The sequence below is a fragment of the Cnephaeus nilssonii genome (assembly GCF_951640355.1).
Source record: "Cnephaeus nilssonii genome assembly, chromosome: 10".
NCBI lineage: Eukaryota > Metazoa > Chordata > Mammalia > Chiroptera > Vespertilionidae > Cnephaeus > Cnephaeus nilssonii.
This window is the reverse complement of record NC_137081.1, coordinates 1,144,184-1,206,170: the sequence shown is the minus strand read 5'-3', so window position 1 is coordinate 1,206,170 and position 61,987 is coordinate 1,144,184. Positions and strand designations below refer to the sequence as shown.

The window sequence follows — 61,987 nt, the reverse complement described above, 5'->3', positions numbered from 1 at the left end:
AGAGGAAGGGAGAGGTATAGAGTGATAAAAACACCAATTCGAGCCATCAATGATGAGACTCATGGATCGGCTGCTTCCTGCACGCCCCCTCCCCCTTCCCCTCTCCCCCGCACTGGGGATGGAGCCCGCAACCCGGGCCTGTGCCCTGACCGGGAATTGAACCCTGACCTCCTGGTTCACAGGTCGATGCTCGGCCCCCGAGCCCCGCCGGCCGGGCTGCCTTTCAGTGTGTGGTCCGGCCCATTCTCTCTCCCCAGACTCCCTTGTACCTGGTGAGAGCTCCCTGGCTCACCGAGGCCCTTCATTTCGTCCTCCTGCCCCTGGGCTGCGGGCGGCTGAGTGTTGGTCTGTAACACCCTCTCTGCTGCCCCCGTCCATCACCAGCACCTCCAGAACTCAGGCAGGAGGGGGGCCAGGGCCCGGAGGCGGCCCTTCCCACGTCACCCCTGCTCGCCCGTGTGAGTGAGAAAATGAACCGTCCCGGAAGGGAACAGTCCGTCCACAGAAGTGGCGCCTGCGGCTCGGTCATCGGGCGGTCGGTCACTCGTTACAACCGGGCACCGGAACTCCGTGCCCGTCCCCAGCCAGAGCAGGTGGGCATCGCAGGGTTAGAACGCGCTGGCCGCGCCCCGGTGCTCACGGAGCGAACCAAAGGAGACGGCTCCTCGGGCTGCAGACGGCCCCGACGGCCAGGAGATTCCCGAGTTCCAGACCCAGGAGGGGCCGTGTCCAGCCGCAGGAACATGCGGGAGGGACCATCCCGAGGGACCCTCTGTGTGCCCCGCAGACTCGCCTTCCTGATAAGCAAGCACTAACCCGCCTCCATTCAGCCTGGGGTTCCTGAGCCTCTGCTGCCGGGGGACCCTCTGGGCCGGGGTACGCGGGGACGCGAGGCTCGGGACCCTCCCGGGAAAGCCCTCACGTACCAGGACTCACAGTGAGAAGCCAGCATGTCCCTCCCTCCCTGCAGCCGGCCTCCCAGCCCGTGACCGGGGAGACGCGCCAGGACGCGGAGGGGTAAGTCATTTCCTTCGCCACGTCTGACCCTATAGTCCGTCTTCCAGTTTTATGTTTTTTCTTATTTATCAAACCACCACCGACAAGCAGGCGGCAGAGCCAGGCCAGGGACCCGGGCGGCTTGGTCCTCACCGGGCCGGCGCTGCCCCTGCCAAGGAGCGCCTGCCGCCTCCCGAGCGTGTGCCCTATGACCCCGCTGAGCTCGCCACGCGGCTTACCCACAGAAAGCCTCCCCCAGGGTCAGGGTTCGCTGCAAAGACCCTCCACCGCCTCTTAAGAAGCCAGCAGTCTCTCTTCTTACGTGTTCTCTTTACATAAAAGCATGAACGAGAACTTACCACGAGTAATAGTTTCATAACGCAGGTATAATTGTGGCACGGATTTTTTTTATTGTTGTACACGTCAGAATTAAGAACTCAATCAGAATTATTATCATAATCTCAAGAGAAAGGTAAAGGGAAAGAATGTCTCTCAAACAAATGCCTATATAAGAAATCAACAATATCAGTATTTCTTACCAATAACAAATGCTTTACACATTATGTACCTCACCCACGTGTTCTTAAACTGAATCAGATTACAAGAACTGTGTGCTCAAACTGGATTTTCATTCTCAATAAATAACGCAATAGCAATTAAAATAGTTGAAAATTAAAATCGTTTTCATAGGGTTTTGTTTTGTTTACATTTTAACCAAATATATTGACATGCTACTTTCAGGGAAGAATCCAAACATGTTCCTCCACGAGTAGGCTCTTCAATTAGACGTCTACCGTGTTTTTTAGAGATAATTTATAAATTCTCATTTTTAGACAATGCTCCTGCCTCAGACCACAGTTCACAAAGGCGATCTGACACGTCGCGTTAGGTTCCATCGAGGCAGCCTTCGATCTCCGATACAGACCGGACCTCGGCACAGAGGCCGCAGAGGCACAGGCTGCGCCAAAGGAAATGCGAACTTGGCTCGACAGAGGGAATCTCTGCCCAACACGTCATTTCGGGAATGACGGTCGGTGCGTGGGAACACGGGGGAAGGCGTCACAGAGCGCAGGCCCCAGGATAAACATGGTTTTTTTTCTTTAAAAACATTAAATTTGTTGGTAATAAAAGTACTAACTGCAGGTGACTAAGCTCTCTTGAGCTACTAATGAAACCTATCCTACCAAAGCTATTCACTTTTAAATGCGCTGAAGCTAACTCCGGGGTCCTGTCACGTCCCATCCCGTGTAACTCACCCACACGTGCCTCCCGTGCATGGCTGCGTGGGGCATGATCACACAAGTCATGGCAGGATAAATCCCAGCTGTCTTTAAAACAGAAAAAGTCAGTTATTTAAGGGAGATGCTTATCACTGCCTAACGAAGACAGCAGTGAAAACACCGCTGAGCCCTCGATTTTTAGTGCAGAACGTGATGCAATTGCACAAAACAGCCGTGAGCGCCATCGCCAGCCGGACTCTGGGAGCCGCGAGCGAGTCCCACGCGCCTCCGGACGCACCGCCCTGCGGGCAGAGAGCACTCCGTGCAGCTTTTATAAAAAATCCCTAGAAAAGTAATTTACGGTAATAAACCTGAGGAAGTTTCAAAATCTTCCCAGGAACCTGAATGGCTTATAAAAGTACCTTTTAAAAATGACTCTGAGAGCGAGCTGGGACTGGTTTCACACCTCACACCTTGCTCCGAAGGCGGTCACGGCGGGGACGCGGCCTCGCCCTATTGCTGCCGGGAGACTCTCCGCGCCAGCCTCCCCGTGCGGCGAGGCTGGTGCAGGGTCCTATCGGTGTGATGACTCCTCCCTGACCTTGACCTTTCTCAGTAACAGTTTGGGACATATAAGAAAAAGTACACGCACAGCAGGAAAATAAATTAATCCCAACTAAGCACTCCATCTAATCTAAGAACATACTATGGATAAGCAACTCTATCGAAGAACTACAAACGTGGTTTGTAAATTAAAATGCTTTTTTTTTTGCATTATAAATGGCCAGGCTAATACAATGGAACAAATGATTTCCAGCTCCACGTGGATTTAAGCATCATGAGGCTCCGCTGAAATCGAGCTGCTACTCAAGAGGTGTTTCTGATTTAAGGACGAATTTCTAGCACAGGTTGACGTCAAGGATGGGAAATACCGCTTACGCTTAAATAATTAAAATGTAATACAATGGACTGGGGATTACATATAAATAAAAAATTAACAACACGTACCCGAATTTCATAGGAAGTCAAACTACTATACCTATCTACTATTCCAGGAAAGAATTCTGATGTAGGTCATAGACGTAGGTGATATTAAAACCCAAGTTCACAGAGTTGTAAAGTCTTTAGTAGCTGAAAACTCGCCTGTAGTGTAACGTGTGTGAACATGAAGTCTCTGTGCAAACGACGTGGAAGCTCAGGTCCAGGCAGGAATTGCTCTAGAGCAACAACCACAGACAACGAACCCCAACACCCCCCCCAGGGACATCCTGCGGGAGGAGGTACCGTGTTACAGGAAGGGAGAGTCGCTGGCGACCGGTCTCGTGCACACGGGCGAACCATCACGTGAAACTGCGTTATTTAGACACCTGGGCGCACACGCCAACGTACTGACGGCGAGAAGCGGACGGCCGTCGCTCTCAGTCCGGGGACTGTCCTCGCGGAGGGCACCAGGCGGTGACGACCCGGCCACCCCCGGCCGGGGGCTGCGCAGCTCGCACGCCGTTAGGTCTCCGAGTTCCCCTCGCCGTTTTCCTGCGGCTGCAGCTGCTCCCTTTCGGGTTCCTCCTGGGGCGGCCGCACGCGCTTGAAGAAGCCCATCTGCCGGGCGAGGAAACACGACCGTTACTGCCGTGGGGGGCGCACATTCCGGGACCCGCGTGCCCGTCTCATCCCCGGAAACCGCTTCCTTCCCATCATCGGTGGTGCTCATGGCGCATCGTCATCATCATCAAAGACCCGTCCTCCTTCCCTTCCTCCTTCTCCTCCTCCTCCTCCTCTTCATCCTCCTCCTTCCCTTCCTCCTCCTCCTTCCCTCCTCCTCCTCCTCCTTCTCCTTCCCTTCCTCCTTCCCTCTTCCTCCTCCTCCTCCTCCTCCTTCCCTCTTCCTGCTCCTCCTCCTCCTCCTCCTCCTTCCCTTCCTTCTTCCCTCTTCCTCCTCCTCCTCCTCCTCCTTCCCTTCCTTCTTCCCTCTTCCTCCTCCTCCTCTTCCTCCTCCTCCTTCCCTCCTCCTCCTCCTTCCCTTCCTCCTTCCCTCTTCCTGCTCCTCCTCCTTCCCTTCCCTCTTCCTCCTCCTCCTTCCCTTCCCTCCTGCCCCACTCTTCCTGCCCCCCGCCCCCCTTTCCCCACGTCCGCTCCTTACCCGGTGCATCACAAACACCAGCACCGCCAGCAGCAGCAGCCCTGCCAGAACCGCCAAGATGATCACCCACACGGGCACCGGCATGGGCGCCGGCTGGATGCCCCAGGTGACGTCCGTGGTGACCTGTCGGGGGAGGAAGGTTTGGGTCTTAAACACAGCTCACCGACCGACTCAGCCACTACCTGAATGCCTGCTCTGTTTTAACGGCGTTTACATTCTTTCCTTTTCCTGTGTATGAGAAGTTATGATGAAACATCTGGCATCGACAGCAGACACAGACACACACACACACACACACACACACACACACACTCAACTCCCAACGACAGGACCACTTCGGGCACCGCCCACACGGGTTTCAGACAATCCGATCCAGTTGGTGATGTGTTGGCCCAATTTCCTGTCCTCCAATTAAAGACCCTCAAAATGCCTTCACTTCTCGTAGTTCATTTCCAACTTTCTGACTTTAAGGGAAAAAACTGCCAAAAACGTCCCCCATGAGATTCAGTAAACGCTAAGACTCTCACACAGGACAGGAGGCTGAAGAGAAAGGTCTACCTTTACCACGGACGGGTGAGGGAGCAAACTACTGAACTAACGTATAATCCCACCGAACGACTCTTCGCTACTTTAAAACGGCTGAGCCGCCCTTATCCAGGTAAACAGAACCCATCCACGGCCCCGCTCGCCACGCCCGCGACGTACGAGGGTGGAGTTGGAGATGTCGTCGATGGGGAGGTTCCTGTAGGGAAACTCAATGACGCTGAAGGCGGCCGAGGACTTCAGGGAGTAGGAGCGGTTCTGGTTCTCCGTCTGCGGGGGGACAGGAGAGTCGGGCTTTCTATTTCTTTGGGAAACGAGACGGCCGCCTGCTCGGCCGCGCCTGTGCACTCACGTTCATGAAGGTCTGGGTCCACAGCAGCGACCTCACGTACAGGATGGCGCTCTTCCCGCGGTCCAGGCGCCCCACCTGGCAGACGATCTTCAAGCACTCCGCCACCCCGCAGCCCTGCCGACGAGACGTCACGGTCTCAACTACAAGGCCACCCTGTCCCCTCTGCAACCTTTTAAAAGACGTTCTTACTGGTAGCCCTGCGCGCGAACCCGTGCGCCAGTATCTCTCCGCGCCCGCGGCCCAGGGGCTCTCCGCGGCCCAGGGGCTCTCCGCGGCCCAGAGGCTCTCCACGGCCCAGAGGCCCATCACGTTTCGCCAGGCCGCTCACGCTGCCTGCTCTCAGCGGCCACCCCCGCCCCCAACCCCCGGACTGGGGGACTCCAGTGGGGCTGAGAGGACTGGGTGCCACCATTGCAATGGAGTGACGGTTAATTTGCATATTACCCTTTTATTAGATAGGCCTGATTTCAGAGGAAGGAAGAGAGACAGAGAGAGAGAGAGAGAGAGAGAGACAGAGAGAGAGAGAGAGAGAAATATCAATGATGAGAGAGAATCCTTGATCGACTGCTTCCTGCACGCTCCCCACTGGGGATCGAGCCAGCAACCTGAGCATGTGCCCTTGACCTCCTGATTCAGAGGTCGACGCTCCACCGCGGAGCCACGCCGGCCGGGCATGCAGAACTGTTAAATTTCAAATATCATTCTTATGTTTTTGCTGAGGTCTCTGGGATCTTCCTGTCGTTTTGCACTAAAGCCTCAAGATTAGGGTGAGACCAAGGAAGGGGTGAGTTAACGGAGAACAGACCAACACGGTGGAGCCGCGTCTCTCTCACGAGGGACCTGTGACGAGGATGAGGAGGGAGGACCGCGTGGCAGGGGGACACGTGCAGCGGCCGCTGCTTCGGAGACGCGCCTCGGCGTCCCTTCCAGCGTCGCGCCTGCCACGTCTGAGGGCTCGCCGCGGAGCGCACTCACCAGCGTGTGGACGCCCCCTTCGCTCTGGGCCAGGTCCCGCCTGGTGACGAGGTGGCCGCGCTCGCCCTGCCCGGCGACACTGTCGTTCTTCTCCGCCGGCTGCGAACTTGAGACCTGGGTCACAGAGTCAACGGTGACACAGCGTCACGGAAAGCAGCCCCACCCCCCTCGTCGCACAAACCGTCGGGGGTCATGAACACGGGACTGAACACGCGTGACGGGCAGCCCGCGACTTCACACGGGAAGCACGGGAAGTGAGGACCCGTGCTGAGCGTGTCAGAGGAGGTCGCCGGGGCCTGGCCATGACCTCCTCCCCTTGCGCAGCCTGGAGGGGAGCCCGACGAGCCCGCCCCGCCCCCGAGGAGCCTGCACATTCAGGGGCGCCACGTGTGTGCTGGGCGGGGGAGGGCTGTCCCGAAGTCTACAGAACCCACAAAACGCCGTTTCCAGGGCCTCATCCAGAGACCCAGCCGTGAAACGTGGTGTCTTCGCCCCAAAGACAAATGGCAACAACAGAGCCCCCTGACACCGTGTCCCACGGGGACAAATCACAGTGCGACGGGACCAGAGTCAGACTGCGTCACTTCCTGCCTCCTGAGCCCGGCCGCGTGGCTCAGGGTTGGGCACCGACCCCCGAACCAGGAGGTCAGGGTTCAATTCCCGGTCCGGGCACAGGCCTGCGTTGTGCGCTCCATCCCCAGTGTGGGGCGTGCAGGGGGCAGCCCATCCGTGATTCTCTCTCTATCTCTCTCACTTCCTCTCTCCCCACAGTTCACATTTAAAAAGAGTATCTCCAGCCCTAGATGGTTTGGCTCAGTGGATAGAGCATCGGCCTGCGGACTGAAGGGTCCCGGGTTCGATTCCGGTCAAGGGCACCTGCCTGGGTTACAGGCTTGATCCCTAGTAGGGGATGTGCAGGAGGCAGCTGATCAATGATTCTCTCTTATCATTGATGCTTCTATCGCTCTCTCCCTCTTCCTCTCCCTTCTCTAAAATCAATAAAATTTTTTTAAAAATTAAAAAAAAGAATACCTCCAGGTCACTGAACCCCCCAGAGACATGGCGCACCAGGACTGCAGAGAATCAGCCCTCACTCATTATGCAAACAAACCATTTCACCTCGGTGCCCTGGTGATAAACTAAAACATGTCTGCAGAACGGGCTGTGGATGAAAACAGTGGTTTCATTCCATGCATTTCCTGGGTCGGTTTAGGGCAGTGGTCGGCAAACTCATTAGTCAACAGAGCCAAATACCAACAGTACGACGACTGAAATTTCTTTTGAGAGCCGAAAACCGACTTCTGCGCATGGGCCACGAAGTTTCCATCGCACTGTACGTGCGCGCCCGCACGTGGTAGTTTGTGGAAGAGCCACACTCAAGGGGCCAAAGAGCCGCCTGTGGCTCGCGAGCCGCGGTTGGCCGACCACGGGTCTAGGGAAAAAGCGATGGAACGTGCCGGGCGAGGAGCCGCCTCGGGCCTACCTTGATCCTCAGGGGGTTGATCTCCGTGTCGGCCGTGCAGTTCATGGGCCCGTCCACGTCGTACTGGAGGATGTAGAGCAGCGTGCTGTTGCGGTACTTGTGGGGCCACTGCAGGGTCAGCATGGCCTTGCTGAACGAGCTGGGGCCGTTGTTCCTCAGCTGCGGGGGCAGAAGACGGAGCCTCGGTCCGCCACGCGCCACCCGCTGCCCTCCCCTCCCGCCCTCCCCCTCCAGTCCTCCCCCTCCACCCCTCCCCCTCCCGCCTGCAGGAGCCGCAGCAACAAGAGTGGAGCAGAGCGTCTCCATAGTTACTCTCAGATCACCACACGCCTGTCACTATGGGAAAGAGACCGAAGGCGGCATCTGCTCAGGGGGAGGTCAGGATAAAAACAGGAACCGAGAGGAAGAGACCGGCCCTGACCGGTTTGGCTCAGTGGATAGAGCGTCGGCCTGCGGACTGAAGGGTCCCGGGTCCGATTCCGGTCAAGGGCATGTACCTTGGTTGCGGGCACATCCCCAGTGGGGGGTGTGCAAGAGGCAGCTGGTCGATGTTTCTCTCTCATCGACGTTTCTAACTCTCTGTCCCTCTCCCTTCCTCTCTGAAAAAAATCAATAAAATATATTTAAAAAAAAAAAAAAAGAAAGAGGAAGAGCTGGGCAAGTTGTTGGTGAGAGAGGCATGGCAACTGCTCGCCCTGCAGACACGGGATGCGGGTCTCTGCTGCGGGCATCTCCCTGTGGAGTCGGGTCTGCAGGGTCCCCGTGAGAACACTCGGGACCTGCAGCTCCCACTCCAGTAGCACCCACGGGTTTCAGACAACCACGGGCGCCGGCCGCGCTCTGCAGCCGCTTGAAGCGACGTGGCCCACGGAGACGAACGTGGGAACCGTTCACACACACACACACACACACACACACACACACCCCCCAGTGCAGAGTCACGCCAGCGCAGTTCCCGTAGGACGCAGGCAGACGCGTCTTTCCAGCCGTCGCCGGTCCCGTGTGCGCCCCCGAGGGACCCACCGAAGCCCCCCACCCCGCGCACCTCGTAGATGTGCTGGATCACCGGCCCCACGTCCTCCTCGGTCTCGGGGTTCTCCTTGTGCTCCCAGTTGGGGATCGGGAGGAAGACGTGGTCAGGACTCGAGACCCTAAACGACCAAGGAAAGCCCCCCACGAACATCAAAGGGACGGTCGGTCCGTCTTCCCGGGCGCCCTGCACCCGAAGGAAGGAAAGCAGACCTAACTGTTTTTTTTTTTGCTCCCACCCTCCCCCAGACCTAACTTTTAAAAAGCGCTGCGCCTGCTACCCGGAGCAGCGAGGGGCCAAGGCTTTACTTTCAAAAGGTAGCCTGGCCCGTGTGGGTCAGTGGTTAGCGCCCCGCCCTGCGCCCCGGAGGTCATGGGTTGGATCCCAGTCAAGGGCATGCACCTGGCTTGCAGGCTGGATCCCTGGCCCCGGGCGAGGTGCGTGTGGGAGGCGACCATCCATGTGTCTCCCTCACATCAATGCTTTGTCTCTCTGTCCCTCCCCGCTCCCCTCCCTTCCACGCGCTCTCAAACTCAGGGGGGAAATGTCCCCAGGTGAAGGCTCACAAACCACTTGGTAAAGCAGCTTAAACCGTGAGAATGCGAGACGCCCCTCGGTAACCACACTGACCCTCTGATCTCCACAGCAGCCAGCACGGCCAGGTCCACTCGGTACGACACCACCGGACTGACTTTATCGAAGAGATTGGAGCTGGGGGAGAAAACACCCTCAGGACCGAACGGACCCCGTCCCCACCGAGGCCGCGGGAGGCCACGGCAGGGACACGCCAAACGGGCAAGTTAAAAGCAACAAAGAAATTAAAAATGCATTATTTTCATTAGCATTTAATTCCAAGTTTTACTTACGTTTGTTTTGTTTTATAAACTCAAAACTGACAGAGTCCTTCTTATGATATACACAGTGATTTTAAAAGGGTATAACCAGGTAATGAAGTGCCAGTCTACTCTATTGCATGTTAAATTACGTACCATTTTTAACAAACATTCCCTCCACAGTTATACACTGAAAAGGTGGTCTTTAGTCACCCAATAAACTCAACTAAAAGAGAGGGAAGGCCGTGCTGTACCTCTGGATCTGTAGGTCGAACTTCACCGACGTGTCCATCTCCGACTGCTGGTGCACACTGAACCGGAGGCCGGCGCGGAGCTGACGGGGAGGGAGGGCGATGTCAGTAAAACCGGGTCCCATTAGGACGGCCCAACGTCCAGTGAACAAGAACGTCCTCAGCGCGTCTTTCTGCGCTTGCCGAGAACCTGGACGTCGCCGAAACCGGTGTGGCTCAGTGGATAGAGCGTCGGCCTGCGGACTGAAGGGTCCCAGGTTCGATTCCAGTCAAGGGCATGTACCTTGGTTGCGGGCACATCCCCAGTGGGGGGTGTGCAGGAGGCAGCTGATCGATGTTTCTCCCTCATCGATGTTTCTAGCTCTCTATCCCTCTCCCTTCCTCTCTGTAAAAATTCAATAAAATGTTTAAAAAAAAAAAAAAGAGCCTGGACGTGTCTTATCAGCGTCGTTACACCTGGTCTTCCTGGCACACCTCTTTCAGGACACCTGGGCCGACCCATATGGGGCCGAGGGAACAACAGCTCTTAGTGATCATCCCGCCTCCGTGTAATACTCATCGTCTCCCCCAAAACGAGAAAGTCAATGGTTGTTCTTCGACGGAAGCAAACAGCTACGCACAGTGATCTGCCTGCAGGACGCGAGCCCTGCGCTTGTGGGAAGGGGCAGGAGGAGTGGACGGTTCGTGAGCACAGGAGTGGACTCGGGAGACACGGGCAGGGCCGGCCCGGACTCCCCCCGGCCCGCAGCGCTCCACACCCAGCACCCGCCTTCTGCGGGTGGGAACGGTACGAGGGGAGGAAGCCGGCTTCGGGTTCGAGTAAAGGACACACAAAAGGGCCTTTCTTCAAACCGCCTCCCACGGTGCACAGCCGGAGCCGGCCACGGGGACAACCTGGAATGGTCTGGACCAGTGGTCGGCAAACTGCGGCTCGCGAGCCACATGTGGCTCTTTGGCCCCTTGAGTGTGGCTCTTCCACAAAATACCACGGCCTGGGCGAGTCTATTTTGAAGAAGTGGCATTAGAAAAAGTTTAAGTTTAAAAAATGTGGCTCCTAAAAGAAATCTCAATCGTTGTACTGTTGATATTTGGCTCTGCTGACTAATGAGTTTGCCGACCACTGGTCTGGACTGAAGGAGCTGTGAGCGGGGAAGCTAGAGACTGAGAAACAGGAAGAAAGCAAAAGCACGCTCCACTGGTTAACGAAACACGGTGTCAAACACACGTGAGCCCTGGCCGGGCCTCCGTGGTTCGATACCTGCCAATCACGGCCCTCGAAATCAACACCCACTGAAAGGCACCATTTTGAAGTGTTTATTTAAAAAATTTACTGTAGATAAACCCCCAGGGGGGGGGGAAAGCGCTCCTTTCTTTAGAAGATGAACACTTGCGTGTAACTGAAACGTCTCACCTGGGTCCCGGCCTTCATGGGGTTCCCCAGGTCACACACCACCTGGCGGGTCTGGTTTTCTGTCTTAAACGCACAGGAAAGTCTCGCCAGGGCCTGGGGCAGACAAGGAGACAGGATCAGAAGGAAAATAAATTAATAACAAAAAAAGGAAAAGGGAGAAAGCAGAAACCAGGAGACTAACAGTCCCCAGACAGCGTCCCGCAGTCGGACATTCACGTTCCTGCTGGACAGGCACGCGCACCATCGGCGCACACGGGCGGGTCCGGCAGAGGCCAGGCGTGCCAGCGGCCACACCCGAGCGGAAGCCCTTCTGGCCGGTCCCGGACGCAGACACGGAACCCCGGCCCCTGACAGCCGAGTCCGAAGGCCAGGCCGGGGCACCCTCTGCCGACTGGCTCCGGGCCCTCGGCGGGCCGTGCTCACCGCGCCCTGCCAGAGCCCGACGCAGGGCAGGAGCGGCCAGGGGACGGGGACAGGCACGCTGGCTGGCCGTGCAGCCTCGGGGGGCGGGCTGGGCGGGCCGTGCAGCCTCGGGGGGCGGGCTGGGCGGGCCGTGCAGCCTCGGGGGGCGGGCTGGGCGGGCACGCACTGCACGGGGAGCTCCCGGGGGCACGGAGACTTGGGGAGCCTGGGTCCCGGAGGCCGCGCTTACCTCGCTGTTGCGGACGACGCCAATGAAGTCTGCCTGCGGGGGCAGGGCCACGGTGAGCTCCGCCTCGTAGGCGCCTTCGCCCTGGTTCTGCGCCGTCACCATCAGGGTCAGCGGGTTGTCGTCCCCGATGTAGATCTTCTTCTGGTCTCTGCGGGCAGCACAGGCCCGGCCGTCAGACAGGCTGCGTGGGGCGGCGTGGCACGGCCGTCCACGGGACAGGAGACACCCTTCCAGCGTCCCGGGGTTTACACGACGGCCCCGCTCAACAGGAAGCGGACCCGGCAGGCGGCGCAGAGCCCACACGTCGGAGCGAACAGTGCCGACACGTCCCCGCCGCGCACGGCCATCGCGGACGTCATTTTACGTCTCCTGAGCGCACTGACTAAGCCTCTGATTTCAGGAAAAAACCGAACTGCTCATTTGTCCCGATTCTCACAAGAACGCTTTGTGGTTTAGGTCTCGTGCAAACGTGACGGGATTCCTCCCGTCAGGAGGAGGCCAATGATGAAAGGCGCCGAAAGAGGACGCGGTGGCCCTCTCACACGACCCAGCGGGGTGGGACCAGGCCCGTGGCCCACACAGCTAGCGAGAACCCGGCGCCCGCCCGCTGCACTGACGCTCGGTACCGACAGCTCAGCATCATCGTCAATCACGCAGCCCCTCCCAGGTGACTAGTTCCCAGCAGACACTGCCACTGGGGTGGGGGCCGGGCTCCCCTCTGCCGCCCTGTGCCTGTCGCGGGCAGACCGGCTCACCTGTCCACGGAGACCTCCAGCTTGGGTTTGCACACGTTGTCCTCGCCGCAGTCCAGGAGAATGTGAGCCTAGGAGAGAGGGGCGTGTCCGTCTCCTGCTCGGAGGGAGAGCGGTGCGGTCACACCCGCAGGGCACGTCAAACTACACGTGAAGCGCGTGAACACGCATGTGCACACATATATACATGGTACATGGATTCGTCAACTTCTTCGCAGGCTGACAGACAGGACTCGTGGCTGCTTCCTTTACACGGGTCCGCGAACGGCCAGGAATGGCACGGAAGGGAAGGACGCGGACATAAGACGACCGTGTGGACGCTGTCCGCGCCATCGCCAGGCGAGCTGTGACGATTGTGGAATGACGTGTCACACAGAAGAGGAAGTGACCGTCAAAAATGAGGGCTCAGCCAGGCCGGCGTGGCTCGGGATTGAGCCTCAAACTACGGACCAGGAGGTCACGGCTCGATCCCCCGTCAGGGCACATGGCCGGGCTGCAGGCTCCATGCCCAGTGTGGGGCGTGCAGGAGGCAGCCGACCCATGATTCTCTCTCATCATGGATGTTTCTATCTCTTTCTCCCTCTCCCTTTCTGAAATCAATAAAAACATATTTTTTAAAAAAAAGAGTATTTGAGATGTTAGAGTGTTAGACAAAGAAGAAATAACAACCAAAATGCAGGGTAAAGAATCCTATAAAAGAAGAAATATTAACCTAAAAATATGAACATGCAATAAAAAGAGGAAGAAATAGGAAATGCAATCATAATATCTGAATACATGGGTTTTACATAACGTTTTCTAAAAATATTGTAATATAGCCTGTATGACGTTTTATTGGTTTATTTGGTTTTATGAAAAGTACTATACACATATATGTGTGTGTGTGTGTGTATTTTTTAAATTAAATCAAAGATAAAACAGATATTAAACTTGTTTAGCAAAATATTAAAATACCACGTAAATTGGCGTTTTGTTTTCCTTGAATTATTTAACTGTTTCATGTGAGCCCACCTTTCTCTCCGTATCTGAGTTCCAAGTGGCTTTCAGTGTCTCTAACTCGAGTCCTTCCCCTTTTACTTCTTTGACTAAAATCCCAAGGTTATCAAAGCAATCCCTTGTGCTAATTTAAAACAGGAACAGCAAGACCATCAGGAAATTAACGTGCACGACTCGGGATGAGCTGAGAAGGCGCAGTACCTGCCGACTGAGGTTGGCGGGCGTGAACTGGTTGAGGACGGGCCGCAGGCCCGTGGCGTCGGCCGCCGTTCGGTAGTCCAGCCGGTACTCCATGAAAACGGTGATCGGAGTGAGCTTGTCTCTAAACTCAGATTCATCCTAGAAACAGGGAAGCCGCGTGTTAATGAGGACGCCACACTCCCCGGAGAGACCGTAAGAGCAGAACACACAGCCGCTGTGCGGCTCATCGCGGTCCGATTCCACCCAAACCCTCTGTAAACGGGTGCTTATCAAAGAAGAAAACATCCAAAAAGACGACTATTCACTGAGGACACAATCAATTTATCATTATAACGTAATTACTGGATTCACACAAAAACATACGAAGCGTGTTAATAAAACAAGCACTCAACACGCCCACCCTGGCCCGTGTGGCTCAGTGGTTGAGCGTCGACCTACGGGCCAAGAAGTCACTGGTCCGATTCCCGGTCAGGGCACAGGCCCGGGCTGCGGGCTCAATTCCCCGTGTGGGGCCTGCAGGAGGCAGCCGATCAGTGATGTTTCTCTCTCATTGATGTTCCTCTCTATCCCTCGCCTTCCTCTCTCTAAAATAAATAAGAACGTATTTTCTAAAAACACACGCCCAATACTGTAACCGGAACGTTACTGCCATCGGTCAGCTACCCCCGTGGTCCTCTCTGCAGCGCCTCATCCCTCTGCCTTCCCCGTGACCCCCGTCCTGAGCTAAGGCCCCATCCCTGTGCTCGCCTGCCGCCGTGTGTTACCGTGTACGTGTCTCTGAACAGCATGGTCCTGAGCTTGCTCTTCCTGTCTATTTAAAACTTAGGCCATACATATTCTGATTTGCCTCCTTCCGTCCAACACTCTGGTTGGGATCCTCGGATCCGTAGCCAGACGCCTTCTCCATCCCGCCACTGGCCCCGTTCGTTCTCATGGCCACCGTGTATGCGTCCCCGTGTTTGTGTCTTCCCCACTTTCTTTCTTTCGTGTCTTACCATTTTCTGATACAGGATTTTACATCCTTGGTTAGATTTATTCCAGGTTGTTGTGGGTTTTTGGGTGCAATTGTAAATGAGACTGCCCTCTTAGTTTCCCTTTCTGATCGTCTATTATTAATGTATAAAAATGCAGCTGATTTCTGGGTACTATTTTGTATCCTGTGGCTTTAACTGAATTCATCTGTCAGTTCTGGTAGTTTCTGGTGGAACCTTTAGGGTTTCTTTTATTTTTATTTTTATTTTGGAAAGAGAGGGAGAGAGATACAACATCCATGGTGAGAAGCATTGATGGGCTGCCTCCTGCACGCCCCCCACGGGGGATCGTGCCCACAACCCGGGCCTGTGCCCTGACCGGCAATCGAACTTCCCCCCCCCCCCCGCCCCCGCCCGGTGCCCGCGTGGACGCTCAGACACCGAGCCACACGGGCTGGGCTTGTGCGTGTTTTTCAGTTTCGTTCCTTTCTGCTCCGATCTTCACTATTTCCTTTCTCCTGCGCACTCGGGCTTTGCTGGCTGTTCTTGTTCCAGCATCTATAAGTGTCCCGTTAGGTTGTTCACGTAAGAGTTTCCTGTTTCCTGAGGGAGGCTGTAAAGCCGCCCATGCCCTCAGGGGGCGGGCCCCGCGCCCAGCCTGTGCCGGGGAAGGCGCTGGGGAGCGCGCGGTCTCCCAGGAGGAGGAGGCCGCTGCGCGGTCGGGCGCTTTAAAGAGCCAAATTCCTCACGGCACCTTCCTGTGGGCTTAGCGCACGACAACGCCCGGCGTGAGAAAAGCGCCCGGACGAGGAGAAACCCGCAGGAGGAGAAAGGACGGCGGAGGAGAAGGGCCTCACCCGCAGGTACGCCACCAGCTCCTCGCACTGCATCCGGCCCCCCCTGGGCACGGTCATGTTCTTGGGGTGGCCCGGGGACCTGTTGTGGAGAAACAGCGCTCGGCGAACTGCTCCCTTTTGCTTCAGTTTGTCCAAAAGAAGCTCCACCTGGAAGTCTGCACAAACCAGAGGTTCATAACCAACGGGCCCCGCGGACACGGACACCCCCGCCCTGGACACCACCCCCCGGGCCCCGCGGACACCACACCCCCCCCACACCACCCCCGGGCCCTCTGGACACCACCCCCCGGGCACCTCCCCACAGGCCCCCTGGGCCCCGCGGACACCACCCCCCGGACACCACCACCCGGACACCACCCCCCGGGCCCTGCGGCTCATGCACAGACGCCCCTCCCGCCTCACTCGGGGTGCTACGCTCCGTGGTGAGACCACACTGATTCATTCGGGATAAACGCACCACAATTAATGACATAATCCACCCAACTGTTCCCCAGATCAGGTCACAGTGACTCGGGCAGAGGGACACCTCCCTTCCGCATCAGAGTAACAGCTCGAGGGGAGGGAGCCCCGGCTGGACTCCGTGTAAACTACACGCAACAACGCTCCGTGGGTGCAGGGAGCAGGGCTCTGCTGATGGCGACTAAGAGGCACGCTCCCCACGAGAGTCAACACTGCGATGAGCGAGCCGTGTGCGCCCCCACCACTCCCACTGCCCCCAAACCACTCTCCCACCCTGTCCCTAAACGGGTCCCGCTAAGGCAGTGGTTCTCAACCTTTCTAATGCCGCGACCCACAGGTTGAGAACCGCTAGCAGGGTCGCTTAAGACCATCGGAAAACACAGATATTTACATTACGACTCATAACAGTAGCAAAATCACAGTTATGAAGTAGCAACGAGAATAATTTTATGGCTGGGGGTCACCACAATGTGAGGAAGTGTATTAAAGGGCCGCGGCATTAGGAAGGTTGAGGACCACTGATCTAAGGTGATGCTTGACCCAGACAGACAAGCGTTCAGTGCAAACTAGCCGCTCTCCGGGCGGGAGCACGGACGACCGCCCTCCGTGGACGGGCGTGGGTGTCACGCAGCACGTGGCCACACGCAGCAGTTCGGGTCAAGCACCACCTGAAGGCGACTGTGCAGCCCCGGCGTGAAGCCAGCCTGAGGGCCGGTGCTTCTGAGGTTCGCCCTAAGGAGTGCCCTCCGCGGAGGGAGAGCGCGGGCCTCTACAGCCACGGCGTCTCCAGGTTCCTCCGAAGGCTGGACTTCAGGTCAAATGTGGGTGGAAACCAGGGCGATTCCGCGTCCAGTTCTGCTCCATCCACCCCCCGCCCTCCGCGCTGTCCCTCACACACCAGGCACGCCCTTCCCGCGGCCCTGGCACGCCGTCTCCTCCGTGGGGAGCCTCCTCTCACCGCCCCCCCCCCAGGGCCTGCCTCCCTTGCTCCCCATGAACACCACGCACCACTGCACGCATTAGCACCACCCCACACACCACCACACGCACCACCACCACCGCACACACCACCACACGCACCATCACACAAACCAGAACCACCACACACACCAGCACCACTGCACACACCACCACACGCACCATCACACAAACCAGAACCACCACACAAACCACCACACACATCAGCACCACTGCACACACCACCACACGCACCATCACACAAACCAGAACCACCACACACACCAGCACCACTGCACACACCACCACACGCACCATCACACAAACCAGAACCACCACACAAACCACCACACGCACCAGCACACAAACCAGAACCACCACATGCACCAGCATGACTGCACACACCACCACGTGCACCAACACCACCGCACACACCATTCAGTGGCCCAGACCGCGCCGCCCCCTCGCTCTTCTAACCCACCTCCAGTTCAGAGCCAGCGGGCCCCTCCGAGGCCTAAGACGAAGCCCACAGGAGCCCCCCCCCCCCCCCCCCCCCCCCCCCCCGGCTCACGGGCCCTCGGCCGGTTCCCTGGCGCTCGCACAGGCCGCGCTGGGGACTGTCCGTGGCGTCAGCAAACTCGGGGCCTGTCCCCGGCGGCTGAGCTCCGCTCCCAGTGACTGAGCCGCCCAGCCCCTGGCGCTGACACGCGCTGACACGCACCAGGAGCGACTGTGGGCGCGACCCCGGCCCCCGTTGAGCGCCGTCAGCGCGGGACCCCACGGACACTCACTCAGCTTCGCGGGAAGCGCTCCTTTGCCATCCGCCCGCAAGCAGAACCTGACGTTGAAGCTGCGGAAATAAAAGGACACGCGTCCCGTCACTCGGGGCGGGCGCGCTGCCGTGTCCGCAGACCTCACGTCTCACACGCCGTTCTCGCGGCAGCGCTTTCCGTCTTTCCGTCTTAATGTCGCACTGAGCACAGGGAACGAGACAGCATCCTCGCACTCGGCCTCCGGGCCGCAGCCACTGCCTTCCACCGTCCCCTCGCGAGGAGAGAGAGAGACTCTGCTCACTTCCTCCCGAGTCTCCCGATCCCGGTGACGAGTGGGAACGAGGGGAGACCTCCCGACTTAACGCCACGCCCCTTTCATCAGCAGCCCCCCACGCTCCCTGTGACGAGCCCCTCCCCGACGTGCTCCCCCCATTTCCTGCGAGCCCCGAGATCCGCTGGCTCTTCGGGGATGAAGCCGTCCCCGCGTCAGCCACGCTCCCTTCCCCTCCACGCGCTCTGGCCTCCGTGCCAGGAGCCGAGTGTTCCCCAAAGTGGGGCACTCGGGGTGACGTAGCAGCATGTGGGTCGTCAGGGTCTTTCATCACTGAGTTACACTTATTCTGACGTGTAGGAGGAAGAGACTGGTTTCTCATTTTATCTTAAAATGTTTTAAAGCAAAATATGTCAGCTTAAAGAAAAAAATCTTAAGAAAATTACAAATACAAGTGGAATGAAAACATAGCAAAATCGTGCACTATAAGAACAGCATAAAAATACCTGGGCAAGCCTCTCTATGAAGCTTTAAGAGAAAAGAAAAAAAAAAGAAAAACAGAAAAAAAAAAGAATAGCATTAAGATATGGAGACTTGAGAAAACCCAAAGAATTCAAACGTTAAATTTTTTAAAATATTTTTTTTCTTTAAAAACTAGTAAAGGAACACGTGGAAGACTGGTGTATTAGAGAAAAATAATATCTTTTCATACAGCCCCTCACAGATATTAAATCTGAAGATCATACCTGTTAAAAATTAAAATGTTCATGGGTCTTTCTTAGAATAAATATAAATGAATTCTGAGATCTTATTAGCTTTTCCTTCTTTTTTAATATATTCACTGAGCATGTGTCATTTAAAAAAACTACACTAGTTTTTGGCCAGGCTGGCGTGGCTCAGTGGTTGAGCGCCGACCTATGAACCAGGAGGTCACAGTTCGATTCCCGGTCAGGGCACAGGCCCGGGTTGCAGGCTCGATCCCCAGTGTGGGGTGTGCAGGAGGCAGCCCATCCATGATTCTTTCTCATCATTGATGTTTGTATCTCTCCCTCTTCCTTCCTCTCTCTAAAATCAAATACACACACAAACACACACACACACACACACACACACACACACACATAAACTTTACACTAGTTTTTAACATACTTCTAGAGCTTTCTACATATCTTTCTGGAACAACATTTCTATAATCCAATCGACGACATGGTAAGAGAGCAGACAAATGAAATCTGCTTTAGCACTATTTCACCCCCTACCTTCCTTTTCAATTGTTTTTATAATAACTGAACCACAGGTCAGAATAACAACTATAATAATCACAACAACATAAGCTAATGCTCTTACCAGGAAACTTTAAGATCTGTCCCAGGCAGTGGGCAGGTCTTGTTGTCTTGGTTTAAAATGCTCGGGTAGACTTCCAGGCCAGCATGGACAGTGATGACCGGCCTGGCTCTAGGGGAGGGAGAGAGAGAGAGGAAGGGAGGAAAATGAAGAAGCTGTTCACAGTGTTGGACTGACTGGGCATTTCGGGTTCACACTCACTCACAGGGCAGAGAAGAGACAAGAACAAAACCTCAGGATGAATGACCACTGTCCCCCCCGCCCAGGGCTGCCCTGATTCTGGCAGGTGAGTCCCGTGACCGGCAAATTCCTCGGGCCCAGGCCACGTGGGACGATCGGCCAAACTCCCCGAACTCTGCCCATGAAAGCAGAACAGGGAAGCCAGCCGTGCGCTATGGAACACACACACACACACACACACACACACACACACACACACACACGGCGGGGAAACGAGGGCCGTGCGCCATCCGTGCTGTTACGGAGGCAGGCTCTAAGATACATGCCACATGTAACGTCAGTGCGACACGGGAAAAATCCACAACGTACAAAGGATGCATACACACACACACAAACACATACACACACACACAATATTATTTTAATGCCTCATATGTTTCTGATTAGATACACTAATCTATATATATAAAAGGCTAATATGCTAAATGCCCAACTGCTGGACTGCTGGACAGATAGCTATGACACGCAATGACCACCAGGGGGCAGACGCTCAATGCACAGGCATGGAAACATGGAACAGACTGATGAATCTGAGAGGGAAGGGGGGGGGAGGGTGGGAAGAGATTAACCAAAGATCTTACATGCATATTAGAGGCCTGGTGCACGGATTCAGGCACCGGTGGGGTCCCTCAGCCTGGTCTGCGGGGATTGGGCCGAAACCAGCGTCCGACATCCCCTGAGGGGTCCCGGATTGTGATAGGGCGCAGGCCAGGCCGAGGGTCCCCACCGGTGCACAAATCCGTGCACCAGGCCTCTAGTGAACTAATAACGAGTCTGAGAAGAGACTTTTTTTTTATCAAATGCCCTTTTTATATTATTTGAATGTTTACGACCTGCATGTATTACTTCATTAACAGCCATTTTAAAAACTGAAACAGCCTGGCCAGCACAGATCAGTGATTGAGCATCGACCTATGAACCAGGAGGTCAGGGTCTGATTCCCCGTCGGGGCACATGCCTGGGTTGTGGGCTCCATCCCCAGTGTGGGGCGTGCAGGAGACAGCTGATCCATGATTCTCTCTCATCATTGATGTTTCTGTCTCTCTCACTCTCCCTTCCTCTCTGAGGTCAATAAAAAAATATTTTTAAGTACCAGTAATAAATAAAATAAAAACTGAGACGGAGATACAGATTTAAACTCTGTCCCGAAACGCAGCCGCTCCAGCCTGCGCTGTCCCAGTCGCTGGACAAGGACACGCCGTCTGCGTGAGGACACGGTGCCCGAGAGCCACAGTCACGTTCCCCCAGCACCAGCCCATCAGCTTCAGGGCCAGTTCCCTGCCCGTGCACACACACCGTGGAAGGTGAGCACCTTCCTCTCCCTGGGAGGCGAGAGGATGCCCGAGGGCAGGAGGGACGGACAGGCACAGAGAATAACTGGGGACGTGCACGAGGCTGGGCAACACGGGCGTGGACTCACACTGAGTGGCCAGATCATGATGATCTCTGAGCACATAATCATCTGGCCACTCAGTGTCTATCCTATAGAATAAAAGGCTAATATGCAAATTGTCCCCTCGACCAGGAGTTCGACCAGCAGGCAGGCCGGCCAACTGCCCATGTCCCCTCCCCCTGGCCAGGCTGGCCGAACCCCACCCATGCATGAATTCATGCACCTGGCCTCTAACATATACACTGAGTGGCCAGGTTATTATGCGTTCAGAGATCATCATGATCTGGCCGCTCAGTGTATACGCTGCCCTGAGCAACAGGGGTCCCAGACGTGAGTCATTCCACGCGGCCTTTGTGGTCAGAACGTTACGCACAAACACCACGTTAGTTTCTCGCCTCTCAGCAGAAAACGTCAACTCCTATAATCTGGGGCGACGTTTAAAAGGTGGGAGACTCTCCAGACACGATTTCAAGAACAAAGAGGAAAGCCTACAGGCTTTTTGAAATTAAAACTATCTACAGCGCTCTCCACTTGGGGACTTTCCTTCGATGACTACTACTAGCCTACGGTAAATCTTAAATAGAAAGAACAAACTGTACCGTCGCTTCAAGAAATTAAGCTGAATTAAAACCCTGGGACTTAACTGCCAGCGTTCGGTTAATTCCAAACAGAAGCGGCCGTGGGAACACGCTCACCTGTACAACACAGCTCTGTCCACGCCAAAAGCTCCCACAATCAGGTCTTAAAAAGAGTGGAAAAAAGTGTTAATAATAATGACGACAATGAGTTTTTAAAATCCACATACCGTCCCATACAACTGTCAATACATACAGTCAGGATTCAAACAGTCTCCAATCTACCTTCATTAGGAGGTCTAGGATAACCTTTAAAAGGCCAGAATTTGAACATTCGAAATGAGCTGCTACCGATGGCAAACGCTCCTCATACAACGAGTCTCTCCTTCAGGCAGGCAGGCAGCCTTCTCGTGGACACTCAGTAAAACCAGCAAAGCGGGGGCACGGCCCCACACACATGGACCATGAAGGGAAACGCTGTGTGGACGCCTGTGGGTTCCACTGTGCAAACATTTGTTCATTTTCTTTTATTTTTTAACCAAAACCAAAAAGCACATTACCTATATGGAGAATACCTAGGACTGACAGCAGACAGCACTCACATCAGCACACACAGAATGCATCCGTTTTCATACGTAGGAGTTGAAAAGGACTCACAATTAGAAAAAAATGCTGTCACAGATCGCTCTCAGTATAATAAGCTGGACTTGAGGAAGCCCCTTCCAGGCAAAAAAGAACGTGAAAAAAACACATAAAGACGGCAGACTGTAGTACATAAAAACTACGAACTTCTGTTGCCCCAAAAAGCAAACGGGACAAACAAGAAATACACGGGGCAGGAAACGGCAGGTGTACAGCTGTGTACATAGGAAGCGCAGTTTATTCTCGTACTATTATTTATTATTGTTATTGTTTTCCACACGAACAACTGTAAACCTATTTTTGTCTTAATTGAATTAGCCTAAAACCGTGGTCGGCAAACTGCGGCTCGCGAGCCACATGAGGCTCTTTGGCCCCTTGAGTGTGGTTCTTCCACAAAATACCACGGTCTGGGCGAGTCTATTTTGAAGAAGTGGCATTAGAAGAGAAATTTCAATCGTTGTCCTGTTGATATTTGGCTCTGTTGACTAATGAGTTTGCCGACCACTGGCCTAAAACATGCTATTTTAAAGGCACCTGCCACAAGTTAAAAAAATGAATTAATGAAAGAAAAACAGCCCAATAAAACAGAGGGGAAAAAAGATGTAAAAAAATAAAATTCACAAAAGTAAATAGATGCAAATGAACAAAACGCTCACCCTCACTAATAACCAAAAACGGAAAGTTAAGACACAATGCCATTTTCCACCCGTCACATAGAGTTACTCTACAGAGAACAGAAGAGGACACTCAACATGGGAACAAATGTGAGGAAAGGACCCTCCCTCGCTGCTGTCAGTGGTTTAAAAAGTGGCACACCTGCTTTTAGAGGGAGTGCGATTGCAGTTTGACAGTGTGTATCGACAAACTTAAAGAAAACACCGTGCTTATCTTTGACAAAACAATTCTAAAACTCTGTCTAGTAATAAAAAAATAAATTTTTAAAATAAGGTGTATACACACCAAAATTATATACAAGAATATAAATGCCCCAAAATAAGGTAAATACGATACAATATAGTCATTTGATAAAATGAAAAATATAAAATTCATGTTTTTGAAATAAAATTAATAACATGGGGAAACAATTCTGATACTTTAAGTGAATAAAATATGCTATTAATAGTGCATAAAGCATAATTCTATTTTGTTCATAAATGTGTATGAATGCATTGGAAAAGAGATTGCGAAATACGTTCTGCTGTATTTTCTAGAATTTCTATAAACACACTGAGTGGCCAGATTATTATGCGTTCAGAGATCATCATCATCTGGCCACTCTGTGCATATTGCACTTATAACCAGAAAATTCTTGAACTACCAAGACAGAGATAAGAACCAACTTCCTGTCCTATTTCTAAGAGCCCTTCGGCAGACTGGCCCACCGAGCTCACGTGAACTGTCCCAGCCACAAAGGCAATTAGTTTCTGCACCACATTTCGTTGGAAGAACAGACCCACTCCAAGCCTCGGTCTCTCTGAGTAACTCCAAAGTACATATGAGCCAGAAAGAAGATCTCCCTTTCTCTACTGGCTCGAACCAGTGGGCAGGGCTGGGCCAGCTCCCTTCTGAGTCTCTCCTCCTCCAGAAGGTGGTGATGAGCCGAGAAATCGCGCATTCTTCAGAAAATTGCACGAAATAACGTATTTGTTAAAAATCACAATGATTGGTCAGGTCCACAAAAATGTTAGATCACTGAAAACCAAAAAAAGGCCCTGGCCGGTTTGGCTCAGTGGATAGAGCGTCGGCCTGCGGACTGAAGGGTCCCGGGTTCGATTCCCAGTCAGGGCACAGGCCCGGGTTGCAGGCTCAATCCCCAGCGTGGGGCGTGCAGGAGGCAGCCGATCCGTGATTCTCTCTCGTCATTGATGTTTCCATCTCTCTCTCCCTCTCCCTTCCTCTCTGAAATCAATAAAATACATTTATATTTTTTAAAACAAAGGATGGCTAACGTTCAAAACCTCAAAAGGAGCGTTTGGCTCGGGTATCACTCCTCTGACATTTCCTCCCGGACTTCAGTGCGGGAGGCTCAGAGCCCGTGGTTTTGCTGGAAACGCCCAGAAACAGAGCTGCCTTTCCTTCAACGCCCCGGGGTGATGACAGCGGCCCCGCAGACAACCGGGGGCCCAGCCAGCACGTGACGTCCCGGCCTGAACGGACGCGCGGCATCCACGCGGCACAGGGCCCGGGTGCTCGGGGCCGCACCTGCACGCACCTGGGTACCCGTTGCGGTCGATGTCCGTGGCGCCCTTCATGGAGTAGCCGAAGCTCGGCGGCATGCTCTGCGCCGCCCACCGCCCCTCCAGGGCCTGGGACGGCGCCGCGTTCAAGCCCGTGGATCTGCCGTTGAAAATGTACACGACCCCTTTTCTGTCTTCACCCCCGTAGGGGGCGGCGATGGCGATGTCTGAGGGGGGAAGGGAGAGACGTGAGAGCGGGAGAGGAGGGAGGGGAAGGAGGAGGGAGAGAGGCAGGAAGGAGAGCAGCAGTCTGAGGACGGCTCACTCCGTAACGCAGCCCCGGGTTCAAGGACTCGACAGCCCTGGGTGGAGGTGACACTGAACTGGAGGCAGACGCTCTGGGTCTGACCTTGGACAAGTCTGTTAACCTTTTGGGATCTCAAGCTCCTCGTCCTTCAGTGGAGGGAGGTGAGGGCCAAACATCCCTCAGGCTCGTCCTGGCTCCCACATCCCAGCTAACAGCGGGGCGTGGTTTGGGTGTTTTTGTTTTGTTTTCCCAAAGCAAAAGTCAATCTGGCTTGGAAACTTGAAAATCAGAAATTCATCTTGGTCTTGCTCAACTTATACTGAAATAACATAAACCAATAAACGTTTGGAATTCTTTTTTAAAAAAAAACCTAAAGCAAAAACCACCAAGCGGTCACTATGACCTTCCTAACTCAAATCCTTTCCAAACGTGCCCACGCCCCTCCCCCTGCGGGTGCCGCCCTAGCCACACCCTTCCCACCCTGGGCCTGGGCCCTGGGAGACACGGATGAAGTTTTCTTCTTCATTTATCACTTTCTCTAAATAGTAAGGGGCAGATCCCTACTTACTGTTGATGATACCAACACTGACCGTTCAACTATGCAGCCTGTGACTTTTTAGAAAGGGCTTTAATAGTATTCTTTTTTTAAAAAAATCTTGGTCAAGTGTAATCGATATTTCATCCTATAATAAAAACCACTTTAAATTTTTTAAAAATGCCTACGGCAACTAATTAAATTATTAAACGGGACAATTCTAACACAGGGAGCTCATTCCTTTTACTGGCCCGCACGAAGGGAGATACAGCCTCCCTTGGTCACAACGAAGTGACAGCTTCAAAAATAGTCACAGCCAATCACAGCTTGGAAGTGAGTGACAGCCGGCCGTGCGGCCCAGGTGCCTGGGAGCCTATTTTACTGGCACGCTTGTCCCCACGATGGACAGCAGAGGGCACTGCCGAGCAGGAGACGGAAAAGCCCGGCTCACAGGCCAGGGCCCAGGCTGGCGGCCAGGGCAGGTCCCTCTCCCACGGGAGCGAGCCCAGCGCCCCATCCCGGCTGCAGGAAGAGGAGCGCATGAGGATCCGTATTTGAAATGTTTGCTCTGGTTTTCACGGAAAAGGAGCACCTTCACGGTTAACCGAGGGCGTCCGACGCGGCCACTCGCATCCTCCCCGGGAAGGAGGCTGCTCACGGGGGTGCAGACCGTCTCCAAGGGGCCCAGAACCCGAGCCCCCGCCGCGGGCCTCGGCCTCACCGTTGAAGCCGTCCTGGTCCAGGTCTCCCAGCGGCGCGATGGCGCTGCCGAACCGCGCGAAGACCTCGAAGCCGTGGAGCCTGGTGGTCTGGAAGCCCCCCGAGGGCCTCTGCAGGGACACGCAGACCTGCCCCACCTCCTGCAGCTTCCCGTCCGAGCCGCGGTCCATGAACAGCGGGGCGCCGATGAACACGTCCGCGTAGCTAGGAACAAACCCACCCATCCCGCGTCACCCCCGCGTCACTGCCCCTCCCACATCTCCCGGCCACACGGAGGACAAAACGGTCATCTCAAACCTCAATGGCCCTCCCACTCTTTAAAAAAAGAAAACCAGGAGTTACCCACAACATTACTTCTTTCCTTCCTATCAGCGGTCGGCAAACGCATCAGTCAGCAGAGCCAAATATCAACAGCACAACGAATGATTGAAAATCCTTTTGAGAGCCAAATTTTTTAAACTTAAACTTCTTCTCACGCCACTTCTTCAAAATAGACTCGCCCAGGCCGTGGTATTTTGTGGAAGAGCCACACTCAAGGGGCCAAAGAGCCGCATGTGGCTCGTGAGCCGCAGTTTGCCGACCACGGCTTCCTATGATCAAAGCTATTAAAATAAATTATGAGGGTTGGCGGGGGAGCGGGGAGGGCTCAACCAATGAACTCACATGTGTACACGCATAACGCATGGACCCTGACAACGGGGAGGGGGGGTGAAGGCCTGGGACGGGGCAGGGTGGGAGGTCAGAGGGGGAAAATGGGGACATGGGGAATCCTTTCAACAATAAGGATTTAAATAGATAAAAAACACAGAGGCTGCCTAGTGCTCCTGAAAGGCTGCTTCAAACTGGTTCCCCAAACAGAAGACTTCGGAGCAAAGGGACCAAGAGGCAGAAGAAATGTTTAGTTTTCGGAAACGCGCATAAGCACGGGACGCAAGCCGTGTCAGGAAACAGTTTTCAACTTACTCATCCCCGTTGATGTCAGTGGCAGCGACAGCAAATCCGAAGTACGCCGCCATCTGGTGAGGAGACGGAAAGGACACGGTTACCCCCGGCTGTGGACGCCCGGCGGCGCGGCCTATTTATCACGGAGGAGGGTGGTTTCTCCGCACACAGGGCTTCCTCTAAACGTCTCCTCTTCTGTTCACCCACACGGCACCCTCCGGTGCCAAGGCGTGTTTGTCCTCCTAGATTCATGAGCAGAGCGTGTCCCGTGTACACCATTTCAGTGAGTGTATTACATACAGCCCAGCTGGCGTGGCTCAGTGGTTGAGCGTCAACCTATGAACCAGGAGGTCACGGTTCGAGTCCCGGTCAGGGCACATGCCAGGTTGTGGGCTCGATCCCCAGTAGGGGGCGTGCAGGAGGCAGCGGATCCATGATTCTCTCTCATCACTGATGTTCCTCTCTCTCTCCCTCTCCCTTCCTCTCTGAAATCCATTAAAAAAATATTTAAAATAATAACAACACTGCACATGGGAGCCCCGGTCTGCCTAATGGTCCTAATGAGAAGCCGAGGTTCCCCACAAAGAGCCGAGGAGAAGCATGACCGCACACAGAAGGATCATGCCTGCACACAGAAGGATCATGCCTGCACACAGGAGGGCCATGCCTGCACACAGGGCAGGTCTGCGGCCCCAGATGAGCTGAGGGATGATGGGAGGAGGATCATGCCTGCACACAGGAGGAGGATCATGTCTGCACACAGGAGGATCATGCCTGCACACAGGAGAAGCTGCCTGAGGTGAGGAAGCCGCCCCAGCATAGAGGGACCCCCCTGCACCCCGAGGGCAGGCCATCCTGACTGTCCCCCATGGGAAGAGGCTGCGGGGACCGGGGTCCAGTCCCTCTCGCTATCAACCCTCCCTCGAGGCCCAACCATCCCCGCTGAGCAGGACGTGGGCCTGAGCCGGGACCCGAAACCGGACAGCTTCCCTCCGAGTGCTAGCGAGCTCTTCCCGTGCCGTTACCACCTTCTGAGGTCACTTAAAGGGCACAGATCTGCCTTAGAGGGGAGGTTAAGTCGTCAGCACGAAAAAGGATGTTTCTGGTTTTGTGTGTGAGTGACTTGATTCTGCATTTCCTTTTTTGAAAACAACTAGCATAACATGCAATTACAAAAGTATCTGCTTAAAAAATTACTTTGATTAAAACAATAAGAAATACTTAAAGCCCATTTTACATCTGTAGTATTGATTACTGAACCGATATTTATTATATATTGAATATTAAACCATTAGGATTTGCCAAGAAAAACTGTAAGACATTAGGAAATGCTGACAGTAAGATGTTAAATGGAAAAAAACATTTTAAAGGCGTACCTGCTCACCAGTAAAATTGTACAAGGAGGACATGTTCTTCCCATCATAGATATAAACCTGTGCAGGAAAAGAGAAGTAGATGAGATACAGGAAAAGTTAAGATAGTCCAGATTTTTAAAAAATATTTTTAACTTTCCTACCATTCCCAAAGTCCTCGCTGCTCTCGGAACTCCTGAAACAAAGTCTGAAAAGAAAAAACCCAATTACTCATTTTTAAGACCAATATTGGACACTAAAGGAGGAAGGGACATGTCAGAAAGCTGTGGGTTTCGTTATTTCAACAGATGATAAGGAAGAGATTTTCTAAAGAATCGGAATCCGTAACCAGGGACCACAGTGTGTCTCAACCACAGACTCAAACGTGAACAAAACAGAGAGACTCATGAGGACCCTCTGATACACGCCTGTGAGCTGGTGGAAGAGGCAGTGAGATAAAGTGGCCGAAGAATGAAGAAAAGCACTGGCCGGCGTGGCTCAGGGGTTGAGCACCGACCTGTGAACCAGGAGGTCACGGTTCGATTCCCGGTCAGGGCACAGGCCCGGGTTTCGGACTCGATCCCCAGTGTGGGGCGTGCAGGAGGCAGCCGACCCATGATTCTCTCTCATCATTAACGTTTCGATCTCTGTCTCCCCCTCCTTTCCTCTCTGAAGTCAATAATATATTTAAGAAAAAGATAAGAATGAAGACAAGCGGTATTTACAGGAATGAAAACCAGCAGAGCAAGTGAAACAGGACAGAGGTGGTAGTTACTCAGAGACAGATCCGCATTGGGGCGGGTCTGCGGCCCCAGAGGAGCTGAGGGATGACGGGCGGGCGGGCGGGCGGGCGGGCGGGCGGACAGAGGTGGAGTGAGGGGAGGGTGGAGTGAGGGGGAGGGTGGAGTGAGGGGGGTGGAGTGAGGGGGGTGGAGTGAGGGGGGGTGGAGTGAGGGAAGGGTGCAGTGAGGGGGGGGGGGTGGAGTGAGGGGGGGTGGAGTGAGGGGGGGGTGGAGTGAGGAGAGGGTGGAGTGAGGGGGGGGTGGAGTGAGGGGGGGTGGAGTGAGGGGAGGGGGGAGTGAGGGGAGGGTGCAGTGAGGGGGGTGGAGTGAGGGGGGGTGGAGTGAGGGGGGGGTGGAGTGAGGGGAGGGTGCAGTGAGGGGGGGTGGAGTGAGGGGGGCGTGGAGTGAGGGGGGGTGGAGTGAGGGGAGGGTGGAGTGAGGGGGGGTGGAGTGAGGGGGGCGTGGAGTGAGGGGGGGTGGAGTGAGGGGGGGGTGGAGTGAGGGGGGGTGGAGTGAGGGGGGCGTGGAGTGAGGGGAGGGTGCAGTGAGGGGGGGTGGAGTGAGGGGGGCGTGGAGTGAGGGGGGGTGGAGTGAGGGGAGGGTGGAGTGAGGGGGGGGTGGAGTGAGGGGGGGTGGAGTGAGGGGAGGGTGCAGTGAGGGGGGGTGGAGTGAGGGGGGGTGGAGTGAGGGGAGGGTGCAGTGAGGGGGGTTGGAGTGAGGGGGGGGTGGAGTGAGGGGGGGTGGAGTGAGGGGAGGGTGCAGTGAGGCGAGGGTGCCGATTGGCCTGAAGGAAGGCGTAGCCCCGCCCTCCGAGGGGACCGCCGCCCGCAGAGCAAGGAGGACGGAGCCAAGGAAACAGAGGGGAACCTGGTCCCTCGAACTTAATTCGTTCCGGAAGGCCGTCCGAGCAGCGATTCAATCAAAAACGGATCATTTTCCCATTAAATGATGTAGATTAACCGTTCCAGACCCCCAATGGTCCCCATGTCAGCCTTTCCTATATACAGTCCACGTCTAACGTGCTGTCTAATCTACAAACACCGCTTTTCTTAAATTCGCAGAACCACCGCCGGCCAGCCTGAAAGCAAGTATTCCTGCCACTGCCTCCCGACAGCTGTCCCAGGCCAACGGCTTTTCTTCTGTCCCAATCCACAGGTTTGCTAGCTCTTCCACGGCCCGTGGCTGCTGTTGTGTGAGCACAGGTCACACCCTGCCCTGTGGAGGCCTCCTTGTTTCAAAGGGGTGCCAATCGCCGGCCTCGAAAGCCCCCTCTCCTCGGCCTGGTGCCTGCCAGGAGCTGGCTGTCCCGCTGAGGTACCAGCAGGAAAGAGCTGTCAGGTCGAAAACTGCAGTTTTGGTCGACAACCGAGATATTTTTTTCTGTGGAGAACTGAACTGTTCGAGACGGGAGGCGTTCGAGAAGCGAGGTCTGACTGTAACGGGTGGGGGGGTGGGGGGGGGTCTGGGAGGACACTGAGCACCCCACCCCCAGCACAGGCTCCATCGCCTCAGCCTTGGCCTGAGGACATCGGACGCGGCCAGCTCCTGTCCGTGCCCTAGCGCCGCCCTCGCTTCCAGGACATTCCATGAAACGGTGTCAAAGCTCGTCCCTGGCTGGACTTGCTCAACGCTAAGTCCCCGTGTTTAAAAAAGGATGAAAGGCAGTTCGAGCCGATCCTACCGTCTATGCCATCGCCGTTGAAATCGCCGACCGCCACCGAGTAACCTGCACAGGGAACAGAAGGTGGAACAGCATCAGGCGGGCATCCGCGTGCTCGCCGCAGAATCCTCTAGCAAGTCCTCGAACGGCAGTATTTCCTCCTCTGGGGTCACAGAGTCACACGTGCATGAGAAACGCACCTTAAAGAAGGCACCTGAGCTAAATATTCGAAGAGTAGAACTCTATTCGAAAAACAAGCCTGTTTTACCAGCATCACGGAGTTCCTGGGAAATGTGCAATTCATCATGAAGCAGCGACGCGTAACAGATTTCCCCAGCCAGCCAAGCGCCGTGTCTGCCGTGTGCACTTGGTTTAATGAACCAGAGACATTGGAGAAGAGAGCGAACGTTCATAAATCCTAACGCCACAGCCATCGTTTAATGCAGCAAATAACACAAGCTCGGAGCCAGGCCGCCTGGGCGTGAGGCTCAGGACAGCACGTTGTAAGTGAGGGGCTTTGGGCAAGCTAGGGGGCCTCTCCGTGCCCGAGTTTCTTTATTTTATATAAAATGGGAACAATAACAGTGCACGTGACAGACTTCTTGTGAGGATTCAATGTGTTAATACTGAAAAGCACCTGGTACAGTACCCAGTAGCATAACTTAAAAGTTACCTGCTATTAACATCATAGTATAAATCACTGGTCGGCAAACTCATTAGTCAACAGAGCCAAATATCAACAGTACAACGATTGAAATTTCTTTTGAGAGCCGAAAACCAACTTCTGCGCATGGGCCACGAAGTTTCAATCACACTCTACGTGCGCGCCCGCACGTGGTATTTTGTGGAAGAGCCACACTCCAGGGGCCAAAGAGCCGCGTGTGGCTCGCGAGCCGCAGTTTGCCAACCACAGGTATAAATGATCATGCTCTTAAATTTCAGTTACTGAAATTTCAAAATAACCACACACTCTGCAGCAGAAGGCAATCATAAACCACTGCTGCATTTTCTGTTTTGATGTTTCTTTATCATTTTTACCTTAAAAACCCTATGAGGAGACAGCTCACTGATTCATAGGTTGCCAGGAGCTGGAGCCCACTGGATAGCATGGAACAGGTATTCAAAATAACAATTTGAAATTATACGTCCCTTACGTTATAAAAAGAACACAAAAACCTGAATCTCACAGAAGAGTTCCCTACGTAAAGCAGCAACTACAAGTCCACTCGAGTCCAGGACACGAACCCAGGTGTTGGCTTTACCTACCCAGGTAGCTGTCGTCAAAAACAGCTTGCGCAGTCCGCGTCGCCAGCTGGTTGCTGTACTTGATGCTGTAAACTTTGGGGTCGTATTTAGAAACAATTTCTGCCACCTGATCCGATATGAGCTGACCTGGAACACAGAGAGAAAAGTAACTTTCCAACGGGAGCGTTAAGATGCATGGAAAAAACAGCATCGATATTATTATTCTAATGATTAGCTGTAAGTACTTCTCCTTCACAACATTAAATCTGAAATTGGATTTTATTTTAAGACACAATTATTTCTATTCCATCTAGTACACACTTAAAATTGGTCTCTGCTAATAAACAAAATTTTCTGAATAGAGACTTCGTCTTAATTCCCTAAAAAAAAAAAAAAATCAATGTTAAATAAATGGAATAAAATCAAGGGCTATTTTCCAACAAAATTGGCCCTGATCGCCAGCCAGGTCTAGGGACCCTACCCGTGCACAAATTTCGTGCACTGGGCCTCTAGTACTATATATTATGTTATATACTATATATATATATATATATAAAACACTATAAATATTGCCTTATAGTCCTTTAAAAAACACTGTGTAACTGGTAAGTGATTATACAGGGTGTCCCCAAAAATGTGTATGTACTTTGAATGATTATGAAGTCGGTGTTTATTAACATACAGTTCATTTTCAAAACCGAGTTATTAGCTGCTAAAGTGTAGATACATTTTGGGGGGACACCCTATAGACTGTATTTTTTTCTATTTCTTTCTAAGTGAAATAAGCCAATCTGAGAAAGACAAGTATCACGTGATCTCACTTACGTGTGGAATCTAATGAACAAAATGAACTGACCAACAGAGTAAGACCCGAAGCCGGGAGGCGTGGAACAGACGGACATGCCTCGATGTGGGGGTGGGGGGTGAGCAGAGATAAACCAAAGAACGTATATGCACAGCCCATGGGCACGGGCAATAGGGGCGGGCGGTTAGAGGCTGGGCCGAGAGTGGTCAAGGGGAGGAAATGGGAGACATCTGTAATGCTATCAACAATAAGATATATATATATATATATATATATATATATATATAAATAACAATGATTCGAAATCTCACAGGAGCACGTGAAGACAGTGGGTGTCGATCAGCACGGTCGTTAGGGGTGATCTGAACCACGCTCACCTACCTTGCCAATAGAAGCTACCAGGACCGCCAAGAAGCACTCTGTCGGCCTAGATGAAATCAAACGAAACGCTGTATTTAGAAGCAGGAAGCTTTAAACACGGGAGCCGTGACATACACAGGAGAGCGCCATCTATGCACATGTATGAGTGGAACATAGATACACAGACATTAAAGCGAACAGAATCATAAATCTCAGGCGCATCCAACTCCGTCTCAGGCATTCCCAAGGTACCTTTTCTAAAACACAACAGAAATGAGAAGTTATAATATATATCCATTGAATATACGAAAATTAACGCGCGTAACACACCACCTACAGGCTCTGTGGCTCGTGGCTGCTTCACCGACGTGGCACGAGCGTCATCACAGGGTTCCACCTCGGAAAAACGCCGCTCCCTACTACTGCCTCCTGCAGCTGTGACGACAGGCCGCCGTCCTTCCTCAGAGCCTCACAAACGCTCCCGCGGAGGGACGTGCTCGTGTCCCGCAGACCTGAGCGGAGGGAGGTGAGGGCAGGCCTCCAGGGCGTCGAGCGCAGACACGTGGCTCCTGACCGGCCCTCCTCGTGCCTCCAGCCAACGGCAGGTGCCGCGCTCGGGTGTTCCGTGTCCACGCTTCCCCTCTCGGGAGGTGCTTCGTGCTGGAGGAGAAGGACATCACGTCCCCCGCCACGTGTTCGCGGAGCCCCCAGCTCTCAGCCGCCGGCTCAGGGCTGCGCAATAGCTGCTTCTGTCGCCTGCTCTAAAGTGACACCGGTTCTCCGGACGTGAGTGAAGAACGCGAACTGTTAGTGCAGCCGTGACTACTCAGTGAGAGTACTCCCACACGTGTCGGCACAGGAAACACGGACACGTTTTAAAAAATACAGGAGCCATTTGAAAAGACATCACGCAAGTTCAAACCTATTAATGTTTATTACCACACTTTGTCTCTTTGTTTTGTTTCCCTAAATTGTGAACTGAGTAAATTGTGAATTTCAAATTGAGTAAGTTAAAATAGATTACTTAGTAAGGAGAGAGCTAACTATAATTATCAGTACCTAGCCTAGAAAAAAGATTTAATAAAATATAAAACATTAAAAAAAAAGAAAATGCTTTACGATTATAGTTGATGCTTTAATACATTTAAGGCACGCTGCCTCACATTTCCTAAGAAAGCCGTAGTACGCTCTCCAAGGGAGCTCTACTTTTAATCAATCAACATATTGGTGAGACTTCTCTAAGAAGTAATTCAAATTCTCAATTCCATATTCAAAATGCCCAGACCCACCCCCCCCAAAATAACCACACACACCAAACCCCAGGAAGGAACGTGCTCAAGAAACTCTTCCTTTGAAAATGTAAACCCAATTCTTATTTTAGGAAAAAGATAAAGACCATCAACTCTGGAAAGCATGTCAGCCCCGTTAGAAATACGCGGACCCTGAGCACCCGGCCCGGTCCCACCACTCGTGGCTTCGGGTCTGCTCGGTGCCTGCAGGCACGTTACCGGTGGGAAATGCCCACGTCTCTCCACGTGTACGTGACGGAACTCTAACTTCCTCACAAAGCTCCCGATGATGCTTTTCTGAAAAGTCAACTTCCATCAAAGCCAGAACACGGGAACGTTCCAGAAACTGGAGATTTTAACGGTGAGTCACAATAGTTACCTGCCGCCCACCGAGACTCCGTCCCCACGTTGATGCCAATTCCAGAAAAAGCAGCATCGAGGGCGAGAACGCAGAGACCACCACCCGCCGGGGTCACATTCACCGGCCGGGGTCACGTTCACCGGCCGGGGTCACGTTCACCCGCTGGGGTCACATTCACCGGCTGGGGTCACGTTCACCCGCTGGGGTCACATTCACCGGCCGGGGTCACGTTCACCCGCTGGGGTCACGTTCACCAGCCGGGGTCACGTTCACCGGCCAGGTCATGTTCACCGGCCGGGTCACGTTCACCGGCCGGGTCACGTTCACCGGCCGGGTCATGTTCACCGGCCGGGGTCACGTTCACCGGCCGGGGTCATGTTCACTGGCCGGGGTCACGTTCACCGGCCGGGGTCATGTTCACTGGCCGGGGTCACATTCACCGGCTGGGGTCACGTTCACCCGCTGGGGTCACATTCACCGGCCGGGGTCACGTTCACCCGCTGGGGTCACATTCACCGGCCGGGGTCACATTCACCGGCCGGGGTCACGTTCACCCGCTGGGGTCACGTTCACCGGCCAGGTCATGTTCACCGGCCGGGTCACGTTCACCGGCCGGGTCATGTTCACTGGCCGGGGTCACGTTCACCGGCCGGGGTCATGTTCACTGGCCGGGGTCACGTTCACCGGCCGGGTCACGTTCACCGGCCGGGGTCACGTTCACCGGCCGGGGTCACGTTCACCGGCCGGGGTCACGTGCACCGGCCGGGGTCACGTGCACCGGCCGGGGTCACGTGCACCAGCCGTCTGCACGAAACAAGCCGCCGTGACAGAGAAGCTGAAGCACCGACCCGTTAGTTTTAACCACGACGGAGAGGAAGGCGGGCTGGACTCTCGTTCAGTCTTAAACGGGAACTTACTTTCGTGAAATCGATGCTGAATCCTCCTTGACAGAAGCCCTGTCCATCAGCATCAATATTTTCTAAAAAAAAAAAAAAAGATTGGAAATGTACACACACCCCCAAACGAGCAAACACCACCAACGAGAACAAGCCTGACATCACCGTGACGACGTGACAGTGCACGCGTCTCACTCACGCGGGCTCTCACGGAGCCGCCATCACGTTATGAAAAGTACACGCGTGTTCTCTCAGCGAGGATCACAGAGATGAAAGGTCCCAGCCAGTCACCAGCAACGAAGATGCTGCTGGCTTTCAAACTTCTTACTTTTAACCACAAACCACAGCAAGATTGGATTTTATCACACACACACACACACACACACACACACACACCCAACACGCACATATAGAACTAAAACCGTTTCACAAAACATTGTCACCGTTCTTACGTACCGTACACGCCACCATTCTATAGTTTATCCCATTCCGTTCCATTTTTTTTGATGCCTGGCTATGACCCGCTATTCTGACTTCGTAAAACAAGAATGAGCTGTGATCGGAGTTAAAAACTCCCCTTCGAAATCCCAGTTTCTTACTGTTATGGCCCTACAGTCGGGAGGTCCTTGCACTAGTGAAGAAACACATACATTCCTAGCACATACATTTCTTACGTACACTTTATAGCCAATGACAACAACAAAACCTACTTCAAAAACAGTCCAGGACTTCGGGGGGCAGCCAGCACCTAACTGATGTTCGGGGAGAAGCAAAACACGAACGGCTCCTCACAACTCGTTTAGTTCTGGGGCCGATGAGCGCGGACGGCGATCCACAGGACACTGTCAGGTACTTTTACCTGATAACAGATGCCACCCTTCTACTCCTCGGGGGCGACCCTTTTCGGGGGACGACTTCTGGGCAACTGGTCTATTCATTTAAGTGAGATTTAATCGTGAGTAATATTGTACCTAGAATAGACGTAGGAGTGAACCTAAAGATTCTTATTTTGAGGATAAACAGGAAACAGTGAAAAAAAAGGCTACTCTTCACTTGGCAAGGAATTTTCTCTCCTTAATCTACTTGTCAATCACAGCGGACATACGGTATTCCGTTACTTTCAGGTGCACAAACAGTGATTACACATTTACATGCCTTGTGGAGCGATCACCCTGATCCTATCGAGGAATTCTTACAGCCCATGTCGCCACAGAGAAATAGTCACGCTACCGCGTGGCTGTAGTTGCCTCCCAAATAGAGGAACCGAAACCAATCTATTTTAAGTCATTAGGACCACGGGCAAGGACTTTTGTCAAATACTCCCACCAAAAATTCTGAACCCTTTTTAAAAAACTTGGGAACTGCCCCAAGATTACACACTTAACATTTTTTTTAAGAAATAAACCTCAAGAGTGTAGTTACCCCGTGTAAACTTTCCTGCCCCGGAGGTCCGGGGACTGCCGGCCGGGGTTCCCGGCGTCTGTGCAGTCACACGGAGGGATTCTCTCCGACCTCAAGCCAGACGTGCATTCCCTCTATTCGAGTTCCATCGGGGGCGGTTTCGGACTAGTGATAAGGACGTCCTCTCACCATCAGACTTCCTCGGCTTCCCAGAACACCCCGTAGAAACCACCACTGCCCTTTAAAACTTTCCTAACAGGAACACTATTTTTTTGTAATGGGTGTGGGGTTTTTTAAAATTGATTTTTAGAGAGAGAATAAGGGAGAGGGAGAGAGAGATAGAAACATCCATGATGAGAGAGAATCACGGATCGGCTGCCTCCTGCACGCCCCCCATGGGATGGAGCCTGCAACCCGGGCCTGTGCCCTGACCGGAATCGAACCCTGACCTCCTGGTTCATGGGTCGACGCTCAGCCCGAGCCACGCCGGCCGGGCAGGAACACTGTTAAACGGAGTGTTTATGCCGCCATTAAGAACTTTATGCTGACCACCACCTCCCGCAGAGGACGCTCTGGGTGTTACCTGCGGGCCGTGGCACCTCCCGCACTGGAGCGGACAGTGTCGCCCACAGCGGCGCCGACGGTGGCAGGAGGGCAGCTCCCGTGTGCGCAGGCTCACGAGGCCGGGCCCGTGCTGAGCCCTCCCTAGCAGCATCCCGTCCCAGGTCACAGGAGGGGAAGCGGAGGCACCCGGACCGAGGTCAGAGCGGCTCGTGGGGCGGGAGCAGGAGCAGGGTGCGCGCGGGCGTGTCTCTCCTGGACGCGGACCCTCGGGAGCCACCGGGGACGGGAAGCCCACTGGACGTGAACACCGAGAAGGAGCTGTGTCCCAGGAACGTCCTCGTCAGGAGGGGGACACGCGCCCCGTCGGGGCCTGGGAGTGAGACGGCACGTGCGTCCCACGGCTGGGGCTCGGCCCTCGCAGAGCAGAGGCGGGGCCGGCTGCGCGGCGCCCACAGACGCTGCAGGAAGCTCACAGCTCGTGTCATCGGAACCAGGGAAGCGGCTCAGTCAGCTTCCAGCCCAGGGTGTCCACGTGGGTCCTGTCCGCGTGGCTCAGGGGCGGAGTGTCGACCCATGAACCAGGCGGTCAGGGTTCGATTCCCGGTCAGGGCACAGGCCCGGGTTGCGGGCTCGATCCCCAGTGTGGGGCGTGCAGGAGGCAGCCGGTCCATGAGTCTCTCTCCTCATGGATGTTTCTATCTCCCTCTCCCTCTCCCTTCCTCTCTATCAATTAAAAAAGAAATTGTATTGGTCTAAAGTTCTCAGACCGGAGGACCCATCAAAGTCACCCGTGGAACTGGTTTAAAATGCAGGCACCCAGGCCTGCCCTGGTCCTACTGCGTCAGAATCTCTGGTGTCTGTTAGAAAAGCTCAGTGGAGCCCTGACCGGTGTGGCTCAGTGGATAGAGCGTCGGCCTGCGGACTGAAAGGTCCCAGGTTCGATTCCGGTCAAGGGCATGTACCTTGGTTGCAGGCACATCCCCAGTGGGGGGCGTGCAGGAGGCAGCTGATCGATGTTTCTCTCTCATCGATGTTTCTAACTCTCTATCCCTCTCCCTTCCTCTCTGTAAAAAATCAATAAAATATACTTTTTTAAAAAAAGAAAAAAGAAAAGCTCAGTGGAGCTTCTTTTGATGAAAAGTGACTAAAAATACAAGCTGCCAACATCGCCTATCAGTGGCCACTCACCACGGAGGATGGAGACTCCTTCCGGGGACAAGCCTGCCGCCCGCACACCTGTCCTGACTCCACGCTAACAGGACTGGCTTCACTTTGCTGTCACCAAACACGACAGCCTGTCTGTAAATGTCACCCCCCCACACACACGCACTCACACACGCACACACACGCACTCACACGCACTCACACACACGCACTCACACGCACTCACACACGCACACACGCACACACACTCACACACACGCACTCACACCCTTAGCCATCTAGGCCCCCAGCCCTGTTCTCAGAGGCGGGTGCACATCCCACACGTACTTGACCGGCACGGGGCGTACTCCACGGTCCGCGCCCCGTCCTGAAGGAAGCAGGTGCCCACGGGCTCTCGCTCCTGCTTCGTCTCCGTCCTCCAGTGGTACAGCGGGGCGCAGGCCTGCCAGCAGAGGGGCCAGTGAGCGCGAATTCTCCGAAAACCAGCGTCTCAGACCATCTCGCCTGCTCAGAGCCACAGTCCTCTGACGTGGGCTCCGAGGTACGGAGGGTGCGTATTTCCAGCCACGGGCAGGACGGGAAGGGCTGGGGAGAAGGCCTCGACAGAGAATCTGGGGCCCAGAACCGGCCCCGGGGACACCCCACACTGAGAACGTGAGCACAAGAGGAGCCGTTGAAGGAGACCGCAAAGGAGAGGCCAGCAAGAGGGGGGGCAGCCAGGCCAGGATGGGGTCTGCAGCCAAGGGAAGGGCGTGACTTCAAAAAGGGGGCAGCCAGGCCAGTGTGGCTCAGTGGTGGGTGTCGACCCATGAACTAGGGGGTCACGGTTCAATTCTGGTCAGGTGCCCAGAATGCGGGCTCAATCCCCAGTGTGGGGCGTGCAGGAGGCAGCCAATCAATGATGTTTCTCTCTCAATGATGTTTCTCTCTCTCCCTCTCCCTTCCTCTCTCTCTAAAAATCAATAAAAACATATTTTTTTAAAAAAGGGGGGTCGGCTGACTGGGGCTGAGGGGGCAATAAAACACGTGCCAGTGGATCTCCAGGACTGGAAGTCGGGGGAGGGGGGCCTGGCTGTGCCCACCTGAGCCTGCGGAGTGGCGGGAAGAGAATGAACTGGAGGAGTGGACATGGTTACCATAGAAACGACTTTCTGAAAGAGGAGCAAGGGAAAGGGGTCATGGCACAGGAAAGGATGAGGCCAAGAGGAGGTCGCTGCGTTTTTATTTATTCGTCTTATTTTTATTTTCTTAAATATGTTTTCATTGATTTCAGAGAGGAAGGGAGAGGGAGAGACAGAAACATCCATGATGAGAGAGAATCACGGGTCAGCTGCCTCCTGCAGGCCCCCCACTGGGGACCGAGCCTGGAACCCGGGCCTGTGCCCTGACTGGGGATCGAACCGTGACCTCTTGGTTCATAGGTCAATGCTCACCCATGAGCCACGCCAGCCAGGCGGTTGCTGCATTTTTAAAGAGAGGGGGTCCTCAGGGGGGGATTACCCAGCGTACACCACTCCTAACCCTGGCTGGGGGAACTGTCGAGGGAGGGGAGAGATGGAAACGGAGGGCGGAGGCGGACAGGGCAGGAACCAGGCCTGTGGGGGGGGCGGCCTGGGGCCCGCACTGTCTCAGCTCCTTGTTCCCTGCGCCCGCGCGCAGTTACGCTCAGCTCTTAAACACGAAACTCCTTCATTTCCACATAAACGGACTGCGAACCAACATCCCAAACACTCACCAGAATTTTGTCCTGCTTGGACCTCACGGACGCGCCGAACCACTGATGGGACTTGAATTCCAGCGGGTCGTCCTTGGCAAAGTCTCTGTTGCCTGGAAAACAGACATTGTGAGGGGTGAGCATCGAGCGGCACGTTCTCAGCAGAACAGCTGGTCTCCACGCAGCGGGTTTGACGGCGTGGCTCTGCTCAACCCAACACCGCATCGCTTATTAATCTCCTGTCTCTCCATCTAATCGGGAAGGATGACGTGGAGATGCCTTAGGGCGTCATTAACCTATTTAACATATTCGTATTGATCTCAGAGAGGAAGGGAGAGGGAGAGAGAAACATCCGTGATGAGAGAGAATCATGGATCGGCTGCCTCCTGGACGCCCCACACTGGGGATGGAGCCCACAACCCAGCCTGTGCCCTGACCGGGAACCGAACCCTGACCTCCTGGTTCATAGGTCGACGTTCAACCACTGAGCCCCGCTGGCCGGGCTGAAAAAAATGTCTTATGTGTCAGTCTCCAAAGGCCTCGCTCTATCGGGTCCGAACACCATTTCCCGCCCGTGGTCACGGGGGCTCCGCGGTGTAAGCAGCGGGAAGGAGAGGAGAAGCGGACTGGTGGGTATGTGCCTTCCCCGTGCGAACCAGGCTCCCGCAACGGCTGCTGCCCGACGCCGGGCTCGCCACGCGGTCCACTGGGAGCCACCACGCCAGCGACCCGCCGGTCACCACGTGGCCGCGTCCCTCGGGAAGGTGGCTCAGAGGACGTCCCCGCGACCGCCCCGACCCTCCTCCTCCTGCTGAAACCGCGTGACCCGCCCTCGGGCAGACGCTCCGCGGAGGCAGGGAGGATGGGGCCGGGCCTCCGTCTGCACAAACGGACAAGCAGCCCGGGCACGGCCCGGCCGCGGCGGCGCCCGCAGGCACGGAGGGAAGCGGACCCACCACGTCACAGCCCCGGGCCCCCCCCCCCCCCCCCCGTCTAGGGCTGCCTGACTCCGCAGGCCGCGGGGGCCCGGCCCCGAGCTCCCGGGGAAGTGGGGCTCGGTGGACGCGGAGTCCCCGTGGGAGGGCACGGTCCCCGGGTCCCGCCAAGAAAGACCCCGACGTCGTGCATCGCTCCGTGAAACCCCTCGACGGCCTCCTCCGAGCTCCCGGGGAAATTCACGCGTCTGTCACACAGAGCGAGAGGAGAGACGTGTCCCCATCCTACAAACTAACGTGTTTCGTCACTTTCAAAAGCCGAGGAGAGCCCTGGCCGGTGCGGCTCGGTGGTTAGAGCGTGGCTCGTGGACTGAAGGGCTGAGGGCTCGATTCCGGTCCAGGGCACGTGCCTGGGTCGCAGGGGGAAGGCAGCTGCCCCCACGAGCAGAAATGTGCGTGTGGCATGAAGACCCGTTCCAAGTTAACAGGAAATAAAATATGCACCAGCAGGGTAGTGAGGTCACGGACCAAGAACACGAACAGGTAACACAGAACAAAGTAAACCAGGAAGAGCTAACGAGAAAAGACCGGACCTCATAGGAACCAGAAACGCCAATGAGACAAGTCAACGTTTCACCGGACGGACTGAGCAGGATAGGGTCTGGTTGGACTGGGGACGGGTTGTACCATCTCCGACGTGGCAAACACACACCACAAGTTTGTCAACAACATCCCTCTGCCCGGCCGGCGGGGCTCAGTGGTTGGGCATCGACCTATGAACCAGGAGGTCACAGTTCGATTCCAGGTCAGGGCACAGGCCCGGGTTGGGGTGAGGGTTGGCTCCCCAGTAGGGGGCGTGCAGGAGGCAGCCGATCCATGATTCCCTCTCATCATTGATGTTTCTCTTTCTCTCCCTTCCTCTCTGAAATCAAAATAAAAGTATATTTTTAAAAAACCACATCCCGCCCTAACCGGTTTGGCTCAGTGGATAGAGCGTCGGCCTGCGGACTGAAAGGTCCCAGGTTCGATTCCGGTCAAGGGCATGTACCTTGGTTGCGGGTACATCCCCAGTGGGGGGGTGTGCAGGAGGCAGCTGATCGATGTTTCTCTCATCGATGTTTCTAGCTCTCTATCCCTCTCCCTTCCTCTCTGTAAAAAATCAATAAAATATATTTTTTAAAAAACCACATCCCTTTGACTTCTAAATTTCATTTTCAGAAACTGATTCTAATTAATTAAAATTCGAACAAAGAGACAGATGGAGTACATGATTTTATGTATTTCTACACACACACGCATACACACAGGCACACAAGTATATTCACAGGCCACAGGATCACACACAAACATGTCACACATACAAAGACACCCACAGCCACCGGTTTCCTGGGTGGTGCGATAGGGAGACTTTTATGTCCTTTTAATTCAGTGAGTGATTGTGCATTATTTGTTTAACATCTAAGCGGTGAGGGAAAAGCAGTGTGGACAGTCTCCATTCATCTTCACACACAAGTCAGTCAGGAACGTCCCCATCCTGTCTTAATTAACTCGATGTTTATGTTTCATCTCCCGCACAGAAAGGAGTTCCGGCTCCTAAAATTCAGGAACACGTAAACGGAACCAGCTCCCGCCAGCCCCTTTTCGCAGGCAGCATCCCTCGTTTCTCTCTTCCACGTCCCAGGGCCCAACCTTCGGGGCAGTCTAAGACAATTCATTAAAAACAGCAACTCTAGGTATTCCTGGGAAAATGGAGGCGAGTAAGCTCTCTGACTTAATAAGAAAACAGCCCCTTAATTACGAGACTCGGACGGTCCGCGCTTAGACGTTTGTGTTCGTGAAGGGCGGTTTGCTTTCTCAACTCCGAAGTACCTCTCCTCTCCCCACAGGCTCCAGGGCCCTTCGGCTGCAGCGTGAGGAGCCACGGCTCACTGAAGAGCTAGTCACGTCTGCGTATAAAAATGGACCCTAAAATCGTGATCTAGGAGCAGGAGAAAGTGCTACTCATTTACATAACATGAGTACCAGGCACAGGTGCATGCACACACGTGTCACACACATGAAGGTGCCCCACCGCTGTCCAGGGCCCGGCCGGCGTGGCTCAGGTTGAGCATCGACCTATGAACCAGGAGGTCAGGGTTCGATTCCTGGTCAGGGCACGTGCCCAGGTTGCGGGCTCGATCCCCAGGATGGGACTTGCAGGAGGCAATTGACCAATGGTTCTCCCTCATCATTGATGTTTCTGTCTCTCTCCCCCTCTCCCTTCCTCTCTGACATCAATAAAGATATTTTTAAAAACTAATTAATTAAAAAAATAAAATAAAATTAGATACAATTTCTTCCAAAAGAAAAGAGGAGGAGTCAGGCCCTAACTGGCCTGGCTCAGTGGATAGAGCGTCGGCCTGCGGACTGAAGGGTCCCGGGTTCGATTCCGGTCAAGGGCATGTGCCTTGGTTGCGGGCACATCCCCAGTTGGGCGTGTGCAGGAGGCAGCTGATCGATGTTCCTAACTCTCGATTCCTCTCCCTTCCTCTCTGTAAGAAATCAATAAAGTATATTTTTTTAAAAAGAGGAGTCAGAACCGCAGAGCCGGAAGGAGGCACCAGGAAGGCCACGTCCCCGGGACGGGTGTGCGGCTGTGCATTGACGGGGTCGTCTCTCCCACGGGGACAGGAACCAGGCCTCCCCGCCCTCCACGAGCGAGTGTGCGAGGTTCGGCTGAGCAGCGAGCACACAGGCCCTTTGAGAGCGCCCGCCGCCGTCAATGCCGCCTTGTCCCCCAGCGACGGGCCGGAAACGCTCCTGCAAGCAGCTGGCAGTTTAGGACAAAAACGCTTTGCTGGCGGCTTTTGTTTCAAAGCCCAGTCCGTGCTAAGCCTTAAAAAGAAGGGGACGTGTCAGGTCAGAGTGGCCCGGGAAGAGGCTTTAAAGGATCATAAGAAAATTCCGTTTTGGCAAAACATTCCAAGTGTTAAAACAGCAACTAACGGCACGCGTGCGAGCCACCTGGTGACACAGGGACGGGACTTGCTGACTCTCCAGCGGCCTCATTCTGCAGCGGGGAAGGCAGGCCACCTCTGGACAAAGAGCGTCGCTAGAAAGAAAAGCCCGAGCCGGTGTGGCTCAGTGGGCAGAGCGTCGGCCTGCGGACCGGAGAGTCCCGGGTTCGATTCCGGTCAAGAGCACGTACCTCGGTTGCAGGCTTCTCCCCGGCCTGGGCCCTGCCTGGGGCGCGTGCAGGAGGCAACCAATCGATGTGTCTCTCTCACATGGATGTTTCTCTCTGTCTCTCCCTCTCCCTTCCACTCTCCCTAAAAATCGAGGGAACACATCCTGGCTGAGGATTAAAAGAAGGAAAAGGAGGAAAGAAAGGCCTTCACACAGGTACAGACTTCAAATGCTGACCCACAGCCAGCAGGCCGGCTCTCCGGGCCCAGCTCTCCGACTCGCCAACGCCCAGAGCCACAGCACGCCTGGTGATGCTGACCGTCTGTCTGCAGCTTCTCCGGCTAAAGGCGATTTACCCACCAGGAGCCGTGTGGGCAGAACCCGTGCTCTCCAGCTGCTCAGCCCCTCGTGATCACGAGTCCCATAGTCAGGTAGGACAGGAGAGGCGTGTAGTGACCATTCTACTGGGAGAACTTCGATGGAAGGTCACGTCGGCAGGTAGGACAGGACAGGCGTGTAGTGACCATTCTACTGGGAGAACTTCGATGGAGGTCCCATGGGCAGGTAGGACAGGACAGGCGTGTAGTGACCATTCTAATGGGAGAACTTCGATGAAGGTCACGTCGGCAGGTAGGACAGGACAGGCGTGTAGTGACCGTTCTACTGGGAGAACTTCGATGAAGGTCATGTCGGCAGGTAGGACAGGACAGGCGTGTAGTGACCATTCTAATGGGAGAACTTCGATGAAGGTCACGTCGGCAGGTAGGACAGGACAGGCGTGTAGTGACCATTCTACTGGGAGAACTTCGATGGAGGGTCCCATCGGCAGGTAGGACAGGAGAGGCGACTTGATCACATACAACGTAACATCCCGTGTGGGCAAAGGCAGGCACACGGTTGTAACACAGGAAGTCACAAATGACCTACCGCTCCTCCTGCTAGTCACAGATGTTGAGCCAGAAGACACAAAAGCCCCGACCCGGGACACACGGCATCACGGGTCTTCCTCCGTTTGAGGAAACCTGAGCCTGTTCAGGCCCTGCTGGGGTTTTCCCATGTCAGCCGCGTGTGGAAACAGCAGCGTCTCATGCCGACGGCTTCACAGGGAAAAACCAGGCATGTGACCCGCGGCCCACGGGTCGGTCTGATGACTGACACCCACTTTGGCACCGCTCCCGAGGGCGAACAGAACGAACAGCCCACGTCACGGTTCCCGTGTCACCGAATGGCATCCCCGGAGCGAAGGGGGAGCAGGAAGTAACAATACGGAAAAGAGCGGTCATCTCCCTAGGCTTATCCTAAACCTCACCAAAGCCAGCCAGCCAGGATCATGGGAAAACGCGTCCGGCTACTGCACCTGAAGGTCACTCCGTTCTCCGGGGCCTCTCTACGCTTTCACAGACACACACACACCAACACACGAGCATGCAGGGTTACACATACAGGGTGTCCCCCCAAAATGTGTAAAATATAAACGGAAATGAATAATTACTAATTCCAACGGGTTAAATCTGAAAAGAAGGAAACATCCATTGCGCAGTCAGCTGATAAAGCTATTACATTTGGGGGCACGCCCTGTACTTCATTTCACCGATCTAAATGCAAACCTTACCTTTTTTATTGACTTCAGAGAGGAAGGGAGAGGGAGAGAGAGAGAAACATCAATGACGTGAGAATCATGGATCGGCTGCCTCCTGCGCGCCCCCTGTTGAGGATCGAGCCCACAACCCGGGCATGTGCCTTTGACCAGAATCGAACCCGGGACCCTTCAGTCTGCAGGCCGGTGCTCTATCCACTGAGCCAAACCAGCCAGTGCTACGTGTCTTATTTTATTAAAATATTACAGTTAAGTGGAAGCCAGTACTTTCAAAAATTAATATTCTTAAAAAACCAAACGACAGCTTTCAGCAAGGGGCCCGGCCGTGGCCTTACCTGTGGCGTCGAACTCGATGGGCTGGCACCTGCGCTGAGACGACCAGTCGCACTTGAGGACCTGGCCTCCCTCCACGATGCCGGGCTGCGTGGTGTTGGCCTTGGGCGCGCCCACCAGGAGGAACACGCTGAAACCGGGGAGAGGCGTTAGCGGGGCAGGAAGCAGGAGCCTGTGCCAAGGTACCTGCACCCCCACTTCCCCCCCCACAAGCCTCCCGCTGCCCACGCACCTCCAGGATGACCCAGCGGATGCCCCCAGCCCTCAGGGGGGAGCCACCCTCAGGGCGCGCTTGCTCGCGCTCCATCACCTCCCCACGACCCACGTCCTGCCGGGCGTGCTCCCCGCCAGGCGACCTGGCTCCCCCTGAACCCGAGATGCGGGAGAGGCCCCGGGGCCCTCCTGGCTCCGGCGCGGCCTGGGGTCTTGCCTCCAGGGGCCTGTGGGCTCAGAGACACAGTCAGAACGCCCTCTCCAGGGCCGGTGCTCTGTGGCCGTCTGCGTGGGGGTGCATCCATTTCCACATTTCCTTGTCGATTCCAGCTCCATGTCTCGGGGCGGGGGGGTCCCTGCCAGGCCACGCCGAGGGTCAGCGCTGGCTGCTGGACGCCGCGGGCGAACCTGCCCCGACACCGCCCGCACCTCCAGACTCAGAGCGGACCGCGCCCGCGAAGCGCACCGCGTGGCCAAGCGCAGGCATGCCCGGCCCGGCGAGCCCCCTGCCGGCCCCCCATCCGGCCCCCCCGACTCCGCGAGAAATCGGCCTCGCTTCCTTCAGCAAGAGCCGTGCCCGAGAGAAATCAGACGGCCCGACGGGCGTCCGCGAGCCCTGGCCGCCTGCTTCTGGAGCGGAGCCGGCCCGGAGCCCGCCACGGGAACGTGTCACCACAGCAGGGCGGGTCACAGCTCCCCGCTCCTGGGGGCACTTCTGAGGGACGGTGGGGAGAAGGCGCAGCTCAGACACGGGGGCTGTCAGGGGGCACAGAGAGGGGTGCTCGCTGTCGTCCCCTGACCCACGGCGCAGGCAGAGCACCCCGGAGCTGGGTGTGGGGTGTGGGGTGCGGCGGGGCTAGGCCGTCGGGCGGGACAGCTGGCTCTCGGGACACGCCTGAAGCCACACGCAAATTCACTTCTGGACCCTCCGCTCACACCGCGTCACACAGCCTTTCACGTCTGCGGTGGCTGCTAATCCTCACCAGAGGATGTTTTCCCACGGCTTTCAGAGAGTGGGTGAAGAGAGAGAGAGACACTGATGTGTGAGAGAGAGAGAGAGAGACATTGATGTGAGAGAGAGAGAGAGAGAGAGAGAGAGAGACATAGATGTGAGAGAGAGAGAGACATTGATGTGAGAGAGAGAGACATTGATGTGTGTGTGTGTGAGAGAGAGAGACATTGATGTGAGAGAGAGAGACATTGATGTGAGAGAGACATTGATGTGTGTGTGTGTGTGAGAGAGAGAGAGACATTGATGTGAGAGAGAGACATTGATGTGAGAGAGAGAGACATTGATGTGTGTGTGTGTGAGAGAGAGAGACATTGATGTGAGAGAGAGAGAGACATTGATGTGAGAGAGACATTGATGTGTGTGTGTGTGTGAGAGAGAGACATTGATGTGAGAGACATTGATGTGAGAGAGAGAGACATTGATGTGAGAGAGAGAGAGAGAGAGAGAGAGACATAGATGTGAGAGAGAGAGAGTAGATGTGAGAGAGAGAGACATTGATGTGAGAGAGAGAGAGAAAGAGAGAGAGAGAGAGAGAGAATGTGGGAGAGTCGACTGCTGGCCTCCTACACACGCCCCGACCCGCAAGTGGGAGAGAACCCACAGCCCGGTCCTTGTCCTTGACCGGGATTCAAACCCACAACCCCGCTGTGCGCAGGCCACACCCAAACCACTGAGCGGCACCAGCTAGGCCGATCTTTTAGTTTTTATCAAAGCTCTTTCCCTGTTTACATAAGGTACTTCCCTGAGTGGAGAGGGCTCCAACTCACTTTGTACCTGACGCACAGCAGCACCCCAGAAGAGATCTTTACGTTGACCGCGGAGGAGAAGGAACTGTGGTGTCTACAGGGTGAAACATACCACAGCCACCGGTCACCGCCCCCGGGACGTGCGAGGCCACCTCCTCACAAACACATGCTGTGGAAACTGCCGTAACTTGTCGCATTTCGATTCTGGACGCTTCGCCCCGAGCTGGGAGTGAACACGCAGCCGAGCCCCGTGGGTGAGGCAGGAACAAGGCCGCCTTTCATACAGGCCTCAGGGGCGGCCATCGCACGGACGGACGGACGTGGGTGTTCGCCGAGTCTCCCTAAGACAGTGGTCGGCAAACTGCGGCTCGCGAGCCACATGCGGCTCTTTGGCCCCTTGAATGTGGCTCTCCCACAAAATACCACGGCCTGGGCGAGTCTATTCTGAAGAAGTGGCGTTAGAAGAAGTTTAAGTTTAAAAAATGTGGCTCTCCAAAGAAATGTCATTGTCCTGTTGATATTTGGCTCTGTTGACTAATGAGTTTGCCGACCACTGGCCCTAAGACGCCTCGCAAGCAGCCCGGCCCACGGCCGACGCGCGGCAGAAACGGTGACCACAGCGAGGGAAGTGTGAGCACGGGGGGAGGTCCCTGACCGCGAGGTTCCAGGGGGAGGGAGCCCAGGAATCAAGTTCTTGCTCTAAAATGTCAGCATGAGCCCGGCCGGCGAGGCTCAGTGGTGAGCACTGACCTACGAACCAGGAGGTCAGGGTTCAAGTCCCGGTCAGGGCACAGGCCCGGGTTGCGGGCTCGATCCCCAGTGGGGGGCGTGCAGGAGGCAGCCGGTCCATGATTCTCTCCCATCACGGATGTTTCTCTCTCTTTCTCCTTCTCCTTCCTCTCTGAAATCGATAGAAACATACAAGGATAAATAAATAAGTAAATAAAATGTCAACATGGAATTGACGTTACTTGGGAGAGTGTCAGGGAAAGTTGTTTGTTTGTTTTTTAATATATTTTATTGATTTTTTACAGAGAGGAAGGGAGAGGGATAGAGAGTTAGAAACATCGATGAGAGAAACATCGATCAGCTGCCTCCTGCACACCCCCTACTGGGGATGTGCCCACAACCAAGGTACATGCCCCTGACCGGAATCGAACCCGGGACCTTTCAGTCCGCAGGCCGACGCTCTATCCACTGAGCCACACCGGTTTCAGCTGTCAGGGAAAGTTCTGAAAAGTGAAGAACGGAGAGATGGAGGAGGTGAACCGCCTTGGATGAACGCGGAAGCCTGAAGAGGGGGCTGGGCGGAGGAGAATCACCTGTTTGTGTGGAAGGAAGGACGCAGGACGGCAAAGGAGCTGAGAAAAGGAAGGAACATAAAAAACAACACAAATCACGGAAAACAGGAGCCGGTTAACCTGCTGGGAGGTGCAGCGTGTCGTGTGGTTTTGACACAAAACACCAGGAGCCTGTGAGGGAGACACTTGCTGGAAATTAAATAAATGTCCTTGAAGCTGATCCAGGAAAACCAGTGGCCGCCTGCCGCAGCTGGATCCGGCCCGGGGCGGCCGCCGGAAACGGTGTTTGCGGGACGAGCAGCACTGTCCCGGGCTCAGTGTGGGACTGAAGTCGCCCCTGAAATAACCGAACCCAGAGTCGCTTCCTTCTCCAAGCCTCAGCTTCCTCTGTGGTGAATGGGGGACAGCGTCGACCGCCATCCCCACCGAGTGAGGTTTCAGGACGCGGGCAGCGGACGCAGGCTCGCTCAGAACCCCACAGCACCCCCAAAGCACAGGACCAGGCATCCGAACTAAAAGCAGCGGGAACACCCTCCCTAGTCACAGAGGAAATACAGTATAAACGTTCAAATCCACTGTTTTTTAACATATATTTTTATTGATTTCAGAGAGGAAGGGGGAGAGAGAAAGAGATGGAAACATCAATGATGAGAGAGAATCACTGATTGGCTGCCTCCCGCAGGCCCCACAGCGGGGATCGAGCCCACAACCCGGGCATATGCCCTTGGCCAGAATCGAACCCGGGACCCTTCAGTCCGCAGGCCGACGCTCTATCCCCTAAGCCACACCAGCCAGGGCCAAATCTACTATTTTTCAAAGGATTTTTTCTTTCCTTGGTTTCCTCCGAGGACCACGGATGAACGCAAATGCAAAATCGCGAAGAGGAAAGGGTAGGAAGTCGCTGGCGTGCCCACTTCCGGCCGACAGTGGAGGCGCGGGGAAGGCACGCCGGGTTCGCTGAGGCTCAGAGGCGTCCCTGGCCGGCAGCAAAGCCCCCGAGGCTCAGCAATCTCGTTTCTTATGCAACTTTCCCTCCAAGACGTTTGGCCAAGAACGGCATCACGTTCCCATCCTCACCTCTCTGTTCATTTTATTCTTTAAAGTGTATTTTTATTGATGTCAGAGAGGAAGGGAGAGAGAGATGGAAACATCAATGATGAGAGGATCCCTGATCGGCTGCCTCCTGCATGCCACCCGGGCATTGTGCCCTCACCGGGAATCCAACCGTGACCTCCTGGCTCATGGGTTAATGCTCAACCGCGGAGCCACGCCAGCCACTAAATGACTTGAGGAATTTCCATTCAATGACTTAAAATTAAGGTGTGGCCCTGGCCAGTGTGGCTCAGTGGATAGAGCGTCGGCCTGCGGACTCAAGGGTCCCAGGTTCGATTCCGGTCAAGGGCATGTACCTGGGTTGCGGGCACATCCCCAGTGGGGGGTGTGCAGGAGGCAACTGATCGATGTTTCTCTCTCATCGATGTTTCTGGCTCTCTCTCCTTCTCCCTTCCTCTCTGTAAAAAGTCACTAAAATATATATATATTTTTTAATTAAGGTGTGCATGCATGAGCAGGCTGCTGGTCTCACGCTAAGAAATTCTAAAAGGTAAAGAGCAAAGTGCGGGCTTGGGGGCCGGGGGGAGTAGGAGATGGCGAGACGAGGGAGAAAGGAAGTGGGAGAGAAAGAAACATCAACGATGAGAGAGATCATGGATCGGCCGCCTCCTGCACGCCCCACACCAGGGACCGAGCTGCAGCCTGGGGCATGTGCCCTGACTGGGAATCGAACCGTGGCCTTCATAGGTCGACGCTCAACCACTGAGCCACACAGGCTGATTTCTATATTTTAAGTGAAGCTCTACTTAGAGCTCACTAGCCTATCAGTAACAACGTCACTGATGCAGATTTCAAACACGGTACGAAAGCAAACCAGGCTGGGCTCTCCCTCACCCTGGAGGGCCCCGTGGGAGGGCCCGGATCCTGTGAGGTCACAGCAGAGTCAGCAACTTCAGTGACTCACCCACCATGACTCATCCAGGGCCTCCCCAGGAGCAGCCGATGTCTCCTGGCAGCCGTTCCACACGGCCGCCCGTCCCGGGGAAAACAAAGCTGAGCACCGCGGCCCGTCTCCGCGGAACCCGGAGGCCGCCTCAGACCTCAGCCGCGTCCCCAAAGCTCTCCCGCGACGCCGAGGCACGCGAGTGCTGACGCGCGCCAAGCTACGTACTAACGCTCGACAAAAGACCAGGCGTTTTCAAAACTATCCCCATTTCTGTACAAATTAAACCCAAAAGAGCAGGCTTGGGAGCAACTAAGATCCCCTGTTCCTTAACGGTGTCCACTGGAAACGATGCCTGAAGACAAGAATGTGAAGTAACGGGCACGGCGGACAGGTGATTAAGTCGGACAAGGGAGGGAATGTCGCCTGCAGTTAACGCCTCCGTTCATCACGTTGGAAAATCCGTGCTGGGCTCACAGAAAGCTCTGGGGCGGAAAACACCACCCAAAACCGAGTTCCCGCATAAACCAGGCCCAGCGCCCACTGCTTCCGCCTCGTTTCCTGCTGCTCCGCTGTCACCAGAGCCAGGGACGAGGGACGAGGGACGGCAGTATCAGACAGACTGGGAGCCTCGGTCCAGCCTATGCCCGCGGGAGGGAAAAGCGGTGAGGTCACCTCCACGTTGGGCGTCGCTGGTATCAAATGACCGTCCCTCCCCCCAAAACACAGCACTTTCAAATACAAAAATGGGGGGGAGCAACCACAGGGCTTATGTGCATGCACATTAGCATAACCAATGGACACCGACACTGGGCCGGGATGGGAATGGCTGGGGGGGCGGGGGAGAGGGGTCGACTGGGATGAAAGAAGACATACGGTTTGTAAAACTTCAGGCAATAAAAAAAAATACAAAAATACAGTTTCCGTTTCCAAGACCTGGAAAGACCAAGAACAGCTTCCCCTCAGAAAACAAGGTTTAAACATCGAAAGGCAGCCGGTGGCCTGGCCGGTGTGGCTCAGTGGACAGAGCATCAGCCTGCGGACTGAAGGGTCCCAGGTTCCATTGGGGTCAAGGGCACGTGCCCCGGTTGCGGGCTCCGGGCCCAGGGCCCTGGTCGGGGCGTGTGGGTGCAGGAGGCAAACAACCAGCACATCCATGTTTCTCTGTCCCCCGCCCTCCACTCTCCCTAAACATCCATGGAAACATACCCGGGGTGAGGGCGAAGGACAACACAGAGGCATCCGGGGGACGGGGGACACGATTACATCACTAACCCCAAGGCTGCCGCGGGGTGGGAGGTGAGAATGACGTCACTGCCCGTAAAGTCCAAGCCCACGTCCAGCCCGTCCGTCCGGTCTGTTCCCAGCCCGCGGCCTCCCCGCGATGGGCCGTCTGAACACACAGCCGCGTCCCGCAGGCTCCGCGCACGGACCTCCTTCTTCCGTACAGCGCCCTACAGAACGGGTCCTGGGTCCGACCGCACCGAGGGCACCCTCCCACGTCCCCTGACACCCCAGGTGTGCAAAGCTCGTCCCAGTGACACCCCAAGTGTGCAAAGCTCGTCCCAGAGCGAGGGGACCGCAGGCTGGTGGGAACTGTGCAGGGAGGGAGAGGGTCAGGGAGGGGGTCAGGGAGAGGGTCAGGGAGAGGGTCAGGGAGAGGGTCAGGGAGGAGGTAGGTGCGGGAGGGAGAGGGTCAGGGAGAGGGTCAGGGAGGGGGTCAGGGAGAGGGTCAGGGAGAGGGTCAGGGAGAGGGTCAGGGAGGCGTCAGTGCGGGGAGGGGAGGGGTCAGTGCGGGAGGGAGAGGGTCAGGGAGGGGGTCAGTGCGGGGAGGGGAGGGAGGCCGGGGAGCCGGGGTTTCAGTCTGGGAAGCGGAAACCCACCGGGCAGGCTCGGGGTGCCGGGAAGTTCGGGGTGAAGCTGGCCCGGCCCGGCCGGCCTGGGTCCCTCTCCCACTTCCCCGGTGGCTCCCGCGTCCCTCCAGGGCGAGGAGGGAGGGAGCTGGGCGGTGCAGGGGCTCCGCTCCCCAGAGGCTCGGTCCCCGGTCCCTCCCCCGGTCCCCCCCCCCCCCCGGATCCCCGGTCCCTCTCCCCGGTCCCTCTCCCGGTCCCTCCCCCGGGTCCCCGGGGCGGACACTCACGAGGACGCGCTGGGCACGAAGAAGTCCACGGCGAAGCCGAAGTAGCTGCCCGCGGGGCCCGCGTACTCGGCCGGGCGGTCGGCGTCCAGGTTGAAGGCGCCGCCGAGCGGCAGCAGCAGCCCGAGGAGCAGCGGGAGGCGGCGCGGCCCCGGCGGGGAGGCCATCGCGGCGCGGGGCGCGGACCGGGGCGCACGGCCTCCCTCCCTCCCTCCCGGGGCGCGGGGGCCGGGGTCCGAGCGGCAGCGGGTGCGGGCAGCGGGGCGCGGGGTTCGGGGCGCGGGCCTCTCCTCCTCGGCTGGGACCTGGTGCCGGGGCGGGAGGCGGGAGGCGGGAGGCGGGCGGAGCCGCCGGAGGAAGTGGGGGCGGGGCCGCGCCCCGGGGCCAGGCCGATCCACTTCCTGGGCGCCGGGGCGTCTGTCCGTCCGTCCGTCCGGGAGCAGCGTCCGCCCGAGGTTGGGGGGTCAGGCCCGCCCCCGCCCCGGCGCCAGGACCCTCCTCCCCGCGGCCGGAGCTCCCCGACCTCTGACCTCTGCTCGGAGCGGAGCGAGGGCAGCGTTAGGGCCCCCCCCCCCCCCCCCCGTTCTGCTCCCTGCGCCCCGGTCCCAGGAGCCTCCTTATTGGTGGTCCCCCCTCAACCCCTCCATTCACACTCACACACACACACACTCATACACTCACACACATACATACTCATACATACACATACATGCACACATGCATATACACTCACACACATGCACACACCACGCACACTTGCACACACATACACCACACGCACACACACTCGCACGCACATGCACACTCACACATACACACACCACACGCATGTGCACACACACTCGCACATACACACACACCATGCACACATGCACACACATGTGCACACACACCACACGCATGTGCTCACACACTGGACTTAACTATAAGCTCGCGGGTGACAGCCTCACTCGGAGCCAGGCCGTCGGTGTGGGGTCTGTGGCTGCCATGACCTCGGTGACCTTGGAGAGAGGAAGGGCAGGAGGGCTGGGGGCAGAGCCGCAGCAGCCTGTTAGCAGAACCAGATCCACAGCGGTGCCCCCGTGTGTCAGCGAAGCCCGGTGGGTAGTGACGTGTGGGTGGAAGGTGATTCTGGTCAGAAGGAGCGTGGGCACTGTCGTTACTCAACAGGCCCTGGGCGGCTGGTGGCTGACGCCGGGAGCCAGGGACCGGACAGACAGACCTCCTGCTCAGGAACCTGGGACCCTTTTCTTTCCTTTTGTTTTTTAAGTGACTCCGCCCCTCCCTCTGGCCCCTCGCTGGGACCCAGCCTCCTTGGGCAGGATGCGGGGAGAGGACCCCTTTCTTTACAGGCCCCAGTCCTAGCACCTTGCCAAGCAGAGAGCGAACAATAAAATGGTGAACGGATGAACATAAAGGATGGGTAAACTTGCCCAGAGACGTAAGTTTTAAAAAATGAGGCTAGCCCTGCAGGCCGGTGTGGCTCTGTGATCGAGCACTGACCTATGAACCAGGGGGTCACAGTTCAGTTCCCGGTCAGGGCACATGCCCGGGGTTGCAGGTTCCTTCAGGAGGCAGCCGATAGATGACTCTCTCGTCACTGATGTTTCTCTCTCTCTTCCCCTCTCCCTTCCTCTCTCTGAAATCAATAAAAATATATTTTAATAAAATAATAAAATGAGGATAGTATAAGGGACCTCTGGGACAACATGAAGCATAACATACCCGCATTATAGGGCTACTACAAGGAGAAGAAAGAGAGCAAGGAATTGAGAACCTATTTGAAAAAATAATGACGGAGAATTCCCCCAGCTGGTGTGGGAGACAGACATGCTAGTGCACGTCCAGGAAACGTCCTGCCAGGAGCCACGCCGGAATATTGCCTTTGTATCTTCTGAGCTCGCCGTGGAGCTCAGCGAGGAAACTAATTCCTCCGTCTGGAGACTCAATCACAGCTGACGTTCTTACCCAGCTTCCTGCTGGTGTGCTGGGCACTCACCGGGGATTCTGTGTGCATATGAAGTCGTGTGTTAGTCCTAAAACCCTGCCAGGTAGATTCCACGGCTCGTCACAGTGTAAAGAGGAAAAGACTGACTTCTTCGAGATGGAGTCCTTTTTCCAAGGTCGCCGAGGCCGTGGCAGAGGCAGACGGGACACGTGATGGTCTGGCTCCCAGCTCACGCTCGTTGGCCGTAAGTTGCCTTTTCCAATGTAAAATACACGCCATACAGCACAGGGATAAACAAAGATAAAGGGAGGTAATATATTCAAAGCGATCTGGAAATTAACAATTATCTACGCCTCCATTCCTTCTGAACTTTTTACAGCTCAATGTTTACCAATAAAATATTTAAGTCAACCTTTACTGTTGGTTGTATTCATCTAATACGGTCTACTAACTTGGGAAGGTTTGTCTAAGAAGAAATTACGAAAGAGTAACTGAACTATGATTTGAGTAAAGACTAAAAATGGTCTTAATCTACTAACGTTTCACCGTGAAGGAAATAGTTGTAGCCTGGCTGGCGTGGCTCAGTGGTTGTCAACCCATGAACCAGGAGGTCACGGTTTGATTCCCGGTCAGGGCACATGCCCGGGTTGTGGGCTCGATGCCCAGGTTGTGGGCTCGGTCCCCAATGTGGGGACATGCAGGAAGCAACCGATCTCACCGTTGATGTTTCTCTCTCTCAGTTGTTGGTAGTAATAAAGGAAGTATGGATTAAGTTATTGTGATCAATATTCTTTTAGATGAATTGGTGCCTTCACCAATTTTGTCCCTTTTAAATGATTCATGTAGGGGTTTTTCTAAACTCTCCAGTCTTACTTCCTCTAAACACTTGGAGACTAATTAAAGATTTCCTCCTTTCAGTCATTATGGAAAAACGACAGGGAATTTTCATGAAATGTTAAATATTTGGATTTAATAGGAAATGATTACGTTCACTGGGGGGGGGGTAGATACAAAGCTCTTTTTAAAAATATGTATTTTATTGATTTTTTACAGAGAGGAAGGGAGAGGGATAGAGTTAGAAACATCGATGAGAGAGAAACATCGATCAGCTGCCTCCTGCACGCCCCCCACTGGGGATGTGCCTGCAACCAAGGTACATGCCCTTGACCTGAATTGAACCTGGGACCCTTCAGTCCACAGGCCGACACTCTATCCACTGAGCCAAACCGGTTAGGGATAGATACAAAGCTCTTAATCACATAATTGCATTAGATTTAGCTCCTAGAAACTTAAAAGAATTAAATAAAGGTTTGGTGCATAGTCAGCATTTTTGTGAAGCATAGAGTTCTTCCTACAGTTAGTTCTTTTTCTTATGAGTTTTTAAAAAATAACTACCATTATAGAGATGGTTCCATTGACGAATGCTCTTAGGCATCAGTGAGGTTCTTTACAAAACTGAGTTAACTTTGTAGTCCTGTTTCAGGTTAATTATTCTGCTTTAGGTTATAACATCTTTATCATTAACAAAACGTTACACCTGCGACTGGAATAAAAAGCTCCTAATGGAGAATAGATCTTTCCATATACCTAAACCATAAATATATGGAAGAAAACTTCAAGGGCAGTGTAACAGTTATGTCTGGCCTCAAACCGAGAGGGAATGGCACGCCTTAGAAATAATTCAAGCCCGGCCGGCGAGGCTCAGTGGTTGAGGGTTGACCTATGAACCAGGAGGTCAGGGTTCGATTCCCGGTCAGGGCACATGCCCGGGTTGCGGACTCGATCCCCAGTGTGGGGCGTGCAGGAGGCAGCTAATCCATGATTCTCTCTCATCATGGATGTTTCTATCTCTCTCTCCCTCTCCCTTCCTCTCAGAAATCAGTAAAAATATATTTTTAAAAAACTCAAGCTGAGGTCGGGGTGCGACAGATGGGAGCTGTCTCGGAACTTGCCACGTGACGGAACCGTTCTGCACCAAACACTCTCAGTGGGCGGATGGGATGACTGAGCCCGTGAAACGTGGCCAGTGTAACTGAGAAATTATTTTAAATTTCATCTAAGTGTCGTAGCCACATGTGGCCAGCGCCTCCCAAACTGAGCAGCAGAGTTACCAGTGGATTTACCAGCTGGAAGAATTGGTGTGACGGGCTCCAGAGTCTCTCCCCGCGTTACACTGCCCTCAGGTGCAAACGTGAGGGGCTCCATCCTGTTTGGTCGGCTCCGTTGTGCCCCAAGTCTTCCTGTTCCCGAGCGCTGGGATTTGTCCTGTCATTAGCTTAGTCACCTGGCCCTCCGGCGGGCCAAGTGCAATGGAAAAAAACAGAATCCACTCGGGCACGCACGCTCCTCACCTTCCCCTCCCCCACTGCCTCCCACCCAAGGGTGGGGTAGAATTCGGTGAGCCTCGGGGAGTCTTCAAACCCCTAGAAGCCAGGACTGTGATTGCCTTCTCACTCTGTATTTCAGCCACTCAGGTTTCACCGTCGTGGCTGGAAGAGGGAGGTGATTGGGGATGCTGTGTGACCCTCCTAGAAATTGGGATTTTCACCACAAGTAACTTCATTCTCATGCAGGCTCACCTCACCAAGATCCCGAGGGCAGATTCTCGCTGTTGGGGGTTTTCTGTTCTCACCCCCTCCCGAGGGCAAACGCGAGGCCGAGCTAGATTTCCATCCGCGGCTGAGAGCAGCGGCTGAGAGCAGCGGCTGAGACCAGGAACAGCGTCTGATGATGCCTGATAACAGCTTTCTCTTCCGATTCCTTCCCGCTTTCACTCACTGGTGTTCCAGTGTTCTTGGCAGTGGGACCGCCCCTCCCCCCCTCGGATGACATGTGAGCAGAATTCACAGACAGGAGGCAGATCAAAGAGCAGGGCCTCCATCCAGCACGGCCAAAGCCTAGACTGGCTTGATTGATTGATTGGTTGGTTGGTTGGTTTTTATTGATTTCAGAGAGGAAGGGAGAGGGAGAGAGAGAAACATCCATGATGAGAGAGAATCATGGATTCGCTGCCTCCTGTATGCCCCCCACTGGGGATTGAGCCTGCTACCCAGGCATGTGCCCTGACTGGGGATCGAACCCGGGACCCTTCAGTCCGCAGGCTGACGCTCTAGCCACTAAGCCACACCGGCCAGGGCCAGAGACCTTATTTTAAAACGGCAGCCGGGTGGGTGGGACAGCGTGACCCCGGGGACTGCAGCCACTCTGGAGTGAGGCGCAGGTGGTCCATCACACCGGCCCTGCAGGAGGCGGGGCTGGAACCTCGGCTTGGCCTGTGGTGACACAGCCTGCTTGCTGGTGACAGACGGCGGTGGCCGCCCACCCACACCCCCAGCGCTGCCCCCGGACCTCCCGCTTTGCTTGCAAACTGCCTAGATATTGAGGCACCGGCTCCGGAGTGCGTTCTTGGAAAGTGGCCTCAGAGGCCTGCACGGCAGCCGTTCTTAGGAGAAATACCGGCCCCGCGTGCGTGAGCGGACACGCCACGGGACGAACCGCGGCCGCCTGAGTCCCTGTTGTAAACGCAGGTCTCCACGTATGTTCGCTCTCACATGTGCCCTGGGGGCTCGGGCTGGGGAGGATTTGGGGGCCCCTGTCGGCTGAGTCAGCGAGTCCGTTCCGTGGCCCCGGCGGTGAGTCACAGCCCTGCCGCCCGGGGGAGCACAGCCCGCAGTCGGCGGTCTAGACGGCGGGGCGGCCACTTGGCCACGTGTGGTGTCGTCTCCCCCTTCTCCTGGGGAAGCCTCGAGGGGAGCGACACGGCTCAGAGGCAGCCACACACGCAGGGGCCCGGCTGCCTTCGGGCTCAGACACGCAGTGAGCACGTGTTTCAGCGTCAGGTTCAGGGTGAACGTAACTCCGTGACACAATCAATGTTCCTAACAAAACAGCATCCTTACCTGCTGTTTACACGGGACCGCCCCGAAGCGTGGCCCTCACGCCCTCCAAGGTCAGAGACCAAAGTCCGTCGTCCTGAGCTGACCTCCTTTCGTCTCTCTCTCTTTTATTAAAAAAATATGTTTTATTGATTTTTTACAGAGAGGAAGGGAGAGGGATAGAGAGTTAGAAACATCGATCAGCTGCCTCCTGCACACCCACCACTGGGGATGAGCCCACAACCAAGGCACATGCCCTTGACCGGAACCGAACCTGGGACCCTTCAGTCCGCAGGCCGACACTCTATCCACTGAGCCACACCGGCCAGGGCTCCTTTCGTCTCTTGTTAATCCTGTGATCACGGTCTCGCTGCAGAGAAGGAAAGAATCATCGAGGACCGGAGTTCTTCTGAGCGCTTCCCAGGCTCTGGAGCCACGTGGGGGTTTGAGCCCCTGGGGTTTGGGCAGAATTCAGATTCTAACTCAGCAGCCAGCGGCGGGGCGTCGCTTTCCGCTCCTCTGACCAGCTCCCAGGACAGCCACGCTCTGATCCACGGGCCACACGCTTCAGTTACAAGGTTTTCGATGTTTCTCAAACTTGGTATTTTTAAAAATATATTTTATTGATCTCAGAGAGGAAGGGAGAGATGGAAACATCCATGATGAGAGAGAATTATGGATCAGCTGCCTCCTGCACGCCCCACACTGGGGATCGAGCCCACAACCCGGGCCTGTGCCCTGACTGGGAATCAACACTGACCTGGTTCCTAGGTGGACGCTCAACCCCTGAGCCACGCCCGCGGGCTGTGAGTACTGAAAGGAGTTAAAGCAGAATTAGGCGGACAGGGTGAGGGGTGGGAAGGAGGGATCTGGGCTAGCTGAATCAAACAAAAGGTGTGTTTTGCAGGAAACAGGATGGATAGCAGAGCAACAAACAGGGCGTTTTGAAACGAGGATGTTTTTCTTGCAAAACAAAACGTTGCCCTGTCCGGTGTGGCTCAGTGGATAGAGCGTCGGCCTGCGGACTCAAGGGTCCCAGTTCGATTCTGGTCAAGGGCACATGCCCAGGTTTCGGGCTCGATCCCCAGTGGGGGGAGTGCAGGAGGCAGCCGATCAAAGATTCTCTCTCATCATTGGTGTTTCTCTCTCTCTCCCTCTCCCTTCCTCTCTGAGATCAATTTTTAAAAAAAGGCCGGGAGCCAATCAGAGCGCGGCAGATCGACAGAGCGCGGGCCCAGCCGGTACAGGGGGAGAGCAGAAGGCGCGGGCACCCCCTGTGACTCTCCTTCCCTGGGGAGCCTGTGTTTGTTGCCACAAACGCCTCTGGTCTCGGGTCCATTCTTCGGTTCCGGAGACACGACCCCGGGAAGAATCCCGCTCCCAGCTCCGCTCCCAGCGCCTCTGAGAGTCCCTGGGGCTCCCGTGTGCAGCTCGCGAAGCGGGCTTTGGGGGATCTGCCTGGCGTGGGTGGTGATGCTGTCACCTGACTGGAGGCAGAGCCTGGAGGAGCCCAGGTGGGCCTGGGGGTGCGGACGCCTGGGCTGTGACCGGAGCCTGGCCTGGGGGTGCAGATGCCAGGGTCGTGACCCGGAGCCCGGCCTGGGGGTGCGGAACCTGGGCTGTGACCGGAGCCCGGCCTGGGGGTGCGGAACCTGGGCTGTGACCGGAGCCCGGCCTGGGGGTGCGGACACCTGGGCTGTGACCGGAGCCCGGCCTGGGGGTGCGGAACCTGGGCTGTAACCCGGAGCCCGGCCTGGGGGTGCGGAACCTGGGCTGTAACCCGGAGCCTGGCCTGGGGGTACAGATGCCTGGGTCGTGACCCGGAGCCCGGCCTGGGGGTGCGGAACCTGGGCTGTAACCCGGAGCCCGGCCTGGGGGTGCGGAACCTGGGCTGTAACCCGGAGCCCGGCCTGGGGGTACAGATGCCTGGGTCGTGACCCGGAGCCCGGCCTGGGGGTGCGGAACCTGGGCTGTAACCCGGAGCCCGGCCTGGGGGTGCGGAACCTGGGCTGTAACCCGGAGCCCGGCCTGGGGGTGCGGAACCTGGGCTGTAACCCGGAGCCCGGCCTGGGGGTGCGGAACCTGGGCTGTAACCCGGAGCCCGGCCTGGGGGTGCGGAACCTGGGCTGTAACCCGGA

At 55.3% G+C, this 61,987-nt stretch overlaps 1 protein-coding gene and 1 long non-coding RNA gene across 2 annotated transcripts; both read right to left on the bottom strand.

The window, feature by feature from the left end:
* Positions 1 to 1,383: 1,383 nt before the first annotated feature.
* Positions 1,384 to 54,376, bottom strand: ITGAV (integrin subunit alpha V). Its single transcript, XM_079781934.1, has 30 exons — positions 54,030 to 54,376; positions 46,624 to 46,751; positions 40,613 to 40,704; positions 39,205 to 39,319; positions 35,770 to 35,831; positions 33,224 to 33,269; positions 32,059 to 32,184; positions 30,814 to 30,858; positions 28,515 to 28,558; positions 28,375 to 28,431; positions 27,020 to 27,072; positions 26,058 to 26,260; positions 24,530 to 24,721; positions 21,796 to 21,841; positions 19,471 to 19,578; positions 17,871 to 17,929; positions 15,664 to 15,818; positions 13,836 to 13,973; positions 12,642 to 12,709; positions 11,887 to 12,034; positions 11,235 to 11,327; positions 9,827 to 9,906; positions 9,370 to 9,450; positions 8,755 to 8,860; positions 7,710 to 7,868; positions 6,227 to 6,340; positions 5,252 to 5,365; positions 5,062 to 5,169; positions 4,357 to 4,479; positions 1,384 to 3,815 (listed from the first exon to the last, which is right to left on the bottom strand). Exons 1-30 carry the CDS (start codon positions 54,191 to 54,193, stop codon positions 3,720 to 3,722), a joined length of 3,123 nt encoding a protein of 1,040 aa, XP_079638060.1. The 5' UTR covers positions 54,194 to 54,376; the 3' UTR covers positions 1,384 to 3,719.
* Positions 34,302 to 35,758, bottom strand: LOC307105946. The gene is made up of 2 exons (XR_013814068.1): positions 35,518 to 35,758; positions 34,302 to 35,478 (listed from the first exon to the last, which is right to left on the bottom strand). It is a non-coding gene; the product is annotated as an uncharacterized lncRNA (long non-coding RNA).
* Positions 54,377 to 61,987: the final 7,611 nt, after the last annotated feature.

Excerpts from the sequence above, each read along its gene's own strand:
- ITGAV (XM_079781934.1), bottom strand. The coding sequence starts at position 54,193 with ATGGCCTCCCCGCCGGGGCCGCGCCGCCTCCCGCTGCTCCTCGGGCTG. Across the intron at positions 35,832-39,204 it reads GTACGCCCCGTGCCGGTCAA|AAAATATTGATGCTGATGGA; the intron begins GTACGTGTGGGA and ends TTTTTTTTTTAG. Across the intron at positions 27,073-28,374 it reads ACAATTTTACTGGTGAGCAG|ATGGCGGCGTACTTCGGATT; the intron begins GTACGCCTTTAA and ends TCTCCTCACCAG.